Raw genomic sequence first — 72,089 nt, 5'->3', positions numbered from 1 at the left:
AGCCACAGAATATTACCAAAATTATTCAGTGAAAGTTTTGGTATTTGTGCACAGAGGTATCCAGTGTCATTCTCTGACTTATTTGGTCATCTGTTCACTTTATCTCCTTTATTCAGAGAAGAATATGTACTTTGAAAACAGAAAAGGGAAAAGGTTGTTTGATCAGTAAAAGAGGTGTGAAAGAAGTGAATTCCAGGAGCATCACAATGGAAGCAATATCAAGAACAGCAATAAAAACAAGAAACACTGGAAATACTCAGCAGGTCTGGCAGCATCTGTGGAGAGAGAAGCAGAGTTAACATTTCAGGTCAGTGACCTTTCTTCAGAACTGGCAGATATTAGAAATGTAAAAAATTTTAAGCAAGTAAAGTGGGGGTGTGGCAAGAGATAACAAAAGAGAAGGTATTGATAGGACAAGGTCACAGAATAGCTGACCAGAAGGTCATGGAGCAAAGGCAAACAATATGTTAATGGTGTGTTGAAAGACTAAGCATTAGTACAGATAGGGTTTTAATGGACCGAAAACCGAACAGCCACAAGCACAGCGTGAAAAAAAAATACAGTGGGTAGGCACAGTAGAAAGAAACTGAACAAACTGAAATAAAATAAATACAAAAAGAAAAAAGAAAAATGAAAAAATAGCTAAAAATAAAAGTAAAATGGGGGCCCGTCATGCTCTGAAATTATTGAACTCATTGTTCAGTCCAGCAGGCTGTAGCGTGTCTAATCGGTAAATGAAATGATGTTCCTTGAGCTTGCGTTTATGTTCACTGGAACACTGCAGCAATCCCAGGACAGAGATGTGAGCATGAGAGCAGGGGAGGTGTGTTGAAATGGCCAGCAACTGGAAGCTCGGGGTCCTGCTTTCGGACTGAGCGGAGGTGCTCTGCAAAGCTGTCACCGAGTCTACGTTTGGTCTCCCCAGTGCAGAGGAGACCACATTGTGAGCAGTGAATACAGTATACTACATTGAAAGAAGTACAAGTAAATCGCTGCTTCATCTGAAAGGAGTGTTTGGCGCCTTGGATAGTGAGGAGAGAGGAGGTAAATGGGCAGGTATTACACCTCCTGTGATTGCAGGGGAAGGTGCCGTGGGAAGGGGACAAGGTTGTGGGGGTAATGGAGGAGAGGACTAGGGTGTTGCGGAAGGAACAATCCCTTCGGAATGCTGACAGGGGAAAGGAGGAGAAGATGCATTTGGTAGTGGCATCACGCTGGAAGTGGCGGAAATGGCGGAGGATGATCCTTTGGAGGCTGATGGGGTGGAACGTGAGGACAATGGGAAGCCTGTCGCAGTTCTGGGAGGGAGGGGAGGGGGTGAGGGTAGAGGTGCAGGAAATGGGCCGGACATGATTGAGGGCCCTTTCAGCCACAGTGGGGGGGAATCCTCGGTTGAGGAAAAAGGAAGACATATCAGAAACGCTGTCATGGAAGGTAGCATCATCAGAGCAGATGCGTCGGAGACGGAGAAACTGGGAGAATGGAATGGAGTCCTTACAGGAGGCAGGGTGTGAAGAAGTGCAGTCGAGGTAGCTGTGGGAGTCGGTGGGCTTATAATGAATATTATTAGACAGCCTATCCCCAGAGATGGAGACAGAGAAGTCGAGGAAGGGAAGGGAAGTGTCGGAGATGGACCATGTAAAGGTGAGAGAAGGGTGGAAATTAGAAGCAAAGTTGATAAAGTTTTCCATTTTGGGGCGGGAACAGGAAACGGCACCAAAACAGTCATTAATGTACCGGAAAAAGAGTTGGGGGAGGGGGCCTAAGTAGGACTGGAACAAGGATTGTTCGACATATCCCACAAAAAGACAGGCATAACAAGGGCCCATGCGGGTACCCATAGCAACACCTTTTACTTGAAGGAAGTGAGTGGAGTTGAAGGAGAAGTTGTTCAATGTGAGAACAAGTTCAGTCAGCGGAGGAGGGTGGTGGTGGATGGGGACTGTTTGGGCCTCTGCTCAAGGAAGAAGCAGGGAGCCCCCAAACCATCCTGGTGGGGGAGGGAGGTGTAGAGAGATTGGACGTCCATAGTGAAGAGGAGGCAGTTGGGGCCAGGAAACTGGAAATTGTCAAAATGACAAAGGGAGCCAGAAGAGTCACAGATGTAGGTGGGAACAGACTGGACCAGAGGAAAAAAGATAGAGTCAAGATAGGAAGAAATAAGTTCAGTGGGGCAGGAACAGGCTGAAACAATGGTCTGCCGGGACAGTCCAGTTTGTGGATTTTGGAATGGAGGTAGAAGCGGGCTGTCCGTGGTTGCGGGACTATGAGGTTGGAAGCTGTAGAGGGAAGGTCTCCAGAGGAGATGAGGTCAGTGACAGTCCTGTGGACAGTAATGAGGTTAGTGATAAGAGCAGCAATGAGGTTAGTGATAATGAGGGTTTGGAGAGTGAGACTGGTGATAAAACAACCAGAACAACTTGCATTTATATAGTAACTTTAACATACTAAAACATCCCAGATGCTGCACAGGAGTGTTGCCAAAAAGCAAAAAATAGGAACTACAGGATTGTAGAATACTAATCAGACTAATGGACAAATGAAAATGAAACTGGTATAGTATGCAAGGACAGACAAGAGTGTGCAAAATAGAGGTTTCAGTTCTGCAAAGGGCAAGTGGGACAGTTTATATGAATGACGTGTATCTTTTTTCCAAAAGAATATTTGAGATCTCAGACTGCTAGACAGACTTCAATATCAGCTCGTGAACATCAGAAACTAAGTGAAGACTTGGCAGTTGTTACTGGTGATCAAGAGAAGGAAAGCATTCAAAATAAAGCCTGGCAACATGAATAAGGTTAGAATCATTACTCAAGTGTTAACACTTAGGGTACAACAACTCTTCATTGTTTAATTGTATTAGAGGGTGCATTGGCCCTGTTCCTTCATTTACTAGGGATGTACATCCAGTGTCAGTCTCAGCGATCATCCATGTCAGTTTACATGAACAAGAATAGGTATGTTCTAGAACACTGAGTAATACAAGTCCTCCAAATGACCTGCTTGCAAAGTGTCCAGCAGGAGTTTCAGGAACTGTTAACATTTCTGAATAGCTCTATTCAGTTTGTATTGATGATAATTTTGAAACTTTACTCCATCCAATCATGTAATAGTCCTCGCAAGCCAGGACAACCTTTAACAGAGACCTCTCTGTGCATAGCAACAGTTGCTACATAACAATAATCATTGTGCTTCAAGGGTAATTGATTGTATATGAATCACTTTAATACTCTTCTGAGAAATGTGTGCAGGCATTTTGTTCGTGCAAGTTTCTGTCTTTCCACTGTTCAGCTCTTTTCTGAACTTGTGTGATGTAAAATCAATATGGAACATTAAACTAAATTGCATTGACTCATCTTTTGGAGCTGAAGGAAGAGAAATAAAGATGACCCTTACCCAACCAGTGAATTCCTATTGGTCCTTACAGGTACTTGCAGAAAGGCAATTTCAAATCTTAAATAATATGGGAAAATTTAATTACTTTTGTACTTAGTTATTAACATCACTGTTGGCCATAGCTTTTAGATGTTTATCACATTTTATGGAACATTATTAACCTATACCTGGTTAATTATATATCCCAGGGTTCTGTAAAAGTAATCTCATCTCCATTCATTCCTTAGATTTCTGCATTCCTCTAATGAGTGTATTTAACTCACACTCTTTGTTCAACTTCCAAACAGAGGACTATATTATATTAGAGGATTGCTTAATATTTTTCCAGGGTAGGAGTGAAGGAACTTATCTGTAATGTGTTTCCTCCCTTTGTCAAGGTCTGTACAGGAGTAGGTCTAACTCCACTATTTAACCTGATTGAAACTAAGGAAGTCTTAGTAAGCAGGATGGACTTGCTTGGCTCACCCATCTCACCGCCTCCCATTGTTGAGAGAAGAAACAAAAATGACCACTAGCTTCATGCAAAGAGTTCACTTTGACAACTTCAGTGCCTCTGATCCTTTGACAGGTGCCAACTAATTGAAATAACCTGTAAGTAAAGTGCTTAAACAAGCTTCCATTTTAGAATAAAACTTCCATTTTATTGTAGGTCTTTCTATATCAACATTGTAGTTTATTAGACAACTAATGACTGAATCCTTGTCTAGTCAAGGCAGGTCCTGGGGATGGGTGGATAGATAAGATCATTGATTTTTGGATCATGACCAGCTCCAACACGCCCACATCTGGATTCAATAGAGGTATGTTTGGATGCCTCACCACAGACGGGATTTTAATTAGTGCAGGTGGGTGGGTACCTAATGCAGCACATACTGTCTTTATGAGATGTTAATTAGGTCTTTTTGAATTGCATTTCACTGACATTTAAATTTAACTTCTCCAGCAAGGATTTCACTGGGTTCCGGAAACTGACTAGTAAAAAGATGAGTTGCAGGTACATTTCATGAGGGTCTATCAACTTCAGGTAGTCCAAACTCAATAAAGGCACATAGTTGCTATGGCAGTTCCCTCTGACAAACATTTGGCAGAGACTTCTGTCATCAAACATGTTGGAGAACTTTGGAGACTCCTTGATCTCCAGCAGAGGAGTGCTTCTGCAGGCTGAGTTTGTCACATCAGGTTGTTAGCAGACATTTGCAGCCTCCTGAAAGAAGACCTGCGACCTTTTGGCCATGCATTACCAGTACCTATGAAGGTCACCACAAGCCTCAATGTATTTGTCTCTGTTCCTTCTAGAGACATATCAAGGGTTTTGAAGTCTGCTGCACATAAATGCATAAAGTAGGTGACGGATGGAGAGCTGGGAGTTATTTAAATGTCTCCTGTGATGATAATGGCCAGAATGAGTGGGCAATCACATTCCCCTTTCCGGCTAGCTTCTCACAGATATAGGGTGCCATTGATTGCACACAAGCGGCAGTCAGAGCACTACCACACCAAGGGGTTTTCATCAACTGCAAATGATATTCTTCCATCACTGTGCAGCTGGTGTGCAACAACAAGAAGAGTTTCATGCAGGTCTACACCAGATTCATGATGTTTTCATACAGTCCAACATTCCAGACCTTTTGAAGCGGACTTAAGGGCTTACTTGTTGGAGACATGTGATACTCCCTTCAAACTTGGCTTGTGATACCTTGAAGAACTCCATTTGAGGGGCACCGGCACTACAACAAGAGCCACATGATCACCAGGCATGTTGTGGAGCAAGCCATCAAAATATTAAAGACGTGCTTTAAGTGCCTAGACAGGTCTGGAAGTACCCTTCAGTACTGTCTGACTAGGGTGCCCTGGATGATTGTGGTGTGCTACATCCTGCACAGCAATGCTCAGCAGAGAGGATTGCAGGTGGAGGAGGACGAAAATGCTCAACACTCATCTTCGAATGAGGAAAATGTTGAAGAGAAGGTGGAATTTGAAGATGGAGCACCTATCGGCAGCTCACCATGTACTTTGCTGCCTACGATCCCAGGGATGCTCTGATAGTGCAAAGGTTTAGCTAGAGTTGACTCATCATCACAAGTGAAATGCTCTGACCCACTCTCATCATCCTTCCCTCCTTTTGCACTAAAAATCCTTCAATTATGCATCCACACATTGTACAGCCGCCCAATGGATCTCGTCATTTATTACATCCATCATGAAACTAATGAAAGGGCAAATTGAGGCTTGCGATACAATGATGGGAAAGAGGTGAAAGTGGTGCTAAGCAATAAATTTTATGTGTCGTTATAAGAAAGTTAAACTTAACAACATAATGTTTTGTTAAATACCTATGTGCATAATCTTGCTGAATTACAATACCTTTTTCTTACACTTCATACCGTTTGTATGTGGTGCATGCCACGTGGTTCAGCAGATCCCTGCGGGCCTGAGAGCACAACGAGATGGCGGCAGGATAAATGAACAGGCCGGGAAGGATTTGTGAGGCTTCATTGCCAACCGACTGCATTCTAAAGTAAATCACAGTGTGATGTCACAGGAAGGAAGGTAAGTGATAGGTTGATAATTTTCTCTTTTCTCTCTCAAAACTAGGAAATTTGTTCAAATTAGGAGCTGGAAAATTTAAAATATTCAATTGGGATTAGTATAACAGTAAGTGATTTAATAACAGTATAAGCACAGAGCAGGTCTAGAGGCATTAATTAAAACTGATAGTTTAAACAGCGTACAAAATAGATTGTTAAAAAGGGAATAGACGGTTTTTATTTTTACATCATGAATGGGCAGCTCAGATCTGTTGCTTGCAATTCCTGTGTCATGTGGGAACTTCAGGACACTTTAGGTGTATTGGGCGATCATGTGTATAAGAAGTGTCTCCAACTGCTTCAGCTCAAGCTCAGGGTTTCCGAGCTTGAGGGGCAGCTGGAGTCACTGCGGAGCATCAGGAAGCAGGAGAGTTTCTTGGATTGTATGTTCCAGGAGGTGGTCACCCCACAGGCAGTGAGAGCTCAGGACAGTAGATAGGTGGCCATCCGGAAGAGGAGGAAGCGGCAGGAAGTGCAGGAGTCTTTGGGGTGTGTGTCACTCTCAAACCGGTACTCAGCTTTGGAGAGTTCTAGGAGTAGCAACACCTTGAAGGAATGCAATCCAGACCATGGCACCAATGGGCAGGGGAATGTACTGGAGGGAGCATCAAAGTGCAGAAGTGCAATTGTTATAGGAGATTCCATAGTCAGGGGGACAGACAGGCATTTATTTAACTGTTATCATGAGCCCCACATGGTGTGTTTCTTCCCTGGTGCCAGGTTATAGGACATCACGGAGAGGGTGCAGAATATTCTGCAGGGGGAAGGGAGTGAGGCAGAAGTTGTGGTACATGTTGGTATGAATGACATGGCAAGGGCAGGTATTGAGGTCCTACGGTCAGATTTTCTGGAGCTAGGGAGAAAGTTAAAGAATAGGACCGCAAAGGTAGTAATGTCTGGACTACTCCCAGTGCCATGTGCTAGTGAGAGTAGAAATAGGAAGGATCAATGCATGGCTTGAGGCATGGTTCAGGAGGGCGGGCTTCAGGTTTTATTTATTTAGAGATACAGCACTGAAACAGGCCCTTCGGCCCACCGAGTCTGTGCCGACCAACAACCACCCATTTATACTAATCCTACATTAACCCCATATTCTCGACCACATCCCCACCATTCTCCTACCACCGACCTACACTTGGGGCAATTTACAATGGCCAATTTACCTATCAACCTGCAAGTCTTTGGCTGTGGGAGAAAACCGGAGCACCTGGCAGAAACCCATGCAGACACAGGGAGAACTTGCAAACTCCACACAGGCAGTACCCAGAACTGAACCCAGTTCGCTGGAGCTGAGAGGTTGCAGTGCTAACCACTGCGCCACTGTGCCGCCCTTGGGTTCTTGGGGCATTGGGACTAGTTCTCGGGCAGGATGCACCTATTCAAAAGGGACGGGAGGCATCTCAACAGGACTGGAACCAATGTCCTCAGGGGAACATTCACTAGTGTGGCTGGGGATGGTTTAAACTAAATTGGCAGGAGGATGGGCACCAGCATATGGAAGTAGAAAAGAGGAATAAGGTACATAATGTGAGAGTGTTGGACAGTATTAAAGATGGGATTAATTCCATAGTTAGGAGCTGACTGAGAAGGGCTATAAGGAATGCAAAGACAGGATGACAATGCAAGTGTGTAAATGCACAAAGTGTGGTGAATTAGGTGGTGAGCTACAAGCACAAATAGCAGTATGGGAATATGGTGTAGTGGCAATAATGGAAACATGGCTTAAAAATAGTGAGATTTGGGTGTTTAATATACATGGATATAAAGTGTTCAGAAAAGATAGAGGAGAAAAGGGAGGTGGGATGGCAGTACTGATTAGGGAAGACATTGCAGGGTTGGAAAGGGAGGATGTGGTTTAGGGGGCAAGGACAGAATCCATTTGGTTAGAAGCAAAAAGAGTATGTTCACACTACTGGGGGTATTCAATAGGCCTCCAAATAGTGAGATAGAGCTAGAGGAGCAAATCTGCAGGGTCACAGTGATGTGCAAGAACTATAGAAAGATGATAATGGGGGACTTTAATTACCCAAATATCAATTGGGATAATGTTAAAATAAAGGGTAAGGAGGGGGAGGAATTTCTGAAATGTGTTCAGGAGAACTTCCTTGACCAGTATGTTCTCAGCCCAACTAGAAAGAAGGCATTGTTGGATCTGGAGCTGGATAATGAGGTGGGCCAAGTGGACTGAGTGTCAGGGAGCACTTGGTTAATGGGGATCATTGTATCATAAGGTTTCGACTAGTAATGAAGAAAAGCAAGGAACAAAATAAGGTAGAATGTCTATATTGGAAGAGAGCTAATTTCAACCCAATGAGAAGGGATGTTACCAGGGTAAAATGGAACCAAAGACAAACAGGAAAAGCTGTAGCCGAACAATGGGTTATCTTTAAGGAGGAGATGTTTCAGGCACAGGCTTGGCACATTCCAACAAGGGCAAAAGGTAGGGGAACCAAAAACAGGGTTCCTTGGATGATGAGGGTGATAGAGATTATTATGAAACAAAAAAAAAGGGTGTGTGATGCATGTCAGGTGAATTCTTCAAGTGAGATCCAGGCCAAATACAATAAGAATAGAGGGGAGATGAAGAGGAAAATAAGACTGGCAAAGAGAGAACATGAGATTAGAATGGCTGTCAACATAAAAGGGAACCCAAAAATCATCTGCAGCATGTAAATAGTAAGTGGGTAGTAAGAGGTGGAGTAGGACCTTTTAGGGACAAAGAGGGTAATATATGCTTAGAGTCACAGGGCAAGGCTAAAATATTTAACAAATACTTTGCATCAGTATTTACTAAGGAAGAGGAATCTGACAAAATATTGTTACGACTGATCGTTTAAGACAAAGCCCCCAGTCAAAATATATGATTCTGATTGCGGTGGGAGAAACACACTGTCAATTCAGTCCCGTCCCTCCACAGATTGCCTAGCATATCACTTTAAACTTTCCAAATTAAAGAAAACCACTGCTGAATTGAACCATCCATTAATCCCCGAATGAGGTGAACCAAACCAGGACCGGAGACAGACAGAACGAGAGAGAGGAGCACGGCGGGAGCGGAGGTTTAAATAGTGCGCCAAAAGCCCAGAGTCAGAGACAGGAGACAGACAGAATGAGAGAGAGGAGAGCACGGGAGGAGAATTGGTTTAAAAAGTACGCCAAAAGCCCAGAATCAGATACCAGAGACAGACAAAGCGAGAGAGAGAGAGGAGCATGGCGGGAGCGGAGGTTTAAAAAGCATGTCAAAAGCCCAGAGTTGGAGACCGGAGACAGACAGAGCGAGAGGGGAGCATGGTCGGAGCAGAGCAGGGAAAAATTGAAAAGTGACATCAGAGTGACATTACAATCGACAGTGAGAGCAAGGAAACAGAGAGCCACCGGGGTTAGTATACAGGTAAGCTTTTAATTTAATTTAAATTAGCATAACACTTGATCGATTTATTAGTATATAAACTAAAAACTAAAGCGAATTTTATGATTTATAATACAGAGTGAAAGAGAGACCAGTGGTGAGTGTATTAGTTCAAATTAGGACAAGTTAGCACATAACCTGCATTAAGTATTATTAGGGTTTATCAGTATTTGTACGGTTTACTAATAGTAGTAAGGTTTATTAGTATTGGCAAAGCTTTATTAACATTGGTAACATCTATTAGACTCACGGAGTGCAGATTAAAAGCTGAGTGTGGAGATTCGAGTTTGATGAGTGGCGAGTTCGGTGAAGGGAGCAGAGGTGCTCCATTTTTCCTTTTTTTTTACTCTTTTAACCCTCCAGTATTTGGTTCTTGCTTCGGTGCAGTGGAAGGAGCTGTTTGGTGAGTACCTGGTAAGCTGGGACATCACAGGCAAGCAGGTAGGTGATTGGTTTTTGAAGTAGCTACCTGTTTGGTGAGTATCTGGTAAGTGATTAAGGTCCGTTCTAATCCTAGCATTTAAAATAGTAAAGGAACTAGTGGTAGGCTTAATAAAATATATTAAAAAAGGAAAATAAAATAAATAATTGAATGAAATAATTAAGTAGTTAATTAAAACACATTAGGCTTGGCAGGTGATGTGTCACGGCTGCGACATGTGGGAGCTCCTGGACGCCAGTGTGATCCAGAGCAAACACATCTGCCTACGTGTTTGCGGCTCGAAGAGCTTCGGCTCAGAGTCAGTGAACTGGAGGCTGAGCTGCAGACACTGTGACACATCAGGGAGGGGGAAAGTTACCTGGACACTTTGTACCAGGAAGCAGTCACACCCCTTAGGATAGAGTCTTCTGATTTGGTCAATGGCCAGGGACAGGAGAGTATGCCTGCAGCTGAGGCAGGTAAGGATACCCAGAGGGCCGGAGTGCAGGAGCCTCAGCCTTTGTGGTTGTCCAACAGATTCGAGGTTCTTTCAGCTTGTTTGGATAACAGTGGGGGCTGCAGGGTGGATGAGCAACCTGACCATGACCCCATGGTACAGGAAGCCGTTCAAGTGGAGGGAGAAAAAAGAATGTCGTGGTAATAGGAGACAGTATAGTTAGGGGGATTGACACTGTTCTCTGCAGCAAAGAGCAAAGGTCCAGAAGGCTGTGTTGCCTGCCCGGTGCCAGGGTTCAGGACATCTGCTCATGGCTGGAGAGGAACTTACAGTGGGAGGGGCAGGATTCAGTCATTGTGGTCTATGTAGGTACCAAAAACATAGGCAGGACAAGGAAAGAGGTTCTGCATAGTCAGTATGAGGAACTAGGCGTCAAATTAAGAAGCAGAACCTCAAAGGTAATAATCTCTGGATTGTTACTAGAGCCACATGCAAATTAGCATAGGGTAAATAACATAAGAGAAATTAATGCATGGCTCAAAGACTGGTGTGGTAGATGTGGGTTCTGACACCAGTACAGGGGAAAGTGGTGGCTGTACCATTTGGACAGTCTACACCTGAATCGTGCTGGGGCTGGTATTCCAGTGAGCCGCATAACTAGGGAAGTAGAGAGGGTATTAAACTGAATAGTGGGGGCAAGGGATCAAATTTGGGAAGATATGGTAAATCAAGGAGTAGAGACAAGGCAAGAGAGCAAGGTATTAAAATGATAAACAGACTGTGACAGGAAGGGACAGAGCGTACAAATCTAAGAGTAAATCAACAGATAAGGCTAGAGGTTACAAAAATAATAAAAGGACAAAACTAAAGGCTCTGCATCAGAATGCTTGTAGCATTCGAAACAAAACAGATGAACTGAGAGTGTAAACAGAAATAAATAAGTACGATCTGATAACTATTTCAGAGACATGGCTGCAGAATGACATAGCTTAGGACCTGATAATTGAAGGGTACATTGCATTAAGAAGGGCAGTATGCTAGGAAAAATGGAGGGGTAGCTCTGTTAATTAATGATGGTATTAGTGCAATAGAGAGGGATGACCGAAGTTCAGGAGACCAGGATGTAGAAGCAGTTTGGGTGGAGATGAGAAATCATGAAGACACTTTTGGGAGTGGTGTACAGGCCACCTAACATTAACCAAACTGTAGGACAGGGTATAAAGGAAGAAATAATGGCAGCTTGTCACAAAGGTACGGCGATAATTATGGGTGATTTTAACCTATCTATAGACTGGAAAAATCAGATGGGCAGAGGTAGCCTAGATGAGGAGTGCATAGAATGTTTTCGGGATAATTTCTTGGAACAATACATTCTGGAGCCAAGCAGAGAGCAGGCTATACTAGACCTGGTATAATGCAACGAGATACAATTAATTAATGACCTTGTAGTTAAGGCGCCCTAGGTAGCAGCGATCATAATATGATTGAATTTTACATTCAGTTTGAGGGAGAGAAGAGTGGGTCCAAGACTAGTATTTTAAACTTAAATAAAGACAATTATAAGGGCATGAAAGCAGAACTAGCTAAAGTGAACTGGCAAATCAGTTTAAGGGATAGGTCAACAGCGATGCAGTGGCAGACATTTAAGGGGATATTTCAGAATACACAGAATAGATACATTTCAACGAGAAAGAAAAATTCAAAGGTGGGACCCACCATCCGTGGTTAACTAAAACAGTTAAAGATAGTACCAAACTTAAAGAAAAAGCCTATAATTGCGCAAAGATGGGAGGCAGGTCAGAAGACTGAACAGAATATAAAAAACAGCAAAGAATGACTAAAAGATTGATAAGGAAGGTAAAATTAGAGTACAAGAGAAAGCTATCCAGAAATATAAAGACAGATAGTAAGAGTTTCTATCGTTATTTAAAAAAGAAAAGTTAACAAAGTGAATGTTGGTCCTATAGAAAGTGAGTCTGGGGAACTAATAATGGATAATAAGGAGCTGGCAGATGATTTGAACAGATATTTTGCATCAGTCTTCACTATTGAGGATGCAAGTAACATCCCAGTATTAGCTGTAAGTCAGGAAATGGAAGGGAGGGAGGAACTCAAGAAAATTACAATCACCAGGGAAGTGGTACTGAGCAAACTGGAGCTGCGGGCTGACAAGTTCCTGGGTCCTGATAGACTTCATCCTAGGGTGTTAAAGGAAGTGGCTAGTGAGATAGTTGATGCGTTAGTTTTAATTTTCCAAAATTCCCGAGATTCGGGGAAGGTTCCATTAGATAGGAAAATAGCAAATGTAACTCTTTTATTCAAAAAAGGAGGGAGATAGAAAGCATGAAACTACAGGCCAGTTAGCTTAACATCTGTCTTAGTGAAAATGTTAAAAGCTATTATTAAAGTTATAGCAGGACATTTAGAAAAATTTAAGGTAATTAGGCAGAGTCAATATGGTTTTGTGAAAGGGAAATCATGTTTAACCAATTTATTGGAGTTCTTTGAGGGAGTTACATGCGCCATGGATAAAAGGGAACCAGCGGAAGTATTGTACTTAGATTTCCAGAAGACATTTGATAAGGTGCCACATCAAAGGTTTGCAGAAAATAAAAGTTCATGGTGTAGGGGGTAACACATTGGCATGGATAGAAGATTGGCTAGTTAACAAGAAACAGAGAGTAGGCATAAATGGGTCATTTTCTGGTTGGCAAGATGTAATGAGTGGTGTGCCATAGTGCTGGGGCCTCAACTTTTTACAATTTATATAAATGTCTTAGATGAATGGACCGTAGGTATGGTTGCTAAATTTGCTGATGACACAAAGATAGGTAGGAAAGCAACTTGCGAAGAGGACATGAGGGGGTTACAAATGGACATTGGTAGGTTAAGTGAGTGGGCAAAGACCTGGCAAATGGAGTATAATGTGGGAAAGTGTGAAATTGTCCACTTTGGCAGGAAGAATAAAAAAGAAGCATATTATTTAAATGATGAGAGATTGCAGAGCTCTGAGATGCAGAGGGATCTAGGTGTCCCAGTGCATGAATCGCAAAAGGTTAGTATGCAGGTACAGCACGTAATTAGGAAAACTAGTAGAATGTTATCATTTATCACGAGGGGAATGGAATACAAAAGTAGGGAGGTTGTGCTGCAGCTATACAGGGCATTGGTGAGACCACATCTGGAGTACTGTGTACAGTAGTGGTCTCCTTATTTAAGGAAAGATGTAAATGGGTTGGAGGTGGTACAGAAAAGGTTTACTAGACTAATACCTGGAATGGGCGGGCGGTTTTATGAAGCAAGATTGTACAGGCTAGGCTTGTATCCGCTGGAATTTAGAAGAGTAAGAGGCGACTTGATTGAAATATATAAGATCCTGAGGGGTCTTGACAGGGTGGATGTGGAAAGGATGTTTCCCCTTGTGGGAGAACCTCAAACTAGAGGGTCACTGTTTAAAAATAAGGGGTTGCCCATTTAAGACAGAGATGAGGTGAAATCTTTTCTCTCAGAGGGTCGTGAGTCTTTGGAATTCTCTTCCTTAAAAGGCGGTGGAAGCAGAGTCTTTGAATATTTTTAAGGCAGAGGTAGATAGATTCTTGATAATCGAGGGGGTGGAAGGTTATCGGGGACTGGTGGAAATGTAGAGTAATCAGTTCAGCCATGAACTTGTTGAATGGTGGAGCAGGCTCGAAGGGCCAAATGGCCTACTCCTGCCCCTAATTCGTACATTCGTATGTTCTTATGTAGGTATCTTTAGATCAACAAATCAACTGTTTATTAGAGAAAACTAAATTCTTCAACAATAATAAGATATAAACAACAATTTTTTTAAAAGTAACAAAGTCCTTGCAGATCTACACTTTTGCCGAAGTGAAATTTTCCAATGTGGAACAGTCCAAGGTTGCTTGAAGTCCTCGCAGCCGTCTGATGGGAAAAAAAGGCTCTTCAACAGTAGGACATTCAGTAGTCTAGTTCAGCAGCCAAAGTGCCCCTCTTCCTTTTCCAACAATTTGTTTTTTTTTTAAAGAATTAATATGGCTTGACTTTTCAGAATTCTGAGAGTATAATAAATAGGGTTTAAATAGACAGAGGGAGAGCTCTCCTATTTCCTTCAGTACAGTCTGGCAGACAGTCTGTGTGTCTGTGTCTCAACTGCCTCTGCAAAAGCCAGTTTTTCAACGAGTTTCAAAAATTAATCACAACATTGTATATTTAACCTCAGTCTCTGAGCGGCTGTATCCAAGGCAACCAGCATGCACATTTTAAGCGATTGGTTCCCACTCTGTATGGTTGTATCCAACGGCGACCAGAATGCACCTTCTCTAACTCCTGAGGCTTGCTTTTTCTTAAAGCATTACTGATCCTTTGCTGTCTTTAAGACACACTGCACACTTCCCAAAAAAAAACACCAGGATCATAACAGTATCAGTAGAAGCAGAGGAAGTAGAGGCAATGGATGGGGTGAAAATTGAGATGGGGAGGTATTGAAAAGGCTGACTATGTTTCGGGTAGATAAGTCACCTGATCTGGATGGCTTGCATCACAGGTTGCTAAAGGAAGTGGGGATGGAGATAACCGAAAGGTTTGCCATAATCTTCCAATCTTCCCTAGATACAGGGGAGGTGCCAGAGGATTGGAGAGTAGCAAATGTGATACCCTAATTCAGGAAAGGGGGTAAGGACAGTCCTAGCATCTACAGGCCAGTTAGTTCAGCATCAGTGGTGAGTAAGATTTTAGAAACAATAATAAGGGGAAAAAAATCAATAGGCACTTGGTGAGGTTTGAGTTAATTAAGGATAGCCAGCATGGATTTGTAAAAAGGAGATCATGCTTAATTAATCTAATTACATTTGTTGATGAAGCAACAGAGAAGGTTGATTAAGGGAATGCGGTAGATGTTGTCTCTATGGATTTTAAGATGGCGTTTGACAAAATATCACAAAAGTCTAGTTTAACAAACTCGTTGTTCATGGAATAGGAGGGTCAGTGTCCAATTGGATAAAAAAAATGGCTTAAGGGCAGAAAACAACGAGTTTGGTATATGTTTGTTTTTCAGACTGGCAGATGGTAGACAGTGGTGTTCCCCAAGGGTCAGTGCTAAATGGTATTTAATACAGACAGATGTGAAGTGATGCATTTTGGCAGAAGGAATAGGGAGAGTCAATATAGACTTAATGGCACAGTTCTAAAGCGTGTGCAGGAACAGAGGGACCTGGGGGTACATGTGCATTGATCTTTGAAGGTGGCAGGACATATTGAGAGAATGGTCAACAAAGGATATGGCATCTTGGGCTTCATAAATAAAGGCATTGAGTACAAAAGCAGGGAAGTTATGCTGAACCTTTATAAAGCTCTGGTTATGCCCCAACTGGAATATTGTGTCCAGTCTGGTCACCACATTTTAGGAAGGATGTGGGAGTCCTTGAGAGGGTGCAGAGGAGATTTACCGGATTGGTTCCAGGGATGGAGGATTTTAACTGCACGGTTAGGTTGGAGAAGGTGAGGTTGCTCTCCTCGGAGCAAACAAGGTTGAGGGGAGATTTGATAGAAGTGTACAAGATTATGAAAGGCTTAGATAAGTTAGACAAGGAAAAACTGTGCACTTTAACTAATGGTACAAGGAGTAGGAGACACATCTTGAAGGTTTTGGGCAAGAGATGCAGGGGGAATATGAGGAAGAATTTTTTTACACAGCGGGTGGTAATGACTCATTGCCCACAGGGTGGTGGAAGCGGAGACAATCAATGATTTCAAAAGGAAATTGGATGGCCACTGGAAGGAAATAAAGTTACAGGGCTATGGGGATCAAGTGGGGGAGCGTGACTGACTGGATTGTTCTGCGGATAGCTGGCATAGACTCGATGGGCTGAATTGCCTCCCTCAGTGCCATAAATGACACTATGACTAAACACAAAATAACAAATGCTCTGATCTGAACAAAACACTGGGAAATTATGGAAATGTGACAGGTTAATTGAATTCAGTAAGCAAAAATGAAGTACTGGTGCTTGCAAAACATAATCATTCAGTGTCTGTCGTTAGACTCTTCAGGTTGGTAGATAGGGCCTGATCCTTAACTATGAAGTGCCCTGGGATGTTTTATTATGTTGAAATTGCCATGTAAATGCATTTTTGCTTTTGATCATAGCTTCATCAGCAGAGGGGTGTGTGGCTTTGCAGCCTAACAAACTGGAAATTTCACAAGCTCTGAATAAACTTCCCTCCACTTCAAGCTGGATGTAAAATGAGGTCACCCTCAGTTTCCGCTGAAGTGGAAATCTTCATACACACTGCATCACTCAGTCCAGAGTGTTATTAACAGAATGAAGTCAGATCACAATATATTCCACAGACATAATAGTACGGTTTGAGTGTGCAACATTGAAAAATGTATTAGTTGCATGTAGAATCAAATAGTTGGGTTGAACTGTTTTACAGAGAATAACAATTAGGTCAGTTTGTGTTCCACATAACATAAAAGTTGGCTTGGATGATATTACAAAGAGAATAATAGCTGGATTGGAATGTGTTGCACATTAAGTACCTATTTTGCTACAACATGCCACATATAGAAACAGTTGGATTTGATTGTGTAGCCATATAACAAGTGGAAGGCTAGACAGTTCTGTTGCAATTATTTTGGGTTTGACTAGTTTGAAATTGAGATTACAGAACTGAGGAAAATAAAAGATGTGCCACTTTAAAAAATAGAAAATCAGTAAAGAAACTAAGTTCATAATAATAATAAAAGCAAAATACTGCAGATGCTGGAAATCTGAAATAAAAACAAGAAATGCTAGAAATACTCAGCAGGTCTGGCAGCATCTGTGGAGAGAGAAGCAGAGTTAACGTTTCAGGTCAGTGACCCTTCATCAGAACCGTTCTATGATGCTGTTTGAAGTGGGAATGGTGGCATGAGGGGGCCGGAAAATAGCGATGGACGTGCCCGCCCAAAAATCCAACATTGTGACGTCGGTTCCGGATTTAGTCAGCGGTGGGAAAGCTCCAAGGTGGCGTTGCTGCCCCAATGTGACAGCCTGCACACATACTGGATTGTGTTGAATGATGTTTCATTAAAGACCTGAGCACACATACTGGATTGTGAAATGTGATGTCTGATTAAAAGACCTGATACTTTGATGCTTAAAGTGAGAACGAGAAAGCAGTTCAACATCCTGGTGAGCCCAACGTGATATTTTCGAATTTCATCAAGTTAGATTTGGTTTGAGGAAGGAATATCTAAACTGCAGCGTGAAGTTGGTGGAGACCCAGGCAGGTGTTGAGTGGCCCCTCTCAGTCTGTGTCCAGTTAAGGGGATGGAAGAGCAACAGAGCAGCAGGCAGCAGGTATTAGCTTGCCCAGCGGAAACAGAAAATAATGAAGCCTGGTAGTGTTCGGAGGATTCTGAGAAAAGGACAATGGGACTGGGAATGTACTGGCCTCTTCTGCACTTCTTTTATCTTCTCTGTCTTCATAGCCCCAAACCGGTGACAATGAGTAACAATGTTAAGTACAGATGAGAAGCAGTTGGACTCCTTTTCAGTTCCTCAGACACTTGTTACCCCACAACAGTTTACCCGGTCTGTCAGTAATGCAGAGAGTTGGAGGAGCAAGTTCAGGAGTTTTTTAAAATATATATTCATTCTTGGGATGTGAGCATCACTGGGTAGGCCAGCATTCATTGCCCATCCCTAATTGCCCTTGAGAAGGTGGTGGTGAGCTGTCTTCTTGAACTGCTGTAGCCCATGTGGTGTAGCTACACCCACAATGTTGTTAGGGAGGGAAATCCAAGATTTTGACTTGGCAACAGTGAAGAAATGGTGATATATTTCCAAGTCAGGATGGTGTATGGCTTGGATGGGAACTTGCAGGTGGTGGCATTTCCATGTGTCTTCTGCCATTGTCCTTCCAGGTGGTAGAGGTGGTGGGCTTGGAAGGTGTTGTCGAAGGAGCCTTGGCAAGTAGCTGCAGTGCATCTTGCTGTTGGTACACACTGCTGCCACTGCTCACTGATGGTGGGAGGAATGATTGTTTAACATGGTGGATGGAGTGCCAATCAAGTGGATTGCTTTGTCTTGAATGGTTTCTTGAATGTTTTTGAAGTTGTACTCAGCCAGATAAGTGGAGAGTATTCCATCACGCTCCTGACTTGTGCCTTGTATTTGATGGGGAGTCAGGAGTTGAGTTACTCAGCACAGAATTCCCAGTCTCTGACTTGCTATTGTATTCACAGTATTTATATGGCTGGTCCAGTTAAGTTTCTGGTCAATGGTAACCCCCAGGATGTTGGCCATGGGGGATTCAGCGATGGTAATGCTGTTGAACATCAAGGGGAGATGGTTAGATTCACTTTAGTTGGAGATAATCATTACCTGGCGCTGTGTGGTGTGAATGTTACTTGCTGCTTATCAGCCCAAACCCGAATGTTGTCCAGATTTTGCTGCATGTGGGCAAAACTATCTGAGGATTTGCAAATGGTACTGAACACCCTACAATCATCAGCAAATATCCCCATTTCTGACCTTATGATGGAAAACCATTCATATAGCAGCTGAGGATTTTGGGGCTTAGGTCACTACTCTCAGGAATTCCTGCAGTGATGGCCTGGGGCTGAGAATATTGGCCTCCAACAACCACAACCATCTTCCTTTATGCTAGGTATGACTTCAACCAGTGGAGACCTTTCCCCTGATTCCCATTGACTGCAATATTACTAGGGCTCCTTGATGCCACACTCAGTCAAATGCTGCCTTGTTGTCAAGGGCAGTCACTTTCACTTCACCTCTGGAATTTAGCTCTTTTGTCCAACTTTTGGAGCAAGGCTGCATGTGGTCAGGAGCCGAGTAGTCCTGGCAGACCTCAAACTGAGCATCATTCAGCAAGTTATTCCTGAGCAAGTGCCGCTTGATTGCACTATTGATGACATCTTCCATCACTTTACTGTTTGAGAGTAGGCTGATTGGTCAGTAATTGGCCAGATTGGATTTGTCCTGATTTTGTGACAGGACATACCTGGGCAATTTTCCACATTGTTGGGTAGATGCCAGTGTTGTATTTTTTTTTTATTCATTCATGGGATGTGGGTGTCACTGGCTAGGCTAGCATTTATTTCCCATCCCTAATTGCCCTTGAACTGAGTGGCTTGCTAGGCCATTTCAGAGTGCAGTTAAGAGTCAACCACATTGTTGTGGGTCTGGAGTCACAGGTAGGCCAGACCAGGTAAGGATGGCAGATTTCCTTCCCTAAAGGACATTAGTGAACCAGATGGGTTTTTACAACAATTGGCAATTTTTTCATGGTCACCATTAGACTAGTTGGAACAGCTTGTTCAGGGGTGCGGCTGGTTCTGGAGCATGTCTTCAGTACTACAGCTGGGACATTGTCAAGGGTCCATAGCGTTTGCTGTATCCTGTGCCTTCAGCTGTTTTTTGATATCACGTGGAGTGAATCTAATTGGCTGAAGACTGGCATCTGTGATGTTGGGGACCTCAGGAGGAGGCCAAGATGGATCATCCACTCAGCACTTCTGGCTAAAGATGGTTGCAAATGCTTCAGCCTTGTCTGTTGCACTGATGTGCGCGTCTCCCCCATCATTGAAGATGGGGATGTTTGTCAAGCATCTACCTCCAGTTAGTTGACTAACTGAACACCACCATTCATGACTGGATGTGGCAGGATGGCTTAGATTTGATCCATTGTTTACAAATGTTATAAAAGAATTCTATAAAAATCCCTGTGTTAGGGAAAAGGGTTAGGAAATAGAGAAAGAGGTTAAAAAGCCCACAAAAGAAGTTAAAGTTGCTCTGAGAAAGAAAGAGGCAGCATGCTCTGTTTTTATTTTTGAAAAGTAGAGAATATATCTGGACACTAAACAGTGAAGAAGAGCATTTACAGAATGGCATATCTGGAGCCAGACTTCTTTTTAAATCACTGAAGCACTAGTCACTGCTTTTGTGCATGGATGTGAATATGGGGAATTTTCCTGACCAGTGAATGGAGGTGTCTGTGTTAGTTTTGCTTTCCATGTGAGCACCATCCACTGTTCTGTTCATAGAGACAAAGCCGATCAACACATTATTGGATTGACTTTGATGTTGGAAGGCCTATGCTGTTTTAAGTTTGTTCATTGTTTTCTCTATGTGGGTACGCATGTGTATTGTTTTTGAGCAACTTGAGTCATACATTTGTTTCTGAACTGGTTGAAAATGTGTAACTATTCCTTGGGCTTGAGACCAGGGAATATCACATAGAATTTGGCAATTTGAGGTAATAACTGATTACAGGGATCGATGGCCTGAATATTACCGATAAGACAGATGGCCTGACGTTGGCAGAAATGGGGGTCAGTGGCGCGCACAGTTGGATGGTTGGAATTGCTATGGGGTTTTACAAACAAGAGCCAATTAAGGGCCTGCAGATGGGGGAACTGGACAACTAGCGGTGGTGGGCGGGTCCTAATGCCAGCAGCTCTCAAAGAGGCGCCATTTTAAAAGGAAAATGTGCAGCAGTCAGGCAGGCTGAAGACAGAGGCAAGAAAGAGGTGGCCTACAGCTAAGAAAGCAGCAGAGGAATGTTATCAGAACAAGGAAGTGTCACTGCACGATTTAGCGGCGTCTTCCTGGAGGCACTTTTGCAAATAGTCAGAGAGAGGAGAGATGTCCTGTTTCCAGCAGACAGGAGGAGGGGGCCAGCAAGCCTCACCAAGAAGGCATGGCTGAAGGTGGCAGGCATCGTAAGCAGCTGAGGGGTCATTGCAAGTACCTGGATCCAGTGCAGGAAGAGATTTAATGCCCTGCTGCAGGCTGGAAAGGTGAGCGGCAATTAGAGTTCCAAACTGGAAGCCCAGCATGAAATAAAAGGCCATGAAATGTGAGGGCAGGTGGTTGGCCCATGCATAAGGCAACACCAGGCACCAATATCCACATTGAGGGACACAGTTCACACGCACCTGAACCCCATGGTCAGTGATGGGTGAATGCTGCATTGAGATGGCTGAATAGCTGTCTCACCATGCCATTCCACTGGCACGGTGTTGCCCGTTTACAGTGCCACAGAGTGACCAGCACAGATGGGCCATGAGACAGGAGTAACACTGCGAAAGTCTATGCTTGCAAGAGAAGCGCGCTCATAATATCAGGGAATGTCAACAAACCAGATGTTGAGTGCCTTTTATCGCCAATGGAGGAAGAGGCCATGGAGGTTGGATGGGTCAAGGCAGGGCAGCCTGTCACTCAGGGAAAGGATGATGTGGAAGCTATGGAGAGCGAGTAAAGTGATGGTTGCATCCAACATTCCCTCAACCCTGTGTGGCCTGTCGCACCTGTGTGAGCCTTTAACAGCACTGGGATCTTCTGACCAAGGGGAGGCACCAGGGGTTGGTTGAAGGAGCAGCTGTTCCACTTAAATTATTTTTCTACCCAGATATAGCAGCAGATGAGGAACAGATCAGGGCTCCGGCTACATTGGACAGCTCACAGACTGTTACACCAACTCAAGACACTGCATCACTTTATTCCAGTGCATCCTCCACTAGTGCAGATAAACTCAAATTGGTGGGCTTTGCTGCGTGTGTAGAGCAGGTGGCAAAATCTGGTGAACACTGCACAGATGCAGAGGAGGTAACATAGGCAGTGGCAGCTGCAGCCACTTCCCCTTGGAGGAGGTGAGCTTCAAATGCCATCAGCAAAGCAGCAGATGCTTCAGCAGCAGCGTGAATGTGTGAATAACATTTCTAGAGGTAGTGAAGTCCCTTGTGCAAACGATGGAGGAGTCCATCCATTCCATGAGTGGCTCCATATCTCTGGCATGAAAACAGATGGCGTCCTCGATTGGGAGAGTGACAGCCCTCGTGGACAACAGATCGAGCATAGAATCAACTGGATGCAGGGGGTGCGCACAGACCTCATCCATGAGATCTATGGAGTGATGGGTGGACGAGATGGGCCAGCCATGCATTGTCCCATCGCCAGGAGCTGAACCACTCCAGGCAACGACAAGACTGAGATGCAGCAGGCTGAAGGTAATGGGGGCTCCTCTCAAGGCGCTTCAGTTGCTAAAAACAGATCCTTGGCCCCTTTGATGGTGACACCAATGCAGCATGCTACTCTGATGAATGAGGCAGCCCCTGCACAGATACAAGTGGCCCCCCAAATGCGTAGGACCCCCAATAGGGCTCAGTCACCCAGAGGACACAGACCATGACCATCAAATGCACCGCAGCAAGAAAGGAAGCAGCCTACCTCCACAGTAACTGCAGGCACAGAGGGGAGCACCCCATAGAAGTGACCACAAGCGCATGCTTAAATGCACGGAATAGCACTTGGGCTTTCACTGGGCGAAAATTTGTTAACTGCAGGAGAATTTAATATTTAACAAGAGTTAAAAGTCTTGACATTTGATGTGTAATAACTTGTGCATTTATTTTTATGCAATAGTTGACAGTGGCCAGCTGTGGAATCAAACAGATGGATCGTGTGTACAAGTGAGGGCCTCATGAGCATCTGTGTTGATAGAAGTCCTTGGCATATAGTGCTGGCGGTACAGAGAGATGGTGAGAGTCTCTGATCAAAGGTCAACAAGGCCACTTCTGCAAGAGAACTTGTTGGTCCGTTGGCCCCTTGCACTTGGCCTCATGTGAAGCATCTGCGGGACAGGTGACAAATGGCCTGCCTGTCCCAGGACAATTAAGGCCCTTATTTAGCCAATGAATTGCCACTTAAGGGTCTTCTCCTGCCACCGCTGATATATTACCAGCAGTGGGCGGGCACTTTGTCAGCTGTGGAGGCCACCTGGCAATACCTGGTGGTCTCCTAGTGGGCCCAAGGGAGGGGGGGGGGGGTGGGGCCGTCGTGATTGGGCACCTTGTGCTCCATGTTGGGCTCCCCAACAGCTCCTACCACCCCTGCTAGTTTTTCTCCCACCACCCTCCTCCTTGACCACCCACCCACCCCCCCCCCCCCCCATCACACTGGGGACCACTCAATTGTTCCCGGTGAGGCCCAAAACCTCAGTTACCTTAGTGCTGGCATCCATGATCCTCTTGAAGCCAGGTGCAGTCCCAGCAGTGGCCACCATTTTAAAATAAACCGATTGTGGTGGGCTTCAAGCATCACATCGCTGAAATTGAGAATGTTTACATAACTTTGGATCAGATTGGACATGTTGTTGTTTGGATGGAGCCTGATGGCTACTGCTGTGATGAATACAATGATACACCCAGTTCTTACGCTGGTACTGTTTGTTAAAAGTGCTGGTAATTTTGAATTACTATGGATGGTGTGTTCATAAACAAGGGCCGGGATTTTATTTTGCCGACGGGGTTCTCAACCACAGATAAAGCGCCGGCGAGAGCCCTGCGTTGCCTCCCCTGGGGATAGCCCGCCAAATCAAGTGTCAATTAGGCACTTTAATGGACAGCAGCGAGCCTTACCTGGGATTAAGGACCCTGGCAATGGAAGTCCCCGCCCTCTGAGAGCTGTTGGCCAATTGGAGGTCGGCAGCTCTTTAACTGAGCAGCGCCACAGCAGAGGTGGTGGCTGCTCCGGTAGAGCACTCACCCGAGGCACTTGCCCCAGATCACCGGTGAGTCAGGGTGGGAAGGTTTTCAGGGGGTGGGAGTCATAGGGGAGGGGGGTTGTAGGGAGGTCAGCAGCCAGGGCAGGGGGCTGGCTGTCAGTGAGCCACCCCACTTCCCAATGCTGGGTCTCTCATTCAGTCACTGTGTCTTTTAATGAGGGTCCCCTTACTCCTGGAGCCGGCAAGCAATTAGCTCGGGTTTGCTTGGCATGCTCCTGTGCGGCGACAGACCTGTCCGCCCCTGGGCTAATTCCTCCGGAAGCAGGATGAGGCTCTAATTTGGGCATCAATTACCCGCTTAAGAGCTTCAATTGGCGGCAGGGCTGAAAAGCCGTTCGTAGGCCTTCCCTCCCCCGGGTGGAGTCGGGAAGGTGGAGGGGTCCCCCCCCCCCACAATCATCCCACCCGATTATATGCTTCCGCTGTCTCCAAAGGCAAAGTCAAGGAGAGCATAAAATTCTCCCCGATGAGCATAAACAGCTTTCTGCTGAGCATCAGATCCACTGTGGTAAGTTGGCCTAAGGGAAGGGTATCTTCTTAAGATTAATGTGTGAAATTCACTCATCCATATCCCAGATAGTCTGGAAGATGTTAAATCAGGTCACTTGTATTTATACTAATAAAATGATGGCAAGAGTTTGTGAGGGCACAAGATACATGGAGCTTAAGAGGGCCATTTAACAATGGTAATATGGTTAGAAGAGATTGAGAAGAGGTAAATGCATTTTGCTGGCTCCATATTGTTACTCTGATGTCACTTGTATGTATTTTTGAAGTAATATGGTTGAATGATAGTGTGCATGGAATGCAGAGATCAAAAATAGAAGTCGTATAAAGGTTGTGAGTTGTATGTTGTACACATACTGGAATCATGAAGTGTGATGTATCTGAATATTCATACTGGATTGTCAGGAATGAATGTAATAAAGACCCATGCACTCATAGAAGAATCATGAAGTGTGATGTACTTAAGTATTCATACTGATTGCGTTGTATGATGTCTCATTAAAGACCTGAGCACACAGAGGAGATTGTGAAATGTGAGGTCTCAATAAGGAACTGATTCTGCATTGTTATAAATGCATAGGCGTAATTTTGTGAGACCATTTGGAGCAGGAATGGTGGCAGGGTGGGGGGGCCGGAGAATAGCAACGGATGCGTCCATCTAGAAATCTGGGTCATGATGTCGGTTCTGGATTTAGTCAGGGTCTGGAAAGCTCCATCTCGCATTGTTGCCCTGGTGCGATGGGATTGCCATTGGATTTGCTGAACAAATCATTGTAATCATAGTTGATCATGATTCAATAGGGGATTCGGAATTGTGAACAGTGGGCGGCCCTCATGTGCCTTTGGATTCCTGGCCATTGAAAGGTGGCAGCACCGAGGCAAGGCCTCAGTGCCACGACGGGAAGGCAGCTATGATGAGCACTGGGGGAGGGGGGGGAGTGGAAGCCATTACTGGCCTGCAGTGTTCTGCACTCTGCACAGGTGGGCTTGGTCTCAGGTGAGAGGACCAGGTGGGCTTGATCTCGGGCGTATGGGTCAGGTGGCCATACTACTGTGTGTGAGGGTCGGGTGGCCATACGACTGTGTGTGAGGGTCGGGTGGCCATAGTACTGGGTGCCGGGGTAGCTCTCAGCAAGGGTGGGCACTGAGGACCATTAGCATGTAAGCTGAGGGGAATAGCAAAGAAAAAGATGCCAAGGCAGCTTTGTCTCTGCAAGAACAGTGCTCTGGAGGCCTCCTAATCAGCTGGCATGGGTCTCATACACCCTGTCTTTGTGGACTCCTCACAGCGTGATGCAGCGCCTCCAATGGAGGGAGGGCCAAAAGGCAGCTGTGCCTGTCCCTGAAGCTCCACGGCGAGAGTGACAACAGCCGGCCACGCCAAGAAGGGTCACCTGCGCCAAAGAGTGTACCGGACCCAACACAGCTACTTCCAAATGTCCAAGTGGCATCGCCAGTGAAGATAATGGCTCTCCAGGAAGGTTGTCAACTACCTATGTATGTATTTTTGAAGTAATATGGTTGAGTGGTAGTTTGCATGGAATGTATGAATGGAATGCTCTACGATGAGTTGCGACCTATGGGATTCGGTGGTCACCCTATGCCACTGGCTTCGAAGATCAATAAACTTATACACGTCTGGATCTTTCCAGGAATCCACTGGGGACATGTGTAGGATCTCCCAGGCAGCAACCCACCGCTGCATCAAGGAGGTGTCTAATGCCCTGTTCAAGAGGGCCAGTGACTATGTGCAGTACTGAACTGACCCTGAGAGTCAGGCTGAGAGGGCCATCGGATTTGGGGCCATAGTTCGCTTTTCCCAGGTCAAAGGTGTGATAGACTGCATGCATGTGGCCGTCAAGGCTCCAATGGAGCAGCCAGCTGCCTTCATCAACAGGAAGGGCTTCCATTCCATCAACGTTCTGCAACCACCGAAAGCATTTCCTGCAGGTATGTGCCTGCTTCCCAGGCATCTACATAGCCATGTGCCTACATACTTCGACAGTCCCAGATGCCACAGCTTGTCAAGCCCTCTATTCACCTTCAGGGATGGATTTTTGGGGACAAAGGCTATCCATTGAAGACATAGCTACTGATGTCTGTGAGGAATCCTCGACTGCAGCAGAGGAGAGGTGGAACACTTGCCATAGCTCCACCCGAGCAACCATTGAGCAGACCATTGGGCTGCAGAAGATGAGATTCTGGTGCCTTGATCGATCCAGTAGAGCCCTGCAGTATTCCGCAATGAAGTTCTTATGTATCATGGTGGTCTGCTGTGCTCTGCACAATCTAGCATTGCAGAGACTGTGGGGGGAGGGGGGGTGGTGGTGCTTGCACGAACAGGACATGATTGATCGTCAGTCTTCATCCAATGAGGTGGACGTGGAGGAGGCTAATGAGCAGGCAGAACTGGATCTTGAACCTCTTACACCAGAAGTCAGGCACATTGAGCGACGGACCAAGGAGGAAAGAGACAACCTCATACTTACCCACTTCCAGCCACCATGGTGGCCTCTCAAAGTGAACTCAGTAAAGACTCACCTCAACACATTCAGTCTGTCGCCTCCTTTCTGTCTGGATTCTGTGCCTAGCGCCTAGCTTAACCACATGGTCTGGCACATCTGAGATGCTTACCAAAGGAGGGCTATGCCTACACTGGCAGCCCAATGAGGGAGGAAGAGTGAAGGCAACATATCTTAATTAAGGCATGAAAGAATTAGCATTTTTCAACTGTGAATGTGAACTGTAATAATGATAGAACTTTATAACACAATACAAATGGAAATGTCAAACACCCGTGAAACCCTAAGTGTGTCTAGATGATTTTTAAAATATATTTATGAGTGCTTCTACAAGACACAACCCCTGCAATAACAGCTGGACTGGAGGCAGGCTGCTGATCATGCAGTACCTTGGCCTGGGATGACTTCGGCAGCCATCCTCTGGCTTCCTCAGGCCTGGAAGAAGCCAGCTACCTGAGGGCTTCATGCACAGGTACAGACTCTCCTCAGGCGTCAAGGGTATTGGAGCTGGGCTCACTGACGGAGGGGCTGAGGAGCCGCTGTCCACACTCAGAACACCCTAAGGGAAGTCTCCATGATATGGATATCAGCCTCTCCTCCTCCCTTTCAAGGCTCACTTGAACCTCCCTGCTCACCAAAGAGGCACGGGGACCTGGAGAAGACTGCAGGAGCCTTGTCCTTCTCTCACCTTGCCACTACTATGTTGAGCTCATGACCAAGGCAATAGTGTGCAGGTCTCATGGAATTTGTGAGATCTGGCTATCCATGTGGGTTGCCAACCTCTCAATGGAAGAATCCATGCGCTCACATGCCTGAGACATAGCAGCATGGCATCCATCGTTCGCTCATGGCCTCAGGTAGCTCCCCCAAATGTTGCCTTACCTCTCTCTGCAACTCCAGCATGCCCTGTGCTGTTGACACCAGGGGCTCATCAGCCTGGGGCTCAGCCTGGGCCTGGTCATCCTCAGTTCTCCAGCTGTCAGTGTCCTCAGTTTTTTTTTATTTCCAAAATATACTTTATTCATAAAAATCTGTAAAAATTACATTCCCAGTTTAAAACAGCATCAAGTCAAAAAATACAAACAGTGCAAAGATGATCAGTTTCCTTCTATACAATCATGAGTTGCCTCACAACCCTTCCATTTCATTTTTATGCCATATACATTTTTACATTTACAGTACACAACATTTTTTCCGATACAGTTCGAGGGGTTTCCCATGGATCCAGCCCCTCAGTTCAGCGGGGGGACCTTACACAGTGGTCTTTCCCCATTCAGCCTTTGCTGTGGCTGCCCCAAGCTTTAGTGCGTCCCTCAGCACGTAGTCCTGGACCTTGGAATGTGCCTGTCTGCAACATTCGGTCGTGGACAACTCTTTGCGCTGGAAGACCAGCAAGTTTCGGGCAGACCAAAGGGCGTCTTTCACCGAATTGATAGTCCTCCAGCAGCAGTTGATGTTTGTCTCGGTGTGCGTCCCTGGGAACAGCCCGTAGAGCACAGACTCCTGTGTTACAGAGCTGCTTGCGATGAACCTCGACAAAAACCACTGCATCTCTTTCCACACCTGCTTTGCAAAGACACATTCCAGGAGTAGGTGGGCAACCGTCTCTTCCCCACCACAGCCACTGCGGGGGCATTGTGCGGAGGGGGCGAGACTTCGGGCGTGCATGAAGGATCTGACGGGGAGGGCCCTTCTCACCACCAGCCAAGCTACATCTTGGTGCTTGTTTGAAAGTTCTGGTGATGAGGCATTCCGCCAAATGACTTTGACAGTCTGCTCGGGGAACCATCTGGCAGGATCCACCGTCTCCTTTTCCCGTAGGGCCTTGAGGACATTCCGTGCAGACTGATGGACCGGTGCTCAAAGGTGTTTTCCCGCAGAAACTGCTCCACGAAGGATAGGTGGTACGTCACGGTCCAACTGCATGGAGCGTTCCGTGGCAATGTGACCAGGCCCATCCTTCGCAACACCGGGGACAGATAGAACCTCAGCACGTAGTGACAGTTGGAGTTTGCGTACTGGAGGTCTACACACAGCTTGATGCAGCCGCACACGAAGGTGGTCATCAGGATGAGGGCCACGTTGGGTACATTTTTCCCGCCCTTGTCCAGAGATTTGAACATCGTGTCCCTCTGGACCCGGTCCATTTTAGATCCCCAGATGAAGCGGAAAATGGCTCGGGTGACCGCAACAGCGCAGGAGTGGGGTATGGGCCAGACCTGCGCCACGTACAGCAACAACGTGAGCGCCTCGCACCTGATGACCAGGTTCTTACCCATAATGGAGAGAGATCGCTGCCCCCACATGCTCAACTTTTGTTGTACCTCGACTACTCGCTCCTCCCAGGTTTTGGTGCACGCCCCGGCCCTTCCGAACCATATCCCCAGCACCTTCAGGTAGTCTGACCCGACGGTGAAGGGGACAAAGGATCAGTCAGCCCAGTTCCCAAAGAACATGGCCTCGCTCTTGCCGTGGTTAACTTTGGCTCCCGAGGCCAGTTCGAACTGGTCGCAGATGTTCATCAGTCTGCGCACAGACAACGGATCCGAACAGAAGACAGCGACGTCATCCATGTACAGGGAGGTTTTAACCTGAGTGCCTCCGCTGCCTGGGATTGTCACCCCTCTTATGCTCGCATCCTTCCTAATAGACTCAGCAAAGGGTTCAATACAGCAAACAAACAAGACCAGGGAGAGAGGACATCCCTGTCTGACTCCAGATTGGATCGGGAAACATTCCGATTCCCACCCATTGATTGAGACTGCGCTACTGATGTTTGTGTAGAACAGTTTGATCCAATTGCAAATTCCCTCCCCAAACCCCATTTTGGAAAGCACTTCCATCATGTAGGTGTGCGATATCCTGTCAAAAGCCTTCTCCTGGTCCAGGCTGATGAGGCAGGTGTCCACCCTCCTGTCCCGCACGTTGGTGATCGTATCCCTGAGTAGCGCGAGACTATCAGAGATCTTCCTGCCGGGTACAGTACAGGTCTGATCGGGGTGTCGGGGTGGATCACCAACTCCAGAGCAGACTTGACTCGACTGGCTATGACTTTGGACAGAATCTTGTAGTCAACATTAAGCAGTGAGATGGGCCGCCAATTTCTGATTTCTGCCCTCTCCCCCTTCCGCTTGTAAATGAGGGTGATGATGCCTTTCCTCATGGATTCTGACATGCTGCCGGCCAGGAGCATACTCTCGTATACTTCCAGCAGGTCCGGGCCGACCCAGTCCCACGGAGCCGAGTACAACTCGACCGGTAAGCCGTCGCTTCCGGGAGTTTTACTCGTCTCGCAGGACTCGACGGCCTTTGTCAGCTCGTCCAGAGTTAGCGGCTTGTCCAGTCTCTCCCTCCTGCTGTCATCTAAGACCTCTGTGATAGATGACAGGAAGGACTGGGAGGCTCTGCTGTCTGTGGGCTTCGCGTCATACAGCCCAGCATAAAAGGATTTGCTGATCCTTAGTATGTCGGAGTGCGAAGACGTTACCGAGCCATCTTCTTCCTTTCAGGCTGCTGATTACAGAGCTCTCTGTGTGTACCTTTTGGAAGAAGTAACACGAGCACGTCTCATCCTGCTCGATGGAGCGGACTCTGGACCGGAAGATGATCTTGGAGGCCTCCTTAGCAAAGAGCGAGGCCTGCTGGCTCTTCACCTCTTGGAGATCCTCCTTGACCTCGACCCCCATTGACTGCAACCGGAGCAGATTTTGCATACTTTTCTGGAGTCGGGACATTTCCCTCTGTGTCTCTCTCTCGCCCTCTGAACACCTTTGTGGATGAAGAACCTCTTGATGTTCTCCTTAATCGCTTCCCACCAGTGAACTGAAGACTCAAAGAGGGGTTTCACGGTCCTCCAACCTTTGTAATCCCTTTTGAGTTCCTCAACGTTCTCTGGGGTCAGCAGTGTAGCATTGAGCTTCCACATCCCTCTGCCAACCCGCTGGTCGTCCTGTAAGTGACAGTCGGCCAGTAAGAGGCAGTGGTCGGAGAAGAACACCGGCTTGACGTCGGTGGATCCGACCGTGACAGCACAGGACACAAACAGGAAGTCAATCCTGGAACGGGCAGACCCGTCCGATCTTGACCATATGTGTCTGCGCTGCGCTCCGTCTGCAGGTTTGCTGAAGACGTCGTGCAGTTTGGCATCTTTAACTGTTTCTATTAGGAATCTGGACGTCGCGTCCAGTTTGCTGTCGTCAGTGTCCTCAGTTGTCAGAGCCTCAGCCAGCTGCTCAGCTGTGTGTGCAGTGCTCTCACCAGCATGTGACCCTGATTCTAAAGCCATGCGCAAACCCATTAAGGTGAAAGCATCTGCGCTGGTGGAAGGTACACGAGAGTTATGTGACGGTGCATCCTGTGACTGCTCCTCCTCAGAGGTTGATGGCTGTCCCCCTTCATTTGGAGCCTCCTGTGGATGCCAACCTGCATGAGAGAATACAAACATGTGTGGGTAGGCAGTGCAGATTTTGTCATGCCAACCATGCATGATGTGGATCTCCAGAAGCGTGGTGGATGTCAAATAGAGACAATCTTCACCCACTAGCGCAGAGACTTCAATCTCACCATCCGCTATTAAACTGCTGCCCTGGGTCCCCGTGAGCTCCAGTGCCTCCTCCTCAGCCACTAACAGAGGCCGTATATCTGCAGTTCCTCTCCTTGAGGTTGTCCTGTTGTTATGGGCCCACTTGTCCTGCAAGTGGAAAGAGGAAGACAGTAAGAGCTTGCAGACAGAGCAAGAGAACCATTGTGCTAGTGGCAGTCCCTCGTCCTCTGCTGGGGTTTCCTATATAGCTTTTCCTCATATCTGTGCTCAGGGCACATAATGGGAGTGAGCTGTGAAAGAAGGTGGCCTGTGTCCGAGATGCAGCCATACATCTGCCAGGATGTGGTAATGCTTAACACCCTTTTCCAGCACCTTTGTTGTCACTCCATCCCCATGTCGGGCTGCCTCCCCTGTAACGACATGCATGCCCCAAAAAGGATAGGGGTGTGGAGCACTCACCTTGGCTGAACGAAGGAGATCATTGACTCTTGTTCTGCACTACACCCATATTTGGGAGCGGGGTGGGGGGGGTGACCCAATGGCTGCTGACCTCCTCTGCGATCTCTATCCAGGCTTGCTTAGTCAGGCGGGAGAGCCTCTGCCTGCCATCCCTGGGGAAGAGGACCTCTCGTTTTTCCCTTGTAGCCTGGAGTAGAATCTCCAGGGAGGCTAAACTGTGTCTTGCCTCTGCCATAGTGCACTGTCCTTCTCCGGGGGCAGGGGGCTAGGGGGAAGAGGGGATGGGGCTCTAGGAGTTACAACACTGGTGATGCCAAATGCCACATTCCAAAGGCATGCTTTCCATCAAATGAGACAGAAAGAGGGGGAAACAGTCGCCCAATTTGTGACTCGTTTGAGGCAGTCGTCGGATGGATGCAATTATGTTGTGATGGACAACCCTCTCATCCCAGAAATCAATCAAATGAACCTTCTCTGAACTGCTTCCAATGCAATTATATCCTTTCTTAAGTAAGGACACCAAAACTGTATACAGTCCGAAGAAGGGTCACTGACCCGAAACGTTAACTCTGCTTCTCTTTCCACAGATGCTGCCAGACCTGCTGAGTGAATCCAGCATTTCTTGTTTTTGTTGCTGAACCTGCATACTAACCTTTTGCGATTCATGCACTAGGACATCCAAATCCCTCTGCATCTCAAACCTCTGCAATCTCTCACCATTTAAATAATATGCTTTTTTTCATTCTTCCTGCCAAAAATGGACAATTTCACATTTTCCCACATTATACTCCATTTGCCAGATCTTTTCCCACTCACCTAACCTATCGATATCCCTTGTAGCTGCCACATATTGTTTAATAGACTCATCACGTCCCTGAGATCTCTGGTGGAATGCGTATTGTTCTGTTATCACACTTCTCTTTGGCCCAGAGTATTTTTCGAGAGCACTTACCGCCATATCAAAAGTAGACGTATCTTCCGTGAGCAGCAAATTTAGAAAGCATACCTTCAGTCTCTTCATCCAAGTCATTTATATAAATTGTAAAAAGTTAAGGCCCCAGCACTGATCCCTGGCACACCACTCATTACATCTTGCCAACCAGAAAATGACCCATTTATGCCTAATGTCTGTTTCTTGTTAGCTAGTTAATCTTCTATCCATGCCAATATATTATCCCCTACACCATGAGCTTTTATTTTCTGCAATAACCATTAATGTGGCACCTCATTAAATGCCCTCTGGAAATCTAAGTAAAGTACATTCACCAGTTCCTCTTTATCCACAGCACATGTTATTTCTTCAAAGAACTCCAATTAATTGTGTCATGAAGACCCCCACCTGCCAAGAATGAGGCATATTAATTTTGTCATATGAACATTAATTTTAAACTGTTGCTGGAGTGAAGAAATTACTTGTTTAAAAAAAGATCACCAGACACTTGGCTGGAGGACATTTGCAGACTAAGAGACAGTGCTTGGAGAGACAAAAGAATTGTTCACTGATTCAATTAACTGCTGGGCAATGGTGATCCACATCTTGTCCCGGTAAGAGACTGCAGTGCGTACCACCATCACCAACCCGCCACCCACCACCTCCACCCCCCCCGCCCCACCGGCCCCCCCACCGAGAGCTTTGTAATCCACAAACTTAAGAGTGGTTAAGCTAGCTGGTTACATGACTAATCAGCTGGTCCAGGTTTTTTGAACTAGTCACCGGACTGTTTGAAGTCAGACTGCAGACTGTAACTGAACCTGGAACAAGACAGCCTCTCTCCTGGCTGGCTCTCTCTCACTTTCTCAGAAGCCTCCGGACCCACTGAAGACACGTGAACCTCAAGAGAGAAAAGACTCCTACATCGAAACAAGTAAAAGCATGCACTGGGCCCCAATGAACAGCAAGATGTACCGGCATCCAAAGGCTCAACATCAAACTCAAAGGACTGTAACTACAATCCATCTATTGCCTCAAATATTTCCCCTTTATTCTTTTCTACTTTTTCTGTCTCTATCAGCTTGTGTGTTATCGCATACATGCTAGCATGGTCGCACTGTGTATTCATAGCCATTACCCGAATTAGAGTTTAAGATGAATAAACTTCCACCTTTCTTGTTTAAATCTAAGAAAACCTGTTTAATTGATTTCTTTACCTTACAATTGGAAAGAGGTGAACGAGGATTCACTGAAGGGGAGCTAAAACACAGTGTTTTTAAAAATTAAACCCTGTTACTGTTAAACCAGGCAAAGGCTGAGAACCCCGAGACCCCTGTCTCACCTGGTCGTAACAATTGGTTAAACACGATTTTCCTTTCACAAAACCATATTGACTCTGCCTGATTACATGGCATTTTTCTAAGTGCCCTGCTATAACGTCTTTAATAATAGCTTCTAACATTTTATCTAAGATGGATGTTAAGCTAACTAACCTGTAGTTTCCTACTTTCTATCTCCCTCCCTTTTTGAATAAAGGAGTTACATTCGCTATTTACCAATCTAATGGAACCTTCCCCGAATATAGGGAATTTTGGAAAATTAAAACCAACGCATCAACTATCTTACTAGCCACTTCTTTTGGGACCCCAGGATGAAGTCCATCAGGACCTAAGGACTTGTTAGCCACAGCTCCAACAATTTGCTCAGTACCACTTCCCTGGTGATTGTAGTTTTCTTGATCTCCTCCCTCCCTTCCATTTCCTGATATACAGCTGTATCTGGACTGTTACTCGTATCCTCTACAGTGAAGACTGATGCAAAATACCTGTTCAATTCATCTGCCTTCTTCTTAATTTCCATTATTAATTCCCCAGACTTGCTTTCTGTAGGACCAATGCTCACTTTGTTAACTCTTTTCTTTTTGAAATATCTATAGAAACTCTTACTATCTGTTTTTATATTTCTAGTTAGCTTTCTCTCATTCTTTAATTTTTCCCTCCTTATCGATCTTTTAGTCATTTTGTGCTGATTTTATATTCAGTCCAATCTTCTGAACTGCCACCCATCTTTGCATAATTATATGCTTTTTCTTTAAGTTTGTGTTACGACCAGGTGAGAAAGGTGTCTAGGGATCTGTTACTGTCTTCACCTGGTCTTATTGTAACAGGGTATTATTTTTTAAACACACTGCGTTTTGAGCTCCACCTTTGTGAATCCTTGTTTATAGCTTTCCAAATATAAGGCCAAAAAATGAGCAATAACAGGCTTTCTTCAGTTTAAAGGAGAAAAGTGAAATTTATTAAAACTTAAACTGTAATATGGTTAATGCCTACGGATATATGACTTGCCCATGCTAGCATGCAAACGCGATACACACATGCAAATAGGGACAGAAAAGAGAAAAAAAATTTAAATGGAGAGATTTGAGGCAGTGTCTAAAAGGAGGGTTCTTGTTACTGTTTCTGTGTTTCCAGCTCGCCATAGAGTCCTTGATTGTAGACAGCTCTTACTTTTCATTGGGGCCCAGTATTCATCTTGAACCTTGTTCACTGTAGGAGGCTTTTCTCTCTTGGGGTTCATGTGTCTTCAATGGTTCCTGAAGCTGGTGAGAGTGAGATGAGAGCAGACAGGCGAGAGGTGTTCGCAGTCCAGGAGAAAAGTGCTGTCTGATTTTGTTTCCTGTTGGAAATTCAAAATCACAAAAAAACTCCAACCGTCAGTCATGTGACTAAAACTGGACTGATCACTTCTTCTGTGTATTGGGGAAGGAACGACTGGGTCCCCTTGTTCCAACACGGCAAATGTCTTTCCAGTCAGGGGCTTGCAATTTTAAGATTTTAAGTTTTAATGTTCATGTAGCAAAATAATGTGTGCCTCAGTCTTGACAGATGTGGGGGCTTAACTGACAGTTTGATACAATCTTTAACCTTTTTAGTTAACCACGGATGGTAGGTCCTCCCTTTGGAATTTTTCTTTCTCATTGGAATATATCGATTCCGTGTATTCTGAAATATCCCCTTAAATGTAACTGAAGAAATTAATTTACGCAGTGAATTAGGAAAATCATGGACATGTTTTAGTCTGCTAAGGGAGGAATGTTGTGATTATCTGTGTGGGCTTGTGTATTCAAAACTATATGGTACTTGGAAGTGAAACTGGAAGTTACTCATTGCTTTGGGGAAAACATCTGATCTGGGGGTTGCTGATAGTGAACAGAAGTGTTTAATAAAGCTTGTTAAATCTTTGTCAAAGTTAAATTTGTGACTTCAAGCGTGATTCTTCAGCTTCAGATGTGACAGCGCCGGCATCCACTTCCAGGTCTGCCACCAGGACCCACGACGGGCTCACTAAATTCATCCCCAAGTGTCTGTACTCTGATGTTTATTGTAACAAGACAAATTAGAACAAGAAAGCAGTCCAACAGCCAGTACAAATTCTGAGGCAAAGCATACCGTTCTCTCAAATATGGTGTTCCTTTTAGGAGTCCAGGCTGAGAACTGTATCCTGAATCCCCAATGATGCAGTGGCAAAATATTTGCCCCTTTTATGTTCTTTCTGCAGGGTACAACTCCCCATAACCAACACCACTCACCATAGTTCGCATCCTCTAGGGCTCAGTACTGTTCCCCCAGAGACATGGATGTTTTCTAGCGGCTTTTGAATTAGGCGTGCTCGCCTGACACCACGTATTCTGACAGGGTTAGTGGTGGAAGTTACTAATGAATGCACTGGGATTGCTAGTTCGTAGGTTTTCAGGCCTACCTTTTTCTCTCTCTCTTTCTTTTCTCTCAATTACAGACAGCCAGGGAGGAGATAGGGCGTTTCTGTTGCAGAATTGAGCTATGGTGAACAGCTTGGAGGCTAAAAATTTTTGTTTTGAATTAACTGAGGATTGGATAAGGGAAAAAAGGAGGCTTATGGCAGATTCAGATCATTGAAAACAACGGAGGCACCAGAGGAGTATAGAAAGTGTAGGGGGGGTACTTAAAAAAGTAATTAGGAGAGCGAAGAGGGGAAATGAATAAACACTGGCGGGCAAGATAAATGAAAATCCTGAGGCATTTTATAAGTATATTGAGGGCATGAGGATAACCAGGGAAAGAGGAGGGTCCATTAGGGACCAAAGTGGCAATCTGTGCATGGAGCTGGAGGACATTGGTGAGGTATTAAATGATTACTTTTCATCTGTGTTCACTATGGAGAAGGACGATGTAGGTGTAGAGATCAGGGAGGGGGATTGTGATATACTTGAACAAATTAGCATTGAAAGGAGGTATTAGCTGTTTTATTGGGCTTAAAAGTGGATAAATCCTTAGGCCCAGATGAGATGTATCCCAGGCTGTTATGTGAGGCAAGGGAGGAGATAGCAGGGGCTCTGACACAAATTTTCAAATCCTCTCTGGCCACGGGAGAGGTACCAGAGGATTGAAGGACAGCAAATTATTCAAGAAGGTTAGCAGGGTTAAGCCAGGTAATTACAGGCCGGTGAGTCTAACATCAGCGGTTGGGAAACTATTGGAAAATATTCTGAGGGACAGGATTAATCTCCACTTGGAGAGACAGGGATTAATCAGGGATAGTCAGCATGGCTTTGGCAGAGGGAGATCGTGTCTAACTAACTTGATTGAATTTTTCGAGGCAGTGATGTGATGTGTAGATGAGGGTAAAACAGTTAATGTAGTCTACATGGACTTCAGTAAGGCTTTTGATAAGGTCCTGCATGGGAGATTGGTTCAGATGGTAAGAGCCCATGGGATCAAGGGCAATTTGGCAAATTGGATCCAAAATTGGCTTAGTGGTAGGAGGCAGAGGGTGATGGTTGAGGGTTGTTTTTGCGAGTGGAAACCTGTGACCAGTGGTGTACCACAGGAATCGGTGCTGGGACCCTTTCTGTTTGTAGTGTACATTAATGATTTAGACGTGAATATAGGAAGTATGATCAGTAAGTTCGCAGATGACATGAAAGTTGGTGGTGTCGTAAATAGCGAGGAGGAAAGTCTTAGATTACAGGACGATATAGATGGGCTAGTAAGATGGGCAGAGCAGTGGCAAATGGAATTTAATCCTGAATACTGTGAGGTGAGGCATTTTGGAGGGACTAACAATGGATGGTAGGACCCTAGGAAGTACAGAGGGTCAGAGGGACCTTGGTATACTTGTCCATAGATCACTGAAGGCAGCAGCACAGGTAGATAAGGTGGTTAGGAAGGCATATGGGATACTTGTCTTTATTAGCCAAGGCATAGAATATAAGAGCAGGGAGGTTATGATGGAGCTGTATAAAATGCTAGTTAGGCCACAGCTGGAGTACTGTGTACAGTTCTGGGCACCACACTATAGGAAGGATATGATTGCACTGGAGAGGGTGCAGAGGAGATTCACCAGGATGTTGCCTGGGCTGGAGCATTTCAGCTATGAAGAGAGACTGAAAAGGCTAGGGTTGTTTTCCTTGGAGCAGAGAAGGCCGAGGGGGGACATGATTGATGTATATAAAATGATGAGGGGCATTGATAGGTTAGATAGGAAGAAACTTTTTCTCTTAGCAGAGTTAAAGTACTTGATGGCTGGCACAGACACGATGGGCCAAAGGGCTTGTTTCTGTGCTGTATAACTCTATGATTCTATGACTCTATGACATTTCTCCTACACAAGGTGGAAGACAAGTAAATACCCACTGTGCAATCCTTTCCTGTTCAACCCACATGCTGAGACAAGGCAGCAACACCACAATTTGTTTGGTCAACAGATCAAAAAATACTAGGCCATATTTTAAAAGAAAACTGTCTTCATGAAATGAGTTTGGCAAACTTTATTCTTTGGTTTACAAATGTTTGGCACACTGGCATAAATCGAGTTAAAACACAGCGGGGATAATTTTAAATTTTGCCAATAGTGTAAAATGGGCATATTAAATTGATCAGCTTGTTATACAACCCTGTTGAAATCGATGGAAAGGAAGATCGGGCATATAATGTGCAGTCAATCCAATATTGCTCACCTTTCACAATCACCAAATGTTAAAATTACCTCCTATCAATGCATCACCAATGCTTAATACAATCACAACAAAGATTCATATCCTAAACATGAGCACGATGCTTATTTAATATTAAATCTAAGTCGAATGCCAAGTTCACCATATGCAATTTTGTTACAATTGTCAGTTCAATGGTTTGTCTGGCTGGGGTGCTGACACAGTCAAGGCTTCATACACTGATATCTCTGTTATAATTTAATGCTAAGCAAAAGTGCTACACAGACATTCATCACAGTCCAGCATCTGCTACCACAGTCTGGCATGAGTGCAGTTGTCTGTACGTCTCCCTGATGGTTGGAGGGCATCTGCAGATCTTTGATGGTTGTAGACCTGCCTCCATTCTATATTTTGTTACATTTTCCAGTAATACAATGATGAGTATTTTTTTTTTAATTTGCAATTTCAGCAAAACTACAGCAAGCAAAATAAATTCAAGTGCAGTCAAAAAGTGGCTAGCTTATTCACACTGTTTTCTTTTAAAGGCAATGATAAATCATTCATACTGTTGATTATTGCAGTTGGGTCAAATATCTGAAAGGTTCTAACATCAAATAGGTGTGCTCCATTTTGTAGACTTCAGGGGAATATGCTATCCTAACAAGAAAGCTTGGTAATTTCCATTATTATTTGTTTATATTCTCTTCGGAAGTTGTGGTTTAGAACACCATATACTATAGCATTCAGGCAGCTGTTGAAATATGCCATAAAATAGCTGACGATGAAGAGCCACTCTGGTATCATGCCAGCCAAGTGTGGATTAACCGCTACTGCCAGGCCAATGAAGTTCAATGGTGCCCAACAAACTGCAAAGAGCACAAACACTACAAACATGGTCAGAAAGTTCCTGAAGTCATGGGGATTTATTTTGGATCGGCTGTCAGGCTTAACTCGCCTCCTAACCTGGATGACGAGGATCCAGATCCGCAGGTAGCAGTATGAGACAATGCTGATCGGCAGAATGAAATGAATGACCACCACGATGACTGTGTAGAAAGAACTGACTGACTGAGCAAAGGTGCAGGAATATATACGAGGGTCATACTGAAGAGATTCCATGAAGAGGTTGGGAACAATTGCTATACAAGTCAATACCCAGACCAGTACCACATAGCATGACGTGCTCCTGTTGCTGAAGATTTTGTCATACTTCGGACCATGACAGATGTAACAATATCTGTTGATTGCAATGCTGGTGATGTTAAAAATGGAACCAATCACACTCAGCCCCATGAGGAACCCACTAATTTGACAGTGGATGTACCCAAGAACCCATCCATTGCAGAATATTGCTATTAGTATGAGAGGATAAGGATAAATTGCTATGACAAGGTCAGCGATGGCGAGGCTCACCACAAAGGCATTACCTGTAAAAGAGCACAGCTGATTAGTTAAGCAGTAAACATCATTGCTTTTAATTCTGATGGCTGCATTAGAATCTGTTAAACATGCAGCAGGTGGAGGAGGGAGATGCTAAAACAATTCATCAATCATTTAGTCATTCTAAAGCCCACTTCCAATTAGTGTTCGTTTAGCTGCAGTGTTACTTTCAAAACAACTGGCTTTTGATCCCAATGTGATTATTTTCCCTTCTAAATCTGCTCTGATCTTGGGCAACCTACCAGAGAGCCATGAGCTCCTGTAGAACCTGACTGCAGCATGAGTTAGTTCCTTCAGGAGGGGATGGGAGAAAAATGTTAGCAAAGTATGCATAGGAAAATGCTAGCCACTGTACAGAGATGTAGTGGGTGGTATTTTCCAGATTCATGTTCCACCAGTAATGGTAGCTTTAAAATTGGAATTGCCTGTAGCCAGCCCATCCCTCCTTCTCCTTTCAGTTTATATTTTTGCGTTTTTAAGACAATTCAACTTTACTGTTTTAACCACAACTGAATTAAAATCATGACCCTGAGCTGCATAATGGCTCCATACAAATTGAGTTATCAGTAGGAGCAATGATTTACAATGACTAAACAAATGGTATTTTTATTACATGGGATGCAATAATCTTTACTGGTGTTTCAGAGATTACTTTTCTGTTCCAGATTTTTACAATTGGTCCTTTGGTTTATTGTCCCTGAATAGAGTAAATTACATTTTTATTACATAGAATTTTTACTGGTGTTTAGGGAATCACTAGCAATAATTTTGTTAATTTTACCATGGAAACCATAGCCATAAACCCTAGTTCTCAGTTCTCAAACATTTAGATTTAGCCACACTTAGCCGCATTTAGAAAGGGCTCCTTTTCATCTCCATTTGTTTTGTTTACAAACCAGACCAAACGGTGCCTTTTTTTTTCAGTGCCAGCGTACACAAAGGTCCTTTGGGCAGACCAAGCTCAAACATAAATTACTAGTCTTAAAACCCAATCTATACATTATGCTATAAAGTCTATTCAGTCAGCACAACCTGTGAGGAAATGAATGAACCAGGCTTAGCTTGTGGTGATTGCACACCCTTTCACCACATAGGTTGTGTAAGTAGGGATGTCTGGCTGGATGGGCAAGTAACTGGATTAGAAATAAGCATGGATTATGCTGCCGAATGGATGAGCAAATACCACAGATCAGAAGGTTCTGGGTTTGATGCTCTCTCTGTGCTGAGTTAACTGAACTCCTCAGTCTGTGGGTGGATAGTTCTGGCCTGAAATTGGTAATAGCATTTAAATCAAATATATCAGAGTTGCACCTGTGCTATTTTGCCTGGTGGAGGCCCAAACACTAGGGAACCCACTAAAAATTAAGCATTAGAGGTTTTCTCCATTGTCCTAGGATTGGAGGATCTGGGAAAGAGCTGCCAGTGATCTCTTCCCAGCTCCAAACAGGTTTACCACCAGCTTTTGAGGGTCAGAATGCCCTGAACATCAATAGCCATTAGGGTTCCTCTGCTGACCTGGGGAGTGCACCTATATACATGGGCACTCCAATGCCCAAGGTAAAGCCAGGCCATACTGATGCATTGATCCCAGAAATCCATATAGATTTAGCTTCACCCTGACTGGGGACAGTAAAATGGTGCAACACCAAGTAATGGTGCAGTGGGGAGAGTGCGGAAAGGAAAGGAGAAAGATTCCCTCATCATCTTCTATCCTGTGTTGCATTCTATGACTTAAGTTTTCTGATCATAATGTTGATAACAACCCACTTAAATGAATGGCTTCCCATTGGCCTTGGATTGGAAAGCCCACAACCCACTTAAATGAATGGCTTCCCATTGGCCTTGGATTGGAAAGCCCACCCCTTTGTGTCTAGTAGGGAGCATGCATTTGTAGTATGCTATTGAATGCCCACACCTGGTGAAGGCTGTCAGTTTATAGGAAGTCTTCTCTCTCTCCATTTGTGGCTTTTCTTTAGAAGACAGTTTGTACAAGAACCTTTTGCAAGGCTGCTGAGGGTTTTTTTTAATGCTGTTACAAAAGTACTTCCATTTTTTTGTTAAATTTTGAGGACTTGTCTTTTAAAACTGAAAAGGATTCCATGGACTCTTTTTTTACAAGAGTCACAGAGAGACTGAGAGGTTGTTTGAAAACAACATTTACTGGAAGTCAGCTGTCTTCAGATAAGTACCCAGGAGGGGCTTTTTGACCTGGGAAGGATATTTACAGAGAAGTGACAGGTCAAGATTTATATGGGTCAGGAGGCTTGTCTGTTTTGGTTTTGCTTTGGACAATCAGTTGAGGTTTGGATAGTGTTTTGATATGAGTGTAGAAATCATCCTACCAAGGGCAAAACCCAGCTCAGCCTTTTCTATCTCTTTGAAAGGCCTGCCAGCTTTTCTATCTCTTTGAGAAGTTCTTAGAAGCAAGTGTAAAAAATAAAGAAATTGATGCTGCATTCCTCCTGAAAGGCCTGCCAGAAACCCCTGTTACCACATTTCTCTTTGAAAAGCCTGCCAAACTGATCTTCAATGTCACCTGAAAAGAACTGTTCTAGGCAGATCCCAGTAACAGCCGTCTAGGCGTATATGGAATGCCAGACCAAAAAGAGACAACTGACATCTTTCCACATCTTCTCTTTCTTACTTCAAGAGTTTGCAAATTTTTGGCCAAAGTATTTTTTTTGCCTTTTTTTAAAATAACAGAGCTCCAAAGGGAAAAGCTCTTTATTTTTGGGTTAACCGGTGTGTGTGTATATATGTGTGTGTGTGTGTGTTAGGGGGGCTAAGGAAAAAAGGGAACTTTCATATTTCAATCTGTGTGTTTATGCTTTGTTTTGTTACTGATTAAGACTTGTTTTATAATAAACTGATAATTTTGTTGTTTATTAAAGAAACCTGATTGGTGTATTTTATTCAGGGATAAAGAGTAGAGTATATGATTGACTGCATCAGTAACTGGGTAAACATTTAAATATATGTTGTGACCTGTGAAGAAGTGGAATTAGAAAACGCAGTGCACTCCTCCCAACTGGGTCGTAACAGTGCCTACAGCTGATCCCATCTGTCTGGTTTCCAAAGACCACTTAGTGCTTGAATCACAAAGGCACGATTGAACTGAAACCTTTTCACTGTTCTTCTTGCAAGCCAGCTACAATGTGGCCATAAACGATTTGTTCATTAATGCTTATATTTATAGGGCTCTGTTGAGCAGCATAGGATTGTGACAAAACTGTCAAGATTGCCTTCCTTTTTGTCTTGTATTTATCCCATGTATCAGCTAATGTGAGAGTATGTGACTGGAGCTTTGTTTTGTTGAAGGAACTTTACTTGGCCCAGAATGGCCTCTGTATGCTTTACGCCACTGTAGCAAGTTATTTTTCAAAAGAATTCTGTAACATCTCCTGTATTACCTGATTTTTGGACTCTAAAGGATAATCAATGGAGATTGGGCAGGAAAGTGGAATTGATTTTATTTACATGTGTAAACAGGATTTCTGCCACATTTATGGCAGCAGAGTGGAAGAAGGAAATTCAACACCACAGCTCCCCACCTCCATGTGTTTTGAAATGAAAAATTCTGTGGATGCGTGAATTATTCTTTAACAAATTTCAGTCCTCCTCTTCAGAAAGGTTTCCAAATCAGATCAGGGTAAGGCATTACCAATTCACATTATAGTACTGCAACCAAAAGACACTCTTGGAACACTCTTGCATTCATACAACAAGAGATAAAACCAAAGGGGAAAGATCTGGGTTTGCTTCTGCTGTATAGTGCTTGAGTGGCTTACAGTGGGACAAGATTCTTAAAATGTCTGTGTCAACTAAATATTTCGGTGTTCTTTTCTTTTTCTGGAAAGGGGACCTGTCTGGACAATGTCTGAGGACAGGATCAAGTGCCAATGTAAATGTCCCCAAGATGAAATTAGCCTACTGATCTGCACTACCTCAGCCCATATATGAAGTACGGGCAAAGTAATAGAGCCATGGAAAGGAAGCTCAGCCAGTCACTGTCTTCAGAGGTCGAGGACAGTAAAATTGAAAACAAAAGAATTCCATTCAAAAGAGATGGATTTGTTGGGCTTAATGGCCTAGTATATTTGCATAAACTCACCTGCAATTTCCATAAGTTTTTCTCCATGCCTTAACTTTAGTGGAAGATAAATGACCATTTCTTTAGGCTTTTCACTGATCTTCCATTGAAGTTACAGCAGGAGAATAGGAAAAAACCCGAGACTTGCATCCAGACACACACAATATATTTGTCTGATTCACAGCTGAACTGGTGACTGCATTGAATCAAATCACTCTTAGATTCCTTGACTGGCTAGCACTCATTTCACCTCATTGCTTGCACACTACTATCAGAGATTATGCAGTAGGCAGTTATCTGGCATAAAATAGCTTGTACCCAAAAGAAACGCCCACTGGATAGCCTATAGGTACACAACATTATGAACAGATGCTATTGGGCTGAATGGAACCGAGTTCTTTTCCAAGCTACAGAAAAGAATTGGGAGGAAAATCATTTTTTTTCTTACCAACGAGTAACAGCTTTTACCTAAACAAATGAAATATTGGGCTGAATTTTCATTACGGGGTCGGGAACCCGATGACCGGAACATTTTCGGGTCCCGACCAACACAATGCTATTTTTAAATGCAAGGTCGGTATTTGGCCTGGGTGTGGGTTGGTGCCCAATTGGAGGTGCTGGAAGGGTCCTGGAGGCGGGAACAGGTCACTGAGGGCAATTTTAAAAGGCAAGCAGCAACAATGACTGGGCTTGCCATTGTCTTCAGTAATGCAACACCAGGGAGAACGGAGGGCCTATATGGGCATGGACATGCATCCCAAGGCGGCACCCCATTTCTCTGAAGCCTCCCTGGAGGTGCCCATTGATACAGTGTCAGAGAGGAGAGAGCTGTTCTTCCCGGCCTCAGGAAGGAGAAATCCACCTAGCGAGATGAAGAGAGCATGGATGAAGGTGGCCACAGAGGTCAGCAGCTGGGGACCCACGCGAAGGATTTGGGTCCATTGTAGAAAATGGTTCAATGACCTCTTGCGATCTAGTAAGGTGAGTAGCCAGTGGCACCTAATTCATTGGGGACCAATTCTCTAAGCACCAGAATGTATACGAACTGACCTCACAGAATGTTCATAGCTCTCCTTCACATTGTCAGAGTAAGTGAACGGTCGCTGCACTGAGACGCAGCCATATGGGGCGATATTCAGATGGAGACATTACTGAGCGGAACATCAGCCCTCATGTATGTTATGCTGGAAGAGATGAGGGAGGGAAACCTACTCATGAGTCTTTCTCCCTTCACCCTGCGGAAGAAAAGAGCTCATAATATACGGGAGATGGCCAAAATGGGAGGTGGCGTGGTCCAGCTCCAAAATCTGATAGCTGGAAATCGCCAGGGTACCATCGAGGCACTCTGGGGAATGGCGAGACGGGAGGTCATTGGATAGCTCTTTCTTAAGGTGAAGGGCATGGCGGAGACTCCTGCCCAGTGTGACCTATGGATCTTAGGCCACTGTCATCTGAGGGGTTGGTTGTGTTGGTGCACTTGTTGAGTGGGACTAGTTCTCATCCCCATTTTCTTGTGTCTCCCTCAGGGCCAGTTGCTTACAGGGACCAAAGTGCATCTGCCATATCAGCACCGACATCCTTGGCAGTGGGGGTGGAGTCCATGGAATCTGCACCATCACATCATACTCGGCACCTTCCACCAGCACAGATAGGTGTACAAAGTGGAACACTGGGTAAACCTCACAGCATGCATGAGTAGGAGGAGGAGGGTTAAGAAGATTCACTTGTGGGCAGTCCCCCTTCGAGGACGGAGGACAGACACAGCAATGTCTCACTGGACGAAGATGCTGGGCCTCAGGTGGCACAGACCAGGAGGGCCTTCCTCGAGAACCAGAGGCAGATAATTTCTTGTTTGTTGGAACTCCCTGAGCTTTGCAGAGCCATGGGCAGGCAATGGAGGGGTCCATGCAGTGCATCTGCTCCGTCCTGGTTCAGAGATTCGATCACGTGCGCTCCTCCATAGAGAGATTGGGCAACCTCTTGGAGAGCCAAATGCAACACCACTCTGAGTGGGTGCAGGAGCAGCGCGCTGATATGTACAGAAAGAGTAAGAGTCACTGTAGCACTGAACGCTCAGTGTCACTCATGGCGCAAAGATGCTTGGATTGGATTCCAGTTGCATCCCAGTTGATTGTCGCTTCCAGCATTCAGCAGACACCCTAGCGGCAGACGAAGTGTCACCCCCTCAGTGGGCACTGGCATCACATTTAGGCCCCCCACCCCCTCCAACTCAGGACCCATTTGTGTTCCAAGGCCCTGTTACAGAGGTGGCCTCTGCAATATCACAGGGTTGGCAACCTGTCGAAGAGCCCCCAATTGTCCCTCCAAGATGAGGATGGAAGCCATGGGCATCTCAGCTGGAAGCAGAGAGTATGAAGCATGCTGCCTCCACCTCATCCTCTGCCACAGCAGGAGCACCCCATAGAAGTGTTAAGTAGAGGAAGGTGCCACACTGTCGTATTCACTTAATGGGCCACCTGGGTACTATTGTCTACAACGGTCTGTTATTTCATTTGCCTCACAACATAACTTCTTTATTTCATCACTCTGACAGTTGTGTGTTGATGTCTCATCTCAAAAGGGGGACGTCACATTGTGAGGTGGGTGGTGGGGACGTGGGGCCCTGGGAATGCTACATGCTGTGCCTTGTAATGTTGGATAATGGTGGATGGAGGAACCCTCCATCTGCATGTTCACGGCTGCCAATGGGACCTCACAGTTAAGGGTCATGGGGTGAAATAGCTCTGAATGCTGGAAGGTGAATTGTGGGGCCATCGGGCCATCAGCCCATCAGCCATAAGGGCTCGAAAATGAACAGTTAAAGCTCTGCTGAATCTGCATGGCCCTTGTTGGCATGCTAGCCTGCAGTTCACCCTGAGCTCTGGGACTGCATTGACTCCACTGCCTGGCGCCGGCCACCTCTGGAGCGATCCCTTCCTTCTCCTCTTCTTCCTCCTCCCAGTCTTCCTCTGAGGTGGAGTTGTCATCCAGCTTCTCCTTTCCATCAGTGTCACGTTGTGCAGGGCACAGCAGACGGCCACAATACGGGAAACCCTGGCTGGCTCATGCTGGAGGGCACTACCCGACCGGTCAAGGCAACAGAGGTGCATCTTCAAAGGGCAATGGTCTGTTCAATGCAGGTCCATGTGAGGAGATGGCTCTGGTTGTAGCATCTCTCTCCATTCATGTCTGGGTTTCGAATGGGCATCAGGAGCCACCTCCTTAGAGGATAACCCTTATCCCCCAGCAGCCACACATGGCGTCTGGACGTGGGCCTGAAGAGATGTGGCACCTGGGACTCTCGCAAGATGTAGGACATGACAGCTACCTGGGAACCGAGCGCAGACCTGCAAGATTCACTTCCTGTGGTCATAGGTCCGAGGCCAGATACCTGGATAGGTATCGCCTCCTATGAAACCGGTGCTCTGTTACTTGCAGGTAGCTGACTCTTAGGTGGCTGACCTGATCTCTTGGGTAATGCCTTCTTCCCCTTGCGGCCCCCCACTGTGCTTCTCTGGCCCTCTGCTGTCCAGGAGGTTGTCTTTGCTGCAGCTCTACTTGGCTGCTCTGTCCAATGTCAGAGTAGCCTGTTCCCATCTGAACTCCCTCAGCTGGGCTTTGACCGTTCACCAAGCATCCCTCTACCAACCCCAGCTGCCCAAGTGAGGCCATCAACCTCACATCACTCTCCGGATTCCTGCCACTTACCACTGAGAAAAGCAAGTCTTACAGCTCTGGCTATGGCCACTCTGTGGCACTTTTGAAGCAGCTGAGCATTACTTTGTGCCTCTGAATAATTTTAATCAGTTCTTCCCACAGGCCTCATGGCCCCCTGCTGTGTTCATCTTCCAGACAGGGCATTTTCCACGTTCCTTTCCTTTAAAAATTGAAAACTGCTGCTGACAAGCCTCCTCAATGAGCTCAACAGGCATGAGGGTTTGCCATTCCCTCCCTCCCAGAGTCCCTTTAAAATGGCTTCGTATTCCGGAGGCGGCGGAACCCAGTGCCAACCTCAGAGAAAGCAATCTTTAAATCACACGTGCATGCAGTCCTGTCCCCAGTGGGCTTTAAAAATCTGACCCATTGTCTCTGCAAAGGCACAGATCAATGAGAGTAGGAATAGGTTTTGGAGTCTGCTGCCAGACACATTGCTGTCCAAAATATTTCCACAAGGCTCTGAAACATCAGAAATATAAATGAGCACAAGACATTCACTTAGCTTCTCTGAACTACAGTTACAAATCAAATTACTCGACCAGTGTCAGCAGCCTGTGGTGCTTTATTGATCGATCTTCTGAGCAAGCAAAAAACCTATCAGGCTTGAATCTTGCACCTAGAGAAGACTCTGTAGAGCAGTTTCAATCGGTGTGGTGCTGTGGTTATTGCAAGTACAGAAATGGTAGCAATAACAGAGAAACCTGCCATAAATTTCTTCCATTACTTAAATCTCACTGCCAATCAACACAAGTGTCCCAGGATTCCTGGGGTTGAGAGAGTGGGAAGCAATATAGCTGCCTGGAAAGGGCTAGGATGTTAAGCCAGTGTCCCAACACCCAACCCCTATTACCCCAACATCCCACCCTTATCATCCCAACACCCTACAGCCATGGCTCCAACACCCCACCCCTATCATCCCAACCCCCACCCCCATGGTCCCAACACCCCACCTATATCATCCCAACACCCCACTGCCATGGCCCCAACACCCCAGCCCTATCATCCCAACACCCCACCTCCATTGTCCCATGGCTAGGAAAGGTAGTGAATTTCTTGAGTGCTTCCCCTGCCTTTTTGCCCCAGCTCCAGGAGCCCCGCATCTTACACAAACTCCCGCCCATAGTGTTTGAAACAGCTACCAAAATTTAATATCTCGATAAGGCTAACTTCAACACAATGAGACAGAGACTGTTCACAATAAACTCATCAAATCTGCTAATTGGTAAAATGATAGAACAGAGGGAGGCATTCAAAAAAGAATTTAATGTGATAGAGACCAGTGCATTCACTTAAGGGGCAAGAGCTCTACTTAGCAAAAAAAAAAAAGCCATGGATAACTAAAGAGGTATGAGATAACAAAACTAAAAGAAAAAGCATCCAAAAATGCAAAAAATACCACAGATCCTGACAAATGGGAAAAATACAAAGAATAGCAAAGGGTGATAAAATAGATAATAAGGGCAACAAAAAAGAAATATGAAAAGAAATTTGCAAGGGATATCAAAATCAACACAAAAAATTTAAAATTAAATTAGGAAAAAGAGAGTGAGTGGTCAGGAGCAACTGATAATGGTGATATTGTCAATGAAAATAAGGAAATAGTGGACATGTTGAATCATTGCTTTGCATCACTTGGTGGATTAATTAAGGAAAGCCAGCACAGATTGGTTAAAGGCAAATCATGTTTAAATAACTTGGTTGAGATTTTTGATGAGATAACACAGAGGGTTGATGTGGACAATGCAATTGATATGGTGTACATGGACTTCCAAAAGGAGTTTGATAAAGTGCCACATAATAGGTTTGTCAGCAAATTTGAAGCCCGTGGAATTAAAGGGACAGTGGCAGCATGGATACAAATTTGGCTGAGTGACAGGAGGAAGGTACACAATGACGTTCCCCAGGGGTTGAGACTAGGATCACTGCTTCTTTTGATATATATTATTGACCTAGACTTGGGTGTACAGGGCACAATTTCAAAATCTGCAGATGACACAAAAGTTGGAAGGAGAGTGAACTGTAAGGAGGATAGTGATAAACTTCAAGAGGACATAGACAGGCTGGTGGAAGGGTGGACGAGTGGCAGTTGAAATTTAATGCAGAGAAGTGTCAAGTGATATATTTTGATTAGGAGAATGAGGAGAGGCAATATGAACTAAACGGTATAATTCTAAAGGGGTGCAGGAATAGAGAGACATGGGGGTATATGTGCACAAATCTTTGAAGGGCAGGTTGAGAAAGTGATTAAAAAGGCATACAGGATCCTGAGCTTTATAATTCGACACATAGAGTACAAAACCAAGGAAATTGTGATGAGCCTTTATAAAACAACTGGTTTGGCCTCAGTTGGAGTATTGTATCCAATTCTGGGCACTGCACTTTAGGAAGGATGTGAAGGCTTTAGACAGGGCACAAAAAAGATTTACAAGATTGGTCCCAGGGATGAAGGACTTCAGTTGTGTGGATAGATCGGAGAAGCTGGGGTTGGTCTCTTTAAAGAGAAGTTTGAGAGGAAATTTGATTGAGGTGTTCAAAATAATGAGGGGTCCACACAGCGCAGATAAAGAGAGCCATTGGCAGAAGGATCGAGAACCAGAGGATATAGATTAAAGGTGATTGGCAAAAGACCCAAAGGTGATATGAGGAAAATCTTTTTTATGCAGCAAGTGGTTACGATCTGGAGGCGGATTCAATTGTGGCTTTCAAAAGGTAATTGGATAAGCACCTGAAGGGAAAGAAATTGCAGGACTATGGGGAAAGGGTGTGGGAGTGGGATTAGCTAAATTGATCTTGCAGCGAGCTAGCATGGACTCAATGGGTTGAATGGCCTCCTTCTGTGCTGTAACCATTCTATGATTTTATTCTATCAGTATTTACAGTTGGGGAAGAGGCCAGCACGTCAGACATAACAAGGAAACTAATACTGAACATACCTGGTAGTTCAAGATAATAGGGTGAACAGGTGTTGGGTGTCAATTAGTTAATTGTATTTGAGTGTGTATATATACTGCCCTGGGAAGGACAGCATTACCCCTGAAATAATCAAGAGTGCCAAGCCTGCTATACTCTCAGCACTACATGAACTGCTATGCCTGTGCTGGGACGAGGGAGCAGTACCCCAGGACATGCGCGATGCCAACATCATCACCCTCTATAAAAACAAAGGTGACCGCGGTGACTGCAACAACTACCGTGGAATCTCCCTGCTCAGCATAGTGGGGAAAGTCTTTGCTCGAGTCGCTCTGAACAGGCTCCAGAAGCTGGCCGAGCGCGTCTACCCTGAGGCACAGTGTGGCTTTCGTGCAGAGAGATCGACTATTGACATGCTGTTCTCCCTTCGTCAGATACAGGAGAAATGCCGTGAACAACAGATGCCCCTCTACATTGCTTTCATTGATCTCACCAAAGCCTTTGACCTCGTCAGCAGACGTGGTCTCTTCAGACTACTAGAAAAGATCGGATGTCCACCAAAGCTACTAAGTATCATCACCTCATTCCATGACAATATGAAAGGCACAATTCAACATGGTGGCTCCTCATCAGAGCCCTTTCCTATCCTGAGTGGTGTGAAACAGGGCTGTGTTCTCGCACCCACACTTTTTGGGATTTTCTTCTCCCTGCTGCTTTCACATGCGTTCAAATCCTCTGAAGAAGGAATTTTCCTCCACACAAGATCAGGGGGCAGGTTGTTCAACCTTGCCCGCCTAAGAGCGAAGTCCAAAGTACGGAAAGTCCTCATCAGAGAACTCCTCTTTGCTGACGATGCTGCTTTAACATCTCACACTGAAGAATGCCTGCAGAGTCTCATCGACAGGTTTGCGTCTGCCTGCAATGAATTTGGCCTAACCATCAGCCTCAAGAAAACGAACATCATGGGGCAGGATGTCAGAAATGCTCCATCCATCAATATTGGCGACCACGCTCTGGAAGTGGTTCAAGAGTTCACCTACCTAGGCTCAACTATCACCAGTAACCTGTCTCTAGATGCAGAAATCAACAAGCGCATGGGTAAGGCTTCCACTGCTATGTTCAGACTGGCCAAGAGAGTGTGGGAAAATGGCGCACTGACACGGAACACAAAAGTCCGAGTGTATCAGGCCTGTGTCCTCAGTACCTTGCTCTACGGCAGCGAGGCCTGGACAACGTATGCCAGCCAAGAGCGACGTCTCAATTCATTCCATCTTCGCTGCCTTCGGAGAATACTTGGCATCAGGTGGCAGGACTATATCTCCAACACAGAAGTCCTTGAAGCGGCCAACATCCCCAGCTTATACACACTACTGAGTCAGCGGCGCTTGAGATGGCTTGGCCATGTGAGCCGCATGGAAGATGGCAGGATCCCCAAAGACACATTGTACAGCGAGCTCGCCACTGGTATCAGACCCACCGGCCGTCCATGTCTCCGTTATAAAGACGTCTGCAAACGCGACATGAAATCGTGTGACATTGATCACAAGTCGTGGGAGTCAGTTGCCAGCATTCGCCAGAGCTGGCGGGCAGCCATAAAGACAGGGCTAAATTGTGGCGAGTCGAAGAGACTTAGTAGTTGGCAGGAAAAAAGACAGAGGCGCAAGGGGAGAGCCAACTGTGCAACAGCCCCAACAAACAAATTTCTCTGCAGCACCTGTGGAAGAGCCTGTCACTCCAGAATTGGCCTTTATAGCCACTCCAGGCGCTGCTTCACAAACCACTGACCACCTCCAGGCGCGTATCCATTGTCTCTCGAGATAAGGAGGCCCAAAAGAAAGAATATAAAGAAGAGCCAGCCAGCACTGGCTGTTGTTTGGAGAGCAGAAGCAAGCTTTGTGGAAAGCAGTAAACAATTGCCATTAATGCATCCTTGTCTTTGTCACAGATAGGCTTGGAAGTTTCTCTAACATGTGAGGAACCCAGTTTCCATGTGTCACCACGTGGAGGCACAGCAGAGGACTTGCCAATGAACAGGCTGTGTACTGACAGGGAGAGACTTGTGTATTTGGCTCTCCTTTTTGCATTGCTACTAGCTGGCAGTTAGGCTGAAAATGAGAAGCCCACTAGCACGCAAAAAGCAAGCAGCACACTAAATCTCTTCTGCCACGCACACTAGGCAGTTGGACACAGGTTTGGATATTAGGCTTAGACCACAGTAAAACCTCTCCAAAATTGCTCTTAGGAAGTTAGAGAGAGAATGGAACAAGAAAAAGCATATTCAGTCATTCTCTAACCAATTCATCAATGTCATTTTAAAGCTAGAATGCACAGGTGGCTGAATGGTAGATATGCTGGATATTGCTGGCTCCAGGGTTCAAATCCAGTACAGACTAATGAGATGAAAGTGTCCTCTTTGTTGGCTGGAAAAGTCCTTGTGAAATATGCATGTGGCTGCAGCACACAATTGGCATAGCCAATCAGACAATTCATAAAAATTCTTAAAACAAACATTTGTATTTGCATAGAATCCAATTCTGGGCTCTTGTGCAATCCTCATTTTAATTGCTCCACCATTGGCCTTCAGCTGCCTAGGCCATAAGCTCTGGAATTCCCTCCCTACACCTCTCTACCTCTCTTTCCTCCTTTAAGATTCTGCTTGAAACCAACCTCTTTGGCCAGGCTTCTGGTCATCTGTTTGAATATCTTATGTGATTTGGTGTCAAAGTTCGTTTGAAAATGCTCCTGTGAAGGGTCTTGGATTGTCTTCCTGCATTAAAGGCTCCCTTATAAATGCAGGTTGTTGTTGTTGTAAACCTCTCCACCTCTTTACCTCAGACTCCTTCTTTAAAGATGCTCCTTCAAGCCTAGCTTTTATCAAAGTTTTTGGTCACCTGTCCTAATATTTTTTTAGGAGGCTAGGTATCAATGTTAACTTATTTTGTTTGAAGCCCCTTGGGACATTTAACTATGTTAAAGGAAAGTTGTTGTTGTTGTAATACCTTTCATTTATCAAATCATTTCACACAAATTACTTTTTGAAGCACAGGTATTGTCGTTAGGTAGGCAAACAGAACAGCCAATCAGGCACATCAAGATCCCACATATAGTCATTAAATGAATGGCCAGTTAAACTTTTGTTTATGATATTGAAAGAAATGTCAATAAGAGAGAATGGCAACCAGGAGACCAAGAGAATTCCCTGCTTTTTGAAAAATGTTGCAGTGTTTTTAATTTGATTTATTTATTCATTCACAAGATGTTGGTGTTGCTGGCAAATCCAGCATTTATTGCCCATTCCTAATTGCCCTTGAGAAAATAGTGGTGAGCTGTCTTCTTGAACCATTGGTTCGCAGTTTTACACAGCTGAGTAGCTAGGCCATTTCAGAGGACTGTTAAGAGACAATTATGTTGCTGTGGGCCTGGAGACACAAATAGGTCAAAGCAGGTGAGGGCAGCAAATTTCCTTACCTCATGGGCATTGTTTTATGGTCACCATTACTGATGAGATTTCTTTAATTAACTTTATTTAAATTCATCAACTGCCATTTTGGGATTTAAACATATCTCCAGATCATTAGTTCAGGCATCTACATTGCTCGTCCAGTAACCTAACTACAATATTACCATGCCCAGGAGTGTTTAATTAAAGCAAAATACTGCAGACGCTGGAACCTTCTCCTTTGTTATCTCCCCCACCCCTCTCTCCCCTTCACTTGCTTAAAACCTAATTCTCTTCTAATCTTTGCCAGTTCTGATGAAAGGTCACAGACCTGAAACGTTAACTTTGCTTCTCTCTCTACAGATGCTGCTAGACCTGCTGAGTATTCCCAGCACTCTTTGTTTTTGTTCCAGGAGTGTTTAATGTTCACTTGAATGGATGGATGGGTTGCTGCTTTACAAAAATGTTCTGTTTTACTTTAGTAACCTACAGGCCACTTTCAACCCATCACACATCAGACAGGTGATCTCATGTTCTTTTACTGTACAGCCAGATAAGCTATACTGGCAACAATATTTTTGAGGCCAAACCTCCATTTCTACCCTTTATGACAGGATATCCATTTTACAGAAGGAATAAACCAATCATTGAAAATGCTACAAAGTCTAATACATCGATGTGTCTGTTCAGACATGGGTAGACATAATGGGCTGAATTTTATAGAGCTCTCGAGGTCAGGAACAGCGGTGGGGGGGCCATAAAGATCGCTCCAGATGAGGCCCGCCACTGACCCCAACGGCAGCAGGGCCTGGCCCGAACTCAGTGGAGGCGGAGAGGCCTCATGGAGGCCACCCCCCGCCCCCTCCCCCCGGATCCCCCACCCCACGCTGCTTGGCGATGGGACCACGATTTACATATTTAAATAAATTACTTTACCTGAATTAACGAAGGTCCCGTCGCCTCCTGATTTGCCGCGATCTTTATCCTGGCGGCTAGCTCTGCCGTGCCTTCGAATCCCCGTCCAGGAAAACGAGGCGCAACACCTTTGGGGAGGGGGTAAGGAGGTAATTTTCTCAGTGCGGGAGGGGTGGAGTGGGGTCAAACATACTTGATTGGTCAAGGGGATGATGGGAAGAGGTAAAGGACAAAGGTTCTGAACTTTGACGGGGGAGTGGGGAAGGTCATATATTCAAGGTAAGTATCTCGGGAGTGGGGGGGGAAGGGCAGGAATGACATGCAATGCTATGGGGGGGCGGTGGGAGAAGACATGGAAAGATTTTTCAAACCATTTTTATTAACTTTAAATTCACTGTCTCTTTAAAGATTTCAATTGTCATTTAGGGTTCTAAGCCCTTTAAAAATGGCGCCAATGCCTGCCCAATGGCACCAGACCCTGTTGCCAGGGACGGCTTGCCTGCCCCCTCCACGTCACTGGGAGTGGGGGGGTGGGGGTGGGGTTGAGGGGTGGGCAGCTTCAGCCCCAGCCATGCTAATTAGCCGCCACATTTGGAATCGCAGCGGCTCCGCAACGTGCACCCCGTGTGTGCGGGCCAGTTTTGGTGGTGGGCCTATAGAATCCTATCCAGTAATTGATTTTATGTTATAGTATCACTGACAATATTGTTGTGTACACTTTGGAATGGTTTTACTTCAAAAATTGCCATGAGTTTAAACTGAGAACCTTCAGTTTCTAATGCTAACCTTTTAGCAACAGAAACAATTTAAAATGCATAGAATTACATAAAATTTACAACACAGAAATAGGCTTTCCTGTCCAATTGGCCAATGTCAGTGTTTCTGCTCCACACAAGGCTCCACCCATCTAACCCAGTAGCATAACCTTGTATTTCATTCTCCCTCATGTGTTTATCTAGCTTCCCCTTAAATGCATCTGCTATTCACCTCAATTATTCCAGTAGTAGCAAGTTCCAACCACTCTCTGGGTAAAAAAAAAAGTTTCTCCTGAATTCCTTATTGGATTTATCAGCTATCTTATATTCATGATCCTCTAATTTTGGATTCCCCCCAAAAGCAGAAATATTTTCTTTGCGTCTACCCTATCAAACCCCTTCCTAATTTTAAAGACCTCTATTATGCCACTCGTCAGCTCCTTTCTTTGTGTTCAAATGAGGTAAATGAAGTTACTGAAGACAATTTCCCTTTAACAGGTATCATCTGGTATATAGAGACAAACTTTTACACCTTATTCATAGATCTGGTGTTCATTAACTGTAGGATCTCTCATAGTTTTTATTCATCCTTTCATGGGATGTGGACATCACTGACAAGGCCAGCATTTGTTGCCCATCCCTAATTGCCCTTGAAAACTGAGTGGTTGCTCAGCCATTTCAGAGGGCAGTTAAGAGTCAACCACATTGTTGTGAGTCTGGACTCGCATGTAGGCCAGACCAGGTAAGGATGGCAGATTTCCTTCCCCTAAAGGACATCAGCGAACCAGATGGATTTTTACAACAATCGATGATCGATTCATTGCACCATAGCTTTCAATTCCAGGTTTTTTTAATCAATTAATTGAAACTAAATTCCACCAGCTGCCAAGGTGGGATTTGAACCAGTGTCCCCTTGAACCCATGTCCCCAGGGCATTAGCCTGGGTCACTGGGCTACTAGTTCAGTGACATTACCACTATGCCACCGTCTCCCCCAGAAAGAGGAAGAGGAGTTACATATTATTCTTCCAATACTTCATTAGTATTACAACACACACAAACTAAATCGATATCAAAGTTATTAACAAGGACTGATTCACTCTCGTTATCGGTCCTAAAATTTATCATTATTTCCACTCAATAATCAAATTGCTTTTGCACACCACACATGGTCTGTGAACTGTGGAGACATTGGACAGGATTCTTATCTTTGAGATAGAGCAGCAATGGGAAGAGACTAATGCCCACCTTTCCAATTCCACTCTAACCTAATTTTCTTGGATGGAGGATCATTATTGTTATAAGATGGGCTCTTGCATATTCCCCAGTACCATGAGTAGGCCCAGCAGCCTCTGTCTACAAATTACCAGTGTTGCTGCAGCGAGGCCATCAGCAAAGCACCAGAAGAGATGCCGCGCTGTTAAAATCAGCCCAAAAGATCGAGGGAGCTGTACCCTTATAGGCCTTGGCAGAGAGTGAGTCCTCCACAATAAGCAGGTGAGGGCTGATTTGGAGGAGATGACACCTCTACTAAGCGCTGTCCCTCTTTTTGACTTTGGGGCTGCTACCAGTGCTGCCCCACAACTACTACTACTTTCCATGCCATGGTTCTAGTAAACAGTGGTAACTGGGGCTGAATGGGGCGAAATGGTTTGGTACCCAGGTCCTGCACCCAGTGTTTGACATTTGCATGCTTTGGGTGAGGAAGAGTCATAGAGTCATTTATGGCATAGAAGGAGGCCATTCGGCCCATCAAGTCCATGCCAGCTCTCTGCAGACCAATCCAGTCAGTCCCACTCCCCCACTTTATCCCCGTAGCCCTGCAAGTTTATTTCCTTCAAGTGCCCATCCAACTTCCTTTTGAAATCATTGATTTTTTTCTGCTTCCACCACCCTCGTGGGCAAAGAGTTCCAGGTCATTACCACTTGCTGCGTAAAAAAGCTCTTCCTCACATTCCCCTGCATCTCTTGCCCAAATCCTTCAATCTGTGTCCCCTAGTCCTTGTACCATCAGTTAATGGGAACAGTCTTTCCTTGCCTAACTTATCTAAGCCTGAGTTTTTTGAGGATGTTACTGACAGAATTGAAACAGGGAGTCGGTGGACGTAGTATACTTGGATTTTCAGAAGGCATTTGATAAAGTCGCCCACAGGAGGTCGGTTAGCAAAATTAAAACACATGATATAGAAGGATTGGTTAACAGGCCGAAAACAGAGAGTAGGAATAAACGGGTCATTCTCACATTGGCAGGCTGTGACTAGTGGGGTACAGCAAGGATCAGTTCTTGGGCCACAGCTGTTCACAATATATATCAGTGATTTGGATGTGGGGACCAAATGTAATATTTCCAAGTTCGCGGTTGAGAATGTGTGTTGTGAGGAAGATGCAAAGTGACTTCAAGGGAATTTGGACAGACATAGTGAGTGGGCAAGAATTGGCATCCCCCGTCAGGGCAGGGGTGAGGGAGTGAGGGGTGGAAGAGAATTGAAGTCAGGGCCAAGAGGTGTGGCAGATCTCACAATTTAATTTTGCCTCCTTCTCTGCTGCCATCCAGCCCCATTTTGGTTGGGATCTTAGGGTCACAGTTTTTTTTTAAAAAAGGGGTCTGCCATTTAGGATGGAGATGAAGAGGAATCTCTTCTCTCAAAGGGTCTCACATTTTATTGCAACATTTAAACCAGACTGATTTTAATAGCGTTTCTTCTTTCTTGACGTAAACACACCAATCACACAGACAGGATTGGTGAATCTAAAAGGTGAGTTTTTTTTACTGAAGATTCTAACTTATATACAGCATTACTGGGAAGGTATGGTAGCACATCTTGTTTTTGTAGCTGCTTTCAACAACTGCCTAGAGATCACATGGGTCTGCACATCACATCCTGTCTGGTGATAGACAACCGTTTCAGATATGCCCCTTAAAGCAATACCACAACTGTTAATCTTTGGAATTCTCTTTGCCAGAGAGCAGTGGAGGCTGGGTTACTGAATATATTTAAAGCTGAGCTAGACAGATTATTGATCTACCATAGAGACAATGGTTATGGGGGGGCAGGCAGGGAAGTGGAGTTGAGGCCACAATCAGATGAGCCACGGTCTTATTGAATAGCAAAGCAGGCTCGAGGGGCCGAATGGCCTATTCCTGCTCCTATTATGATTTTATGATCTGATGAACACCACACACCCTATAAGCTCTACTACCCAGAAATAGACAGGAACAACAATGTTTTAGAAACCAACATCACCTTCAACTTTCCCTCCAAGTCATACACCACCCTGACTTGGACATATATCGTCATTCCTTGATCTTTACTGGGTCAATATCCTGAAATCCCTAACACCAAGGTGGGACTATCATCATCACAAAGACTGCCTCAAGAAGATGGCCCACCATCTTCTCCTCAAGGCAACTAGGAACAGGCAACAAAGGTGGCCTTGCCAGTACTGCGCACTTCATGAGAATTTTTATTATTAAAATTTTGGACACAGTTTTATTCTGTGGCTCACCAATAATTTTAACCCCTGCATTGTTCTCACAGTAATTTGGGATCTGTTAAAAGAGATGCAATAAGAAACAACCCCAGGCGGTCGCCTATAAGGGATAGAATAGGTGGAAGGCAGCTCAAGGAGCCTGAAACATAGAGCAACAAAATGAATGATGTGAATAATTCTTTTCCTCCTTTTGTTTGTCTTGTTGGAAAACGATATATGATATAATGATATAAACTGGGATACAATGCCAAGGGCAATCAGTAATAGGCATTTTTTATCTATTTATACCAATATAAGCATTGTTCTCATCTTTAACTAAACAAAACTTCATGTTATGGCTTTGTTAAGACCCATTGAAAAAGTGCAGAATTATAGAAAAAGAGGTATAAACTAAAATTGGGTACTGACCTCCTGCTCAAAACTTATCATTGGTCAACTTAGTGAAAATGTTCATAGCACAGAGGATTTTTCACCATCATATCATGGGAGTATCAGCCATTGGTGGGTATCTGTTGATGCAGGACAAAACAGCCCAAGAGCACAGAAAGCCGAGATGGTAAACGACTTGTAAATGACTCATGCCAGGCAGTGGCTGAACAGGGATTCTGTGAAGACAAAGGCTTAGACTGCAAAGGAAACCTGTGGCTGAGATATGCCATTAAAATGCACATTAAGGCACATTTTCTGGGGAGTATGCCTGATGCTTTAATTCGGGGACAACCAAATGTCAAACACTTCTTTGAATGAGAAGGATGAATGGACCCCGAGATCCTCTTAATTATGGGCTGTGGGCATGTTCATGACCCAGTGCTCAAGCAGACATATTGTGAAACAGGACCTTCAATTGAGCTAGGAACAATGAGGAGCAGCTTTACATTATGCCTCAGAGAAGGTGAACAAAATTATAACAGTATGCTGCATGCTATACAATACTGCAGTGAATAGGAGCCTCATCTTTGACTAGGGTAAATTACAGCAGCAGTGGCTGTAGGGGGTATGATGACAAAGAAATGCAGCAGGCATCAGCAGTAGAAAAACCACTGCAGCCAAAGAGTCAAGGACATGAGGGTCTCACCATTTGGTTCTTCTAGTGTGCTCTACAACTGGGCATAGTTGTTTTCTACTGGACGCATTTACAATCATGGAGCTCCTATTGCTTTATATGTTTAGTGTGTGTTGCATGTTTTAGATTATATATATATCCTTGTTCAATGTGACTCATGAATTTAATGTGTAAATCTTACAAACAGGCTCTATTCCTACGTGCATTCTAACTGAGGGAGCATTGGATGTCTGTTCAACCAGCTGGCTAACTGCATGGAGTACAGAGGGCTCACAATTGATCTCTAAAACCAACCGTAATGCACTTGTAACTGAACCATTGTTATATCAGTTATTGTTGTTATATTATTGATTCCATGGTTGCAAAAGTGTCTCTGTGTTTTGTTAAATATATTTTTTGAGGATTAATTTTTGAAAGATTGAAGAAAAGTCAAACTTTGGGGTTTTCAAAGGGGGTCATGTCAAGGCCACTTGACTTTGAAAAACAGTCCCTGGAAATACTTTTTAAAAGGGGCACTGAGAGGTCTTGTGAGGAAAACATGCCTTTCTGGGAAACCACCTGACTTCCAGCAACAACAAGAAGCTTTTCCGGGAAACCACCTGACCTCCTGCTCAATAAACAATAGAGAAATTCAGACACCTGGAGAAGTTGTTTACGAAGAAATGAGAGGTCAAGATTTATGGGGGTCAAAAGGTTGACCTCCTGTTGTTGGTTTCACTTTTGAATTGTTTTGAATTAGGGTTGAACTGTATAGAAAGGGAGAGAACTTCCAAGGAGAGAAGAGAATTCCCAAGGAAAGAGAGAAGTACACAATCCAGCTCAGCTTTCCAACACCTCTCTAAAAAACCCTGAGAAGTCCACTGTGTCAACTTATCTTGTCTCCTGTCTTTGAAGAAAAGCCTGCTAAATTAATTCTCAACGTTGCCTGAGAAGATTTGTTCTAAAAGATCCCAGTGACCCATCTACGTCTGCTCGGAGGCCAGACTGTATGTCAGTTTTGGTACACAACATATCTAACAGAATCACAGAATAATACAGTGCAGAAGAGGCCCTTCGGCCCATCGAGTCTGCACCGATGCATTAAAACACCTGACCTGTCTACCTAATCCCATTTGCCAGCACTTGGTCCATAGCCTTGAATGTTATGACGTGCCAAGTGTTCATCCAAGTACTTTTTAAAGGATGAGAGGCAACCTGCATCTACCACCCTCCCAGGCAGGGCATTCCAGACCGTCACCACCCTCCGGGTAAAAAAGTTCTTCCTCAAGTCCCCCTTAAACCTCCCGCCCCTCACATTAAACTTGTGACCCCTCGTAACTGACCCTTCAACTAAGGGGAACAGCTGCTCTCTATCCACCCTGTCCATGCCCCTCATAATCTTGTACACCTCGATCTGGTCACCCCTCAGTCTTCTCTGCTCCAGCAAATACAACCCAAGCCTATCCAACCTCTCTTCATAGCTTAAATGTTCCATCCCAGGCAACATCCTGGTGAATCGCCTCTGCACCCCCTCCAATGCAATCACATCCTTCCTAAAATGTGGTGACTAGAATTGCACACAGTACTCCAGCTGTGGCCTTACCAAAGTTCTGTACAACTCCAACATGACCTCCCTGCTTTTGTAATCTATGCCTCGATTGATAAAGGCAAGTGTCCCATATGCCTTTTTCACCACCCTATTAACCTGCCTTCAGAGATCTTTTTTTTTTAGAGATACAGCACTGAAACAGGCCCTTCGGCCCACCGAGTCTGTGCCGAACATCAACCACCCATTTATACTAATCCTACACTAATCCCATATTCCTACCAAACATCCCCACCTGTCCCTATATTTCCCTACCACCTACCTATACTAGTGACAATTTATAATGGCCAATTTACCTATCAACCTGCAAGTCTTTTTGGCTTGTGGGAGGAAACCGGAGCACCCGGAGAAAACCCACGCAGACACAGGGAGAACTTGCAAACTCCACACAGGCAGTACCTGGAATCGAACCCGGGTCCCTGGAGCTGTGAGGCTGCGTTGCTAACCACTGCGCCACTGTGCCGCCCCTATGCACAAACACGCCAAGGTCCCTTTGTTCCTCGGAACTTCCCAGTGTCAGGCCATTCATTGAATACTTCCGTGTCACATTACTCCTTCCAAAGTGCATCACCTCACACTTTTCAGCGTTAAATTCCACCTGCCACTTTTCTGCCCATTTGACCATCCCGTCTATATCTTCCTGTAACCGAGGACACTCCACCTCACTGTTAACCACTCGGCCAATCTTTGTGTCATCCGCGAACCTACTGATCCTACCCCCCCACATAGTCATCATCTATGTCATTTATATAAATGACAAACAATAGGGGACCCAGCACAGATCCCTGTGGTACGCCACTGGACACTGGCTTCCAGTCACTAAAACAGCCATCTGTCATCACTCTCTGTCTCCTACAGCTAAGCCAATTTTGAATCCACCTTATCAAGTTACCTTGTATCCCATGTGCATTTGCTTTCTTGATAGGTCTCCCATGTGGGACCTTGTCAAAGGCTTTGCTGAAATCCATGTAAACTACATCAACTGCACTACCCACATCTACACACCTGGTTACATGCTCAAAAAATTCAATCAAATTTGTTCGGCATGACCTCCCTCTGACAAAGCCATGCTGACTATTCCTAATCAAATTTTGCTTCTCCAAGTGGTGATAGATTCTCTCCTTCAGAATTTTCTCCAATAGTTTCCCTACCACTGACGTGAGACTCACTGGTCTGTAGTTCCCTGGCTTATCTCTACAACCTTTCTTAAATAGTGGGACCACATTAGCTGTTCTCCAGTCCTCTGGCACCTCCCCCGTAGCCTGAGAGGAATTAAAAATTAGGGTCAGAGCCCCTGCAATCTTCATCCTCGCCTCCCACAGCATCCTGGGACACAAATCATCCGGACCTGGAGATTTGTCCATTTTTAAGCCTTCCAAAACCTCCAATACCTTGTCACTCCCTATGACAATTTGCTCAAGAACCTCACAGTCTCTCTCTCTAAGTTCCATATCTACATCCTCATTCTCTTGGGTGAAGACAGATGTGAAGTATTCATTCAACACCCTACCAATGTCCTCTGGCTCCACCCACAAATTTCCCCCTTGGTCCCTAATGAGTCCTACTCTTACCCTGGTTATCCTCTTCCCATTGATATACTTATGGAATAATTTGGGATTTTCCCTACTTTTACCAGCCAGAGCTTTCTCATATCCCCTCTTTGCTCTCCTAATTGCTTTCTTAAGCTCCATCCTACACTTTCTGTACTCCACTAATGCTTCCATTGATTTGCTCTCCTTGTATTTGCTGAAACCTCTCTTTTCCTTCTCATCATACCCTGAATGTTTCTGGTCATCCATGGTTCTCTGGGCTTGTTGCTCCTACCTATTACCCTAGAGGGAACATGTTGGGCCTGTACCCTCCCCATTTCCTGTTTGAATGCCCCCCACTGCTCTTCTGTAGATTTCCCGACAAGTAACTCTTTCCAGTCTACCTTGGCCAGATCCTGCCTTATTTTACTAAAATTCGCTCTCCCCCAATCCAAAACCTTTTTTTGCAACTTGTCTATTTCTTTCTCCATAACAAGCTTAAATTGTACCATGTTATGGCCACTATCACCAAAATGCTCCCCCACCAACACATCAACCACCTGTCCGGCTTCATTCCCCAGAATTAGGTCCAGCACTGCACCCTCCCTTATTGGATCTCTACATATTGTGCTAAAAAGTTCTCCTGTATACATTTTAAGAACTCCAGCCCTTAACACAATGACTATCCCAATTAATGTTTGGAAAGTTGAAATCACCTAATATAATTACCCTATTATTTTTACACACCTCTGCAAATTGCACACATATTTGCTCTTCAATTTCCCGCTGACTATCTGGGGGTCTATAATAAACACCTAGCAATGTGGCTGTCCCTTTTTTATTCCTAAACTCTACCCATAAAGCTTCATTTGATGCCCCCTCCAAGATATCATCTCTCCTTACTGCAGTAACTGACTCCTTAACTAATATTGCAATGCCCCCTCCTCTTTTACCCCCTCCTCTGTCTCGCCTGAAGATTCTATATCCCGGGATATTGAGCTGCCAATCCTGCCCCTCCCTCAACCGTGTCTCCGTGATGGCTATTATATCACAATTCCATATGTCAATCATTGTCCTTAACTCATCTGTTTTACCTGCAATACTGACATTAAAGCAGAGGCCTTCCATCCCGGTCTTACTCCCTTGAAACTTACTTCCGCTGTATTCCCTCTGACTTGTTTGCTTTCCTGTTGTTTCTCTCTGTTTCCCTCTGTTGTTTCTTCAAGAATGAGCAAGTGTTCAGCCCAAGTGTTTTTTGTCTGTAATAGAGCTCGAAAAATAAAAGTCCTTTTATTTTTCCAGTTAGCCGGTGTATGTGTGTGTGTGAGTGTGAGGGGCTAAGGTAAGAAGGGAACTTTAATATTTTAATCTGTGTGTTTATGTTTCACTTTATTACTGGTTAAGTATGTTTTTATAATAAATTGATAATTTTGTTGTTTATTAAAGAAATCTGGTTGATGTGTTTTATTCTGGGATAAAAATAGAGTCTATGATTGACTGTATTGGTAAGTGGAAAAAAATTTAAATATATGTTGTGACCTGTGGCGAAGTGGAACTAGAATAAACAGTGCACTCCTCCCGCCTCGGTCGTAACAACATATAGTAAACCTTTTTATGTTGTTGTGGTGTCTGGTGTTGTTGAAAAATACAGTATTACCTTCTTTAGCTTCGTTGACTAGCAACTGAGGTGTTTCCATTGGGCTTGGAAATTTAATTTTAAATGTAATTTGTGTTCAGAATATGCTCATCTCAATAAAGGCCTTCTGGTTTTTAGTGATTAGTTTTTAACAACAGTGATTTACCAGGCCATTTTAGAGAAAATTAAGATTCAAGTGCAGGACTCAAGCCACGTGTAAACCAGGCAGGAGTGACAGGTTCCCCTATACTGAAGGAGATTAGTAAACTGGGCAGCTTTGTAGGGCAATCTGGCATGTTACAGGGCCTGTTCTTCTGTTGCCAGGCCATAAATTACCAGATTTAAGGGCACAGTTTCACAACATGTGCTGGTCTGCATCTAATTTATTTTTCCACTATTTTAATGAAGGCATTGGCAAGGGAGGGAGGGAAGAAGAGGGATGGTGGGGGAGAGGGAGAGGAAGGTAGAGGGAGGGAGAAAGGGGAAGAGAAGGGAGAGGGAGGGAGGGAAGGGAGGATGAGGGCTAGTGAGGAGAGGACAAGAGGGGCAAAAGGGGGGATCAAGAGGGGAAGGGGAGACAGAGGAAGGGAGAGGGAGGGAGATAAAGAGAGGCAGGGTGGGAGTTAGAGGGAGGGAGACAGAGATAGAGGGAAGGAGGCAGAGGGCAGGAGAGAGAGGAAGAGGTAGGGAGGGGAGGGGTAATATACAGGGAGCAATGGTTAGAAGGAGGGAGTGGAGAGGGAGGGAGTGAGGAGGGAGAAAGGAAGGCAGGGTGAAGAATGCAGATGGAGGGAGGGGAGAGCAAGGGTGGGAGAGGGAGGGACAGCGAGAGAGATATAGAGGGTGGGATAGAGTGAGAGACAGAGGGAGAGGGAGGGAGGGAATGAGAGGGAGAACGAGGGAGCGAGAAAGAGAGAGAAGAATGGAAGGATGATAGAAAGAGTGAAGGAGGGAGAGAGACAGAGGGAGTGAGATAGAGGGAGGGAGAGGGAGGGAGATAGAGGGAGAGGGATGGGAGAGAGGGAGAGGGAGAGAAAGAGGGATGGAGACGGATGGTGGGAGGGGACAGGGAGGGAAGGGAGAGGGAGGGAGGGGGCAGATAGGAAGAAAGATGTAGAAGGAGGGAGGGGAGAGGGAGTGTGGGAGGGGTAAAGGAGCGAGAGGGAGGGAGGGAGAGGGAGATGAATGTAGACGAAGGGAGGGAGGGAAGAGGGAGGGAGAGGGGAGTGGGATGGAAGGAAGGTTTGACGGAGGTAGAGAGGGGGAGAGGGATGGAGAAAGGTAAGAGGGGGAGTGGAGAGTGAGAGAGAGGAAAGGGAGAGGGAGAAGGGAGGGTGAAGGGTGGGGAGAGGGAGGGAGAAGGAGCGACGAGGGAGGGAATGGGAGCGAGCAAGGGGAGGGAGGGAAGGGGAGAAGGTGAGAAGCAAGGAAGAGTTGGAGAGAGGGGTGACAGAGGGAGAGGAGAGGGAGGGGAGAGGAAGGGTGGTGGAGCCTGGGGCGAGGCAGGGGAGAGGAAGGGGAAGGGAGGGAAGATGGAGGGAGGTGAGAGGGAGGGGGAGAGTGGAAGGGAGGGGAGAGAGAGGGATGTGAAGGAAGGGAGGTGGAGCCTGGGGCAAGGCAGGGAGGAGAGAGGGAGGAGAAGGCAGAGTGGAGATTGATGGAGGGAGAGAAGGAGGGGAAGAGGGAGAGGGAGGGAGTGGAGGGGAAGGGGAAGGGGAAAGGAAGAAAGATGGAGGGAGAGGCAGGGAAGGGAGAGGGAGAGTTGGGGATGGAGAGGATTGTGGTAGAGGGTTGGCAGAGGGGAGCGGGAGACGAGGAGGGGGATGGAAAGGGGGATGGGAGGGGGAGTATGGAGTGGGAGGGAGAGAGAGGAGGGAGGGTAGTGGGTGGGTGGGTGGGGGAATCTGAGAGTAGTAAAGTGGTGGAAGGATGTAAAGTGGTGAGGAGAGTAGGTGGGAAGTAAAGGTGTGGGATGGAGGGGAATAGGTGGGAGGAAGGTGAGTAGTGAGGGGTAAAGGAGTGGGAGGAAGAGTAGTAGGTGGGGGAATAAAGATGTGGGTGGAAGAAGCGATGTGGGGAGTGAAGGGGTGAGAAGGAGGGGTTAGGAGAAAGGGAAGTGAGAGTTAAGGTGGGAGGGAGGGGAGTTGGAAGAAGGGAGGGAGGGGATTAGGAGAGTGAGAGGGAGGGGAGTAGGAGGAAGGGAGGGAGGTGGGAAGTGGAGGTTCAGAGGGAGGGGAGTATGAGGAAAGGAGGGAGGTGGGGAGTGGAGGGTGAGAGGGAGGAGGCAGGAGGAAGAGAGGGAGAGGAGGAAGGGAGGGAGGTGGGGAGAAGAGGATGAGAGGGAGGGGAGTATGAGGGAAATGGAGAGTGGGAGGGTGAGAGGCAGGGGAGTATGAGGAAGGAAGGAGGTGGAGAGTGGAAGGTAAGGACATGGGGAGTGGAAGGTGAGAGAGAGGTGAATGGGAGAGAGGTGGAGGGTGAGGGGTGTAGGAGGAAGGGAGGGAGGTTGAGAGTGGAGGTTGAGAGGGAGGAGAGTAGGAGGATGGGAGGGAGGTGGAGAGTGGAGGGTGAGAGGGAGGGGAGTGGGAGAGAGGTAGAGGGTGAGAGGGAGGGTAGAATGAGGAAGGGATAGAGGTGGGGAGTGGAGGGTGAGATGGAGGCGAGTGGGAGGGAGGTGGAGTGGGAGGGAGGTGGAGGGTGAGATGGAGGGGAGTATGAGGAAGGGAGGGAGATGGAGAGTGAAGGGTAAGAGAGAGGGGGTATGAGGAAAGGAGGGAGGTGGAGAATGGAGGGTGAGTGGGAGGGGGAGGAGGAAAGGAGGGAGGTGGAGAATGGAAGGTGAGGGGGTAGGAGGGAGGGAGGGAGGGGATTAGGAGGGTGAGAGGGAGGGGAGTAGGAGGGAGGTGGGGAGTGGAGGGACAGAGGAGGAGAGCATGAGGAAGGGAAGAGGTAGAGAGTGGAGGGTGAGAGGGAGAGGAGTATGAGGGTGATGGAGAGTGGAGGGTGAGAGGGAGGGAAGTTTGAGGAAGGGAGGGTGGTGGAGAGTGGAGGGTGAGAATGCGGAGGTAGGAGAAAAAGAAGGAGGTGGGGAGAGGAAGGTGAGGGGAGGGCAGTATGAGGGAGATGGAGAGTGGAAGGTGAGAGGGAGGGAAGTATGAAGAAGGGAGGGAGGTGGAGAGTGAGGGAGGGGGTGGAAAGTGCAGGGTTAGAGGGAGGAGCGAGGAGGAAAGAAGGCTGGTAGGGAGTGCAGGGTAAGAGGGAGGGAGTGGGAGGGGAGTGGGAGGAAGGTGCAGGGTGAAAGGGAGGGGAGTGGGAGTGAGGTGGAAGGTGAGAGGGAGGAGGGGGAGGAAAGGAGGGTGGTGGGGAGTGCAGGGTAAGAGGGAGGGGAGTGGGAGGGAGGTGCAAGGTGAAAGGGAGGGGAGTGGGAGTAAGGTGGAGGGTGAGAGGGAGGTGGTTAACTCATGAGCCAGGATCTCGCTGTATCTTAACCCCTCGTCTTTCCACTCTATTCTGGACAGTTAGTCTATGACATGACACTGGGTAAAATTCCCCTCTCCTCTCTTTATAAAATTAAAGGGAATGACTTGCCTGCTTGCCGCAGTTTCTTGTTTCTGAACACTGACACGATGACCAGTAAGTTGCCCAGGATATCAATCAGGATGGTGAAGATGAGGACGCTGGCCAGAGTGCTGATTACCCAAGGTCGCCTGTCAGGAAGCCGCGCTGCCTCTCCAATGGACAGGTTCTTCGGCATAATTCTGTTCCCAGTATCGCACGTCACATCGTATTAGGGAAATCACTGGCAGGGATATTAATATCGAAAATTAATGGAATGGAGGTTGATTGCAGACACTCTGGCAAAACATGAAACTTGGACTGTTGGGGATGATGCGCTGGCTCAAGGTGTTGTTTCACACAGTTTTTATCCGTCACAAGTGCTGCCACTTTGTGCCTCTACACTTCACTCAGGTCGTCTCCTCTCGGGTTACTTTAACTTTTCCGACTCCTCTGTTTGGACAGGATCGCTTGGTTCCGATTAAGCGGCAGAACTGCGATTATTACTAAAAGACCTAATAATCAGACTGAGCTGGGAACAGAAATAGGCGTTTAACCATTTCTGTACCATTAGGGAGAGAAACGGCATCTCGGAATTATGTGGAGTGTGCAGAATGTAGACTGGGCTTCTCTACAGGGCTCAACAGCTGCACGCAGACATGTGTATATGTGCATGTGTGTGTGTGAGACACTCCTTAAAACACACGTCTATGATCAAGCTTTTGGTCAGCTCTCTTGATATCTCTTTATGTGGCTGGGTATCAAATTTTGTTTGACCTTCATCCATGCCTTTGTTGCCTCTGGACTTGAATATTCCAAAGCACTTCTGACCGGCCTCCCAAATTCTACCCTCCCGAAATTTGAGGTCATCCAAAACTCTGTTGCCTGTGTCCTTACTTGCACCAACTCTCCTCCCACCACCCCTGTGCTCGTTGACCAATATTGGCTCCCAGGTAAGCAACACCTCGATTTAAAAATTCTCATCCTTGTTTAAAAATCGCTGAATGGCCCTGCCCCTCCCTATGTCTGTAATCTCCACCAGCCACAACCCTTCGAGATCTCTGCACTCATTTAATGCCAGCCTCTTGAGCACTACTTCACCATTCTCACTGTGCCTTCAGATGCCTCAGCCCTAAGCTCTAGAATTCCTTCCCTAAACCTCTCTGCCTATCTACCTCCATTTCCTCCTTTAAGGTGCTCCTTAAAGCTTTGACAAAGCTTTAGACCATCCGTCCTAATATCGCCATATGGCTCAGTGTCAAATTTTGCTTTATAACGCTCCTGTGAAGCTCCTGTGACATTTTATTACATTAAAGGTGTTATATAAAGACAAGTTGTATATATACATGCATATTTATAAGTATGCATAGCCCAATAAATTTTCAGCAGGGCAATGTTAAACTTAAACTAAACTTCAAATAAACTTAAGTATAATGGGTTGGATTTTGTGCTGGAGGTGGGGCTCCTGGCACTGGGCCGAAAAGGTGGGGAGAACTCCACTTCTGCCTTCTACCCCCTTGGAGCGATCGTCTGGTCTTTTTAAATCAAAGTTTCAGGAGGCGGGCTCCCCATCCCTTTAAAGACGGGGATCCCACCTCCAAGAGCTGCCGGCCATTCAGAGGGCTGGCAACTCAGCAGTATCGGCAGTGCTACCGAAAGCGGTGGCCACTGCCGGTACTGCAGAGTCCTCAGACCCAGGTCCAGGGCTGAAACCCCAGACCAGAGGTAGTGTTGGCGGGGCCAGTCCGGAAGGAGGGTGTTTGTGCAGTCCATGGGAAGGGGGATTTCTGTGGGTAAAGTTGTTCCTGCTACAAATGTTACAAGGCGACCTCCCAGCATGGCGGCTGCACCCCTCCCCCTACCGCTCCAATGCTGGTAAAGGCCCTGTGGTGGTGGGAAGAGGCCCTTAATTGGCTGTTAATAAGCCAATTATGGGCCTTAATTGGCCTCTGTGAGGGAAGGCTGTTGTTGGCCGATACCACCCTCGGGAAGATCACTTGGTGACACGGAGGCAATGGGCTCGCCACCTCCTGCCACACCCCCCCACTGCCACTTGTCGCAATACTCTGTGACCCCCCCCTCCCCATCTCCAACCCCGCCTCAGTGGGGGGGGGGTCACACAAAATCCCGGCTGATGTCTGTCCCTGAAAATGGTTCACATTGATAAATTAAAAATGTAATGAAAATACAATAAACTTAATTCAAATTCTCAAACTCAGTGTGAATGACAAATGTCTTAAGAGAGCTATGCTTTGAAACAGAAAATTTAGCATTCACTTTAATAGGTAATATGTGTTCTATGTTGTAGATTCGAGACATTAACTCCTGTCTCGAGGTTTTACAGCATCCTATATATTTCACTTTAGCAAGTGAATTCCAATGAATGCTGGTGCAACAGTTAGACTGACTGTCCAAAACCTGCAGCTGAGAAACCAAAGGTAACTGGGCAGGTTAATAATCTATGATTTAATTAAGTTTTAAACCATATAATTCCTGTTTAAAGTTGTGATAATCCTTGTATCCAGTCTTTAATATGCATCTATTGTGTGAGAGAAGAATGGGGCTAATTTATAGTACTGCTGTCACCAAGTAATTACTAACTGTATGAATTTCCCTTACATCAGGGAGTTGGCGTTCTTTTGCACGAACAAAAAATGTCTGATTATAATCATTGATTTGACCATTTGTCTGCTCACATATGTGCCAGATTAGTCTAGGTGCCTCAGAGGAACGATCATTGGATCAATTAACACTAATTAATTATGAATTGGCCTGCACTTATAAGAACACACATGCCTGAGCCTGTTAACTGGAGAGATAGTTCAGTGGAACCATATCACATTCCCACCACCAACATCTGTAATTGCACTCATCTGCAGCTCGCAGCTCAGAGAGCATAATGCTTAAAATATTTTGGGGAAATAAACATTCTGCTTCAGTTTATGAAGGAACCAGGAGTTTGAACAGATTCACTGAACAGTTAAATAAAAGCAAAATACTGCAGATGCTGGAAATCTGAAATAAAAACAGAAAGTGCTGGAAATACTCAGCAGGGCAGGCAGCATCTGTGGAGAGAGAAGCAGAATTAACAGTTCAGGTCTGATGAAAGGTCACAGACCTGAAACATTAACTCTGCTTCTCTCTCCACAGATGCTGCCTGCCCTGCTCGGTATTTCCAGCAC

The 72,089-nt window shown here is 45.4% G+C and overlaps 1 protein-coding gene across 1 annotated transcript; it reads right to left on the bottom strand.

The window, feature by feature from the left end:
* Positions 1-39,439: 39,439 nt before the first annotated feature.
* Positions 39,440-69,106, bottom strand: mtnr1al (melatonin receptor type 1A like). Its single transcript, XM_068043100.1, has 2 exons — positions 68,941-69,106; positions 39,440-40,209 (listed from the first exon to the last, which is right to left on the bottom strand). Exons 1-2 carry the CDS (start codon positions 69,104-69,106, stop codon positions 39,440-39,442), a joined length of 936 nt encoding a protein of 311 aa, XP_067899201.1.
* Between the last annotated feature and the right edge of the window lie 2,983 nt (positions 69,107-72,089).

This window comes from Heterodontus francisci, chromosome 12 (assembly GCF_036365525.1).
Source record: "Heterodontus francisci isolate sHetFra1 chromosome 12, sHetFra1.hap1, whole genome shotgun sequence".
Taxonomy (NCBI): Eukaryota; Metazoa; Chordata; class Chondrichthyes; order Heterodontiformes; family Heterodontidae; genus Heterodontus; species Heterodontus francisci.
Note: the sequence above shows the minus strand (reverse complement) of the source record. Positions and strands in the feature narration are given on the sequence as shown.

Coding starts and splice junctions, on each gene's coding strand:
- mtnr1al (XM_068043100.1), bottom strand. CDS start 69,106: ATGCCGAAGAACCTGTCCATTGGAGAGGCAGCGCGGCTTCCTGACAGG. Junction 40,210..68,940: donor CAAGAAACTGCGGCAAGCAG/GCAAGTCATTCC, acceptor GCTCTTTTACAG/GTAATGCCTTTGTGGTGAGC.